At 40.6% G+C, this 72,089-nt stretch overlaps 1 pseudogene across 1 annotated transcript; it reads left to right on the forward strand.

Annotated features, from left to right (window-relative positions):
• The first annotated feature begins 22,106 nt into the window (after positions 1-22,106).
• LOC308256585 (protein SPO16 homolog) lies at positions 22,107-22,735 on the forward strand (annotated as a pseudogene). Its single transcript has 2 exons — positions 22,107-22,207; positions 22,240-22,735. The product of its transcript is annotated as a protein SPO16 homolog (transcript).
• The last annotated feature ends 49,354 nt before the right edge of the window (positions 22,736-72,089 follow it).

The following is a 72,089-nucleotide window of genomic DNA, read 5'->3' on the forward strand; positions in this document are numbered from 1 at the left end:
ACTGAAAAATTATGATCTGTTCTAATGTGGGAGGAAAAACTGTCAGTCTTATCAAGAGACAGTCTATCTGTAATCTCCCTAGTGACTGAAGATATTTTCAAGGCCAATACTGACCTCAGGGAATTTTTGCTTTACACAACGACCTTGAAAGCAACCTCCTTGATGGCCTGACCAATCCACAAGGCTGGCCTTTATTTAAGCTTCTGCAGTATTGCTCCATTACTTGTTCCTACTCCAAACTTTGTTAACTTGGAACATGGAGATTCTTTGGGGAAGAAGTTATTTTAATTATATAAACTTCTCTGCAAGTCCTACTATTTTAAGTTGAAATTTTTCTATGCTCTGTCTTTTATATTGAACTAATCCTATCTGCTTACATTTAAAAAATCCTGTTGAAATTGTCTACTAATCCATTCTCATTGTAATTTTAAAATGCAGAAAAAATGCTAAGAAAGGCCACCTGGATCCTTGTCTTTCCCATCTGATAAATGTGTATTGAAATGTATTTATCAGAATATGAACTTTCTTTCCCATACATATATGTATGCATAATTTTGAAATGCATTTTAGCTATCTAGTGGTCTGTTTGCTCTGTTTACACACCACCCCAAACTCAGTGGCTTAACACAACATGCATTTTATCATATCTTATGATTCTAAGAGTTGGCTGGGCCTTAGCTGTTCAGTTCTTCTTCTGGTTTAGCTTGGGCTCTGTAGATAAAAATGTCTACAACAATATTTCCCATTCTATATGCATTCCAGAATCTTGCCACACTCTAATCAAATGGTGGAGTCTATGTCCCCTCCTCTTAAGCCGGGTGTACCATTGTTAATTGCTCAACTAATAGAGCATAGCAGAAGAGATGTTATAAGACCAAGGCTAGTTCATAAAAGTAAACCCAGCTTTCCATGGTGCTCTCCTGCGACACTGGCACTTGGAACCCAGCTACTATTCCTGAAAGTAGCCCAGGCCATGTGAAGCCTCAGTTCTGGTTGAGACTCCACTGATACATAGCACCAATTTGCCAGCAATATAATTGAGCCAGCTTGGATGTGAATCCTCTCGCCTTTGGTCATGTGGAGCATCATGTGAAGAGGCCAAGCTCTGTCCAAATTGAAGATGTATGAGTAAAAGAAATGTTATTGTTTTGAGCCACTAAATGTTGGAGCGGTCTATTTTGCAGTAGCAGGATAATCAGAATAGGTGCTCTAATGCAGCTGTAATTAGGCAGCGGTGTGGAGTTGGATATATGCTGCCTTGGTACTCCTCAATGCTGCCTCTCTTTTCAGAAGGGGGGCCTGCACTCCTTATGTGACAGCTCAGGGCTACAAAAAGAACAAAGTGGAAGCTTCTAGACTTTTTTTTTTTTTTTTTTTAAATATATTTTATTGATTTCTTACAGAGAGGAAGGGAGAGGGATAGAGAGTTAGAAACATCGATGAGAGAGAAACATCGATCAGCTGCCTCCTGCACACTCCCTACTGGGGATGTGCCCGCAACCAAGGTACATGCCCTTGACCGGAATCGAACCTGGGACCCTTCAGTCCGCAGGCCGACGCTCTATCCACTGAGCCAAACTGGTCAGGGCGAAGCTTCTAGACTTTTTAATGTCTGAGCTTGGATGTCCCAGAATCTCTTTATCCACATTTGGTTGGTCAGAGCAGCCACAGGCTCAGCCCAAATTTCAGGGGAAGGGACATAAGCTCTACCTCCTGATGGGAGGAAGGAGAAAAGGATGTGCACACGGGAGGGAAAGGAATCAATGCTGGCCGTCTTTGGAAATCAGCTGCCCTACTTCCTTCATTAGAATATTGGGTACATGAGAACCCCAATGTTGCCTCTTTTGTTCACCATTGGATCCCTTATTGCTGTATTTGTCATGTACTATCTGTGAAAATATTTATTGCAAACATGAGTGGATATATAATGTAAAGTATGCAACTTTTCTATGGGACTATTTCCTTTGACCAGAATGCATTTTCCGCTTTCCCTATGCTGACTAATTCCTCCTCAAAACCCCTCAGAATTTAGTCTAAATGCCATTTTCTTCATGTCTCCAGGCACAGAGTCTCCTCTCTCCTTTTGGGTCGCTCAGTCCGTTGCTCACATCTCATTCTGTGTAGGGCATTTCTTTGTTTCCTTTTGGGAGGATCACAAAGGGCAAAATCATATCTTAGTCATATCTTTGAATGATCTCCAGTGTCTGGCAGGTAGTATCTTAAAAATAGAGCCACGGCTTAGAACAAATGAACACTCAAAAAGATGCAAGTACATTGAATTTGGGTACCATGTAATAGGGAAGTAAAATATTTGAAATACATTTAAGGAGAAGTTATGACTAAAGGCCTCAGGATGGGGATGGGGGAGGGTGGGGAAGAGAGAAGGAAAGTTATTTCCAAAATAAATAAATAATTAAGTAAATAAATTGGGATTACTGAAAAGTTAAAAATAACTAGATGAGCATGCAGCAATAGGAATCTCTCTTTCTTGACTTTGTCTGTAAAATGGGCATATAATAGTCCTTATAGTAATGTAAGGTTGATGTGAAGAGTAAATGGAATAAAAATATGCATAGAGCTTGGACCAATGCCTAGAACATAGGAAGTGTTCAGTAAGTGATAACTATAATAATAAAACCTCCAACACTATTTGCCATTAATTGACTGATCCTTTTGTGCTAGGAACTGCACTCAGGGATAACATGGGTGCCAAATAATGGGGTGATTCTTTACTAAAGTAATTCAACATAAAGCAAGAAAGGAAGAGTAGTCATTCTGGAAACATCAACCAAGGTGGTGGCACTTCAAGGAGCTCTTTCCTGTCAGTTTTCGGTGCCACATTTGGTGGCTAGAATCATCTCCAATGCAGGAGGGAAGAACAGATGAGCTTGAGATTTGTTGATGCTGCAATTTGATGAACAGGTGAAAAGTCAGCTGTTACTTAGAAGAGCAGAAAATCCCACATTTGAAAAAAAAAATCCCCAGTCCTAAGATTTCTAGCTTTTGGAAATTTGAAGCTTGTTTTATGTAGTACTTTCGTTCCCTCCAGTTATAGAGCTAAAAATAAGGCTGTTTTATTAAAATTAGCCAGAGTTATTCTGAATAACTTGAAATGGCACGGACCCTACCTGATGACCACAAGATGCTGATGAAGGATCCAGCAGATGTGTCACCAGCAGCCTCACACATACTCCACAGCCAAACCCTTAAGGTTTCTTGGAGAATCCATCATCAACTGAAATTGCTTTGTTTGATACCTTTTGTAGCCTGTTCAAAGGCAGAAGGCCCAGACAGACCTCTTTGCTAGCTGCCAGCTAATTAATTTACCTCTAAAATGCAAAATAAGGTTCACTGTTCTCATTGTTTTTTCCCCTTCCTTCTTTCCCACCACTGTTATTTTTAAAAAAATAAACCCTGTGTTCCTTTATTAACTGACAACTGTTTAATGGCCATCTCCTTTATAAACAAGTGAATTATTTGGCATGCATATAATTAACTACATGTTTCTGAGTCATTCTTTGACATATGACATCATGGAGATTTATCATCATCTTATATGCAGTCTCTTACAATATTAGTAAATGTTTTGTTCAGATTTTTTTCCCAATATAAATGCTACTTTTGGAGCCTGAGTTTATAATAGAGAAATGGAGACAGATGCTTTGTTGAAATAGGATGGTTCATTTTTCAAGTAGCCTGTGGATACTGATGATCTGGATACCACCTAGAGATGTGATGGCTGTAGATAGAATTAAGTATTTTACTCAGAAGCGTCCAGTTAATATCAGTACGTAAAGGGAAGAAAGTTAATTATTTTCTGAGATCTTTAAGGTAGTGGTTGTTAACTGGGGATAGTTTTGTCTTCTGGGGGCCACTTGACAATGTCTGGAGACAGTTTTGGTTGTCATGACTGGGGCGGGGTGGCAGGAAGAGGAGTGTGACTGGCATCAGGTGGGTAGAGGTCAGGGATGCTGCTAAACACCCTACAGAGCACAGCTCCTCAAAACGAAGAATTATCTGGCTCAAAATGTTAATAATGCCAAGGTTGGAAAGCCCTGCCCTAGGGCTACAGATCCCATTGACAATCACTCTGGATCACGCTGATTGGTTTAAATGTTACCTTTTATCTCCCTACTCTATATCTTTGCTGTATTATAGTCTCTTGCATTTCTCTAAGCCAGTGTCAAACACAAGGCCTGGAATATATTGGACACTGCAATATTTCTTGATTTCGTGACTGTGAACATTGGCTAAATGAGTAAAGCAGCTATCCTTACCAGCTAATCGTTTATGCTTCTTAAACATGTGGCCTTTCTGTATTCTCTAATTAGTTTTTCTCTCCTCCTTCTTCACTGAGTCGTAGACTTGCTGTTACCTGAGAGAAATTCGGCAGAGATGTGGAAAGATAGTAATGAAGCTGTAGGCAGCAGGGAGGTAATTAACTAAAATTTCTCTGCTTTGAGACCGAGATTACCAGGCCCTCTGGATAATGGTGACTTTATAAGGGTTTATATGTTTCATGGTAATATCCTATAAAATAAAAGTCTAATATGCAAATTGTCTCCTTGACCAGGAGTTTGACCGGGAGTTCAACCAGGAGGTGGAGCCGGCCAGCCAACTGTGGTAAGGGAGGTCCCAGCGGCAGCCGGCAGCTGCTAGGGATTGTACCTGTGCATGAATTTTGTGCACTGGGCCTCTAGTTTATATATAAAATATATTTGTTAAAAAACTCCCATGAATTAACTAACCTTCACAAAGTTCCTGCAGTGGATCTTTTATTAATCTTTGTATCTACAAGTGTATATTGACTGCCTTTTGTAAACCAATAATCATTTATTTCTCCCAACTTTGGTGAGACCAAGAGACTTTATGTTATTGGCTGGTGAGTTGTTCTAAAAGTGTCGGCTTATTCATGACCAGAGAGTTCCATCCCTTTTGTGGCCTTGGCCAGATTTTATAAAGTATAGCCACTTGCTTATTTATAATGGACTTTGAGATCCTTGGACAAGATGTATTACATATGTGTGAAGGATTAGAGGGCAGTTTTTAATAACAGCAGGAATAATGCTGCTTTGTACTGCTAAACTGTAGATCTTTTCTTCTAAAGATTTAAAGCCCATTATAGACATAATTTGATTGTTGCTCTATTGCAACAGTGTTTTTCCTTCTCTCCCTGTCCAGTCAGATTGCTTCTTTATTAAAGATGGCACGAATACTTTCTCATGTTATGACCTCTTTGATAAACAGCTCAGGATGTTATAAAAGCAAAGCAGGAGATGTCTCAAATAATTAGCGACAGAAGGCTTGCTGATGCTCGGGTGTTAACGTTGCCAGAAAGCTCAGCTATTTGTGGGTTGCTCAGTACGTTTTTGTACAGATGTGTGCGAGGTTGAGTTTCAGCCATACGCCTGTAACAGCATCAGGAAACATTTTGTCATGCTACTTCCTTGGGTGATCTTTTATGACCAAAAGGAAAAAAAAAGTCATATTTCTGTCTTGTGAAATTGAGCTCGAATTCTGGGTAGTTTAACAGTAATCAGTATATGCCCAAATCACAGCTGCATGGGATGGTTTGTATTATATACCAATGGCAACTACTGCTCTAAATATGGAAATTAAATACTTTAGGCTCAGGCTGATTCAAATCTGTGGGTAGGAAACGTCTGATCTTTTCCAAGATAAGTTTAAAAGTGTGTGGAAGTTTCTCTAGGGCTGTGAATCCTGTTCACATTCATATGTATTTCTTTGGGATGGTCCCTTGAGGTCTCTTGGCAGCCACCTTCTTTAATATGGGGAGAGACTGGGATCCATGGGAATGCCAAAGAAAAAAATCAAAACGTCCTCAGAAGATTACCAGAGTGTGGTTGATCTAGAGACCAAATCGGACAGTTCCAAGCCTCAAGAAATGAGTATCAAACAATACTTGGCTTTCCTCCCTCTAGGCATGAGACATCCACATTTACCCAGAATCAGTTCGTAATTTGGAAGCTTCTTAGGTTACTGACATTCTCAGATCCTGCACCAAATTTCTCGTCCACTCTTCATAAGTAGTTATATACAGTATTATGGTTGCAGTCTTGATGCTTCTTTTATCAGTCTGTCATTCTCAATGCATTTCCCAGAGCCTGTGTGGCCATGGAACAATACTCTAATACCTACAAGATGACTAGATGGAACTCACCTAGTAACTACAGGGCTTCCGTAATGTGGCCTGATTAGTGTATATTACAGCTCACTTAAAAATTTGTTAAGGAGTGAAATTGACATGATATGTCAGAAATTATTTGCTAGGCAATACAAATCTATGACCTTCTAGATACCTCCCAGACTAGGCTGTGCTCTGTTCTTACCTTCTCCAACCACCTTGGAGGTCACATGCAACTTGGGTGGACACTTTCTGTCACGTTGATGGTTTCTCACCTCTAGCACTTCTGTCCCTCTGCCTGAGGGCTTTCTTTGGCCTCAGGGCTTGCTGATCCTAGCTTAGGGCAGGGCACAGGTTCTGGGGGAATGAGCACCCTTAGGATTGACCCTCAACTATTGAGGGATGAGAGTTGATGGATACGAACCCAGGCTTCCTCAACTCCTGTGTCAGTTCTGAGCTGTATTCTACATAGTGTCTGAGAGGGTCCCCAGTAGGATTGAGCCTTAGTGCTTATATAAGTGTACTTACTACTCATTAATATACTCTTTTCTCACTCCTTCTCTCACCTGTTCCAGACCCTCCTTATGAGTCAAATAAACTACCTGTACTCAAATTCTTGTCTCAGGATCTGTTATCGGGATAACTCAAACTAAGGCAGCATCTCATACAGTAGCCTTCAAGGGAGCCTTCCTCTTCTCACTCAACATGCAGTGGTATACTAAGTGTTTTAGCTTCATGTCCTAAATAACTCTTGAATTGTCTCCTTCTCCACTTCTAGAGTTTAGTTTGAATCCTTAGTATCTCACTTAGTTGATTGCAGTAGCATTCTAATGGGCCTCTCCATTTTAATTGATTCCCTTATCAGTCTTTCATGATGCTGCCAGAGATACCTTTTCAAAAGCAAACCTGATCCTGTCACATCCCAGCTTCAAACCTTTCAGTGGTTCAGACCATTCATCTTCTGTCCCTTTCTTACCCATCCTGTATCCTTCTTGAACCTGTTACTGTTGCACATGTTCTGTGGCTGCAGTGTGGGGGTTTACACTCCACTTTTGTCCCCCTGTGAACTTCAGCAACATTTCAAAGACAAAATAAACTTCACCTTCTCTCAGGAACTCTCCTTCAGTGACCACACTCAATGGTGGCTTCTTCAGTCCCATCCCTTTGCTTGTACACGTCTCCATGGGATCCTTTATCTCTGGGTATTGGTGTGTGAGTATACAGGGTGGGGCAAAAGTAGGCTTGCAGCTTTCATATGGAAAATAATACAATAATTATTAAATAATAATACAAGAATAAACTCTGTGTTTTGAGTATGCACAACTGTAGACCTACTTTTGCCCCACCCTGTAGTGATTGTTATCACTCAGCTGAAAGTTCCCTGAGAGCAGGCACCACATACCATTCCCAGCCCTGGCTCAGCACCAGCCTGAAATCAATACTCGATCCTGACAAGGACAAGTTGGCCATTCAGTTTGTCCTTTGTAAGTTTGTCCTGGAAAATATGGTGGAGCTAAGAGTTGGGAGGAGGCTCTTTATTCTGCTAACACATATGAATTCCTTAATGAAGAGAGACAAAATGGTGATGATGGCTGCATGACCCAGAAGTTTGATGGGAGAATGTGATTAAAATCATCACTAAATATTGTATATCTAAAGTATTGCTTGGGTGCTGCGTTGTTAGACCTACTTATTCTGCCACATTTAATTTCATTTGAATGAATGTACTCCTTAGCCCTTGTGAAAACATGTAGGAAGAAGTGGAGGCAAATTTGCAGGAAACTCCAATACTCTGGGATTTATTTTGTTGTCTCCTTCAATGGCTTTTTTAAGACCTAGAGCCATTGAATTCCAGTGATAGAAAACTCATAAAGTAAAATAAAACAAAGTTCAGTTCTGCCCAACCTTGGCTTGGAAGGTACCTATATTTCTGTTGGTTAGTTGCACCTCTATTGGGGGACACTATATGGAGCAGCCCAAATGCTCAGCTCTGTTCCTTCTAAGGGAGGTCTCTGGGGAAGACCCTGTTTACCTAGTGCTCTGGCTTGGCAATGGGCTTTGGCTCCCTTTCTGGTGGAAACTTCTCCATTCTGGAAACCAGACCTACTGTCCCAGGGAAGGGGTGGGGCAGGCTAATTTTACCATAGTTTATACATGGTCTAGAATGGGAGTTGGTTCATGTTCTCTGAAGTTGTTCTCCATAACTTTGGCATCATCCCCCAGAATTTCCTAGTATGAGGACGATATGGTGGAATGAAGAAAATATGGCACTTCATGGTGTCTCCCTGGGGGCTCCAGGGGTGTCTATAAGAGTTGAGAAGGGGCAGAATCACCAAGCAGGGTTGAGGTCAACCGTGGTCACCACAGCCACCTCCTAGCTGCATTGGAACACATAGCCACATTCGTGCTAGTGGCTGGGACATGTCTCCTGGGTAAGATGGGAAGCTGGGTGTTCCCAGCCTTGCAAGGGGCTGGGAACTTCTTTTTAATTGGGTAGAGCCCTGAGGCCTGTGTGATGGGATATAGGCGTACCCTGTAATATAAATAAAGCCACAGGTGTGGGTCTACCCTGAGGAATGGAGACAGGAGGTACTGGCCAAGACCAGGCAGAGAGGAGGCTGAGAAACCACTGCCCACAAGCAGGGCACAGGGGTCCGGTTCCCACACACAGCCAGTGGCCTGTCTCCCTGCCTGAGTTCCCAGCCCTCACCCACCTAGGCTGGGGTTTCACCTTCTGGTATTGGTTTCCTCACTCTTTCCATGGGGCATCTGGTGTGCCTTGTCCTCTCATGTTTTTCTTTTTTTCCGCCCTGCCCAGGCCCATCTGAGCTTAAAAGGTGGTGAGCCCTGAGTTCCAGGCTGAGGCCTTGCCCTTGACCTTCACGTTTCAACTCTGCTCTCAAATAAAGTCTATCTTTTAAAAGCTAAAAACAAAGATAAAGAAATTTTTTTCCCATCAATGATAACAACACTCCTGGTTATTTTGCTATTTTTTGAGAAATATCGAAGAAGCATATATTTCAATTTTACCAAAAATAATTATAATAGTTTATATTTTTAAAAATGTGCCCTAGCCAGTTTGGTTTAGTGGATAGAGCTTTGGTCCTCAGACTGAAGGTCCTGGGTTCAATTCCGGTCAAGGGCATGTTCCCTGGCCCTGGTTGGGGTGAGTGCAGGAGGCAACCTAATCAATGTGTCTCTCTTACATCAATGTTTCTCTCTGTCTCTCCCCCTCCCTTCCACTCTCTTAAAAAAAACCACACAGAGTTTTTCATGCAGCTCAGTCCTATGTACACATTTTGTTGTCATAGTTTTATTGGATCTTCATGACAGTTCTCTAAGGAAGGTAGTACTGTAAACTCTATTTTATAGATGAGGAAACAGAAGAACAGAGAAATTAAGTAACTTTCCGAAGGTCACACAGTAAATGGAAAAACTGAGCTGGAAGACATGAATAGTGAGAGCAGCTGTGTTTACAGTTGTGAGTGCTCAAAACACAGAGTATATTTTTGTATTGTTATTTATTCATTATTGTATTCTTTTCCATACGAACAACTATTAACCTACTTTTGCTCCACCCTGTAAGTATATTCCACCATTTATTCCTTGCTGAATAAATGTAAACACTGTAGACCCAGGCCTTTTGTAGCATCAAGAAAATACTCATGGTGGGTACAGCAGTGCTGCTGAGGGCACAATATGTATGTTGCAAAGGACAATGAACACAGGTGTCCACATTTTTATTGGCCTCTTATCTTCCTACCCATACCATCCCCGGGTATTCTCATGCCTGTTTCTTCCCACCTTAGATTTCCAGGCAAATTGTTTTCATGCTCCTCTATCCACCCATGCTGTTCACACTCTCTCTTTTACCTCCACTGGTTCCCAATTTCCTCTCCCACAGAACAATAGTTATGGCAATGATACCACTACCGGTAACAAGCCCTTGGTTGTCTGTTCCATGGGAAAGAATGCATCTATTTTATTTACTCAGGAAGGGCCAAATAAGATCTTCTAAACCTGCACTGCCCAATATGGGAGCCACCAACCCCACATGGCCACTGAGCACTTGAAATGGGGCAACTTGGATTTGGGATGTGCAGTGAGTATAAACTGTACACCAAATTTCAAAGCTTAGCATGGGGGGGAAATGTAAGACATCTCGTTAGTAATTTGTTAAATATTGATTATCAGTTGAAATGATGGCTTACAAAACATAATGATTAAAATTAGTTTTACTTATTCTTTTTAATTTTTCTAATGAGGCTACTAGAAAAATTTTAAATTGTATACAGGCAACCTTATTATATTGTGTCACTTTACTGTGCTTCACAAATGTTGCATGTTTTACAAATTGAAGTTTAAGCAAAAAGATGATGACTTGTTTTATTATGGTGGTCTGGAACCAAACTCTCCATACCTCCGAAATATGCCTATATGTGGCTCATGTTATAGTTCGATTGGACAGTGTTGATCAAAACCCTGTGTTCACTGTTTGAGCTAAAGAAAAAAGGGAGGCCCACCCCTGATCGGAGGGAATTCCCAAGCTCATGGGGTGTATGGCCTCTTTTGGACTCTGGTGCTGTTGAACAATATAGACCCTATGCTGTCCCTGGAGAAGTCATCTGCATTTTAATGAAGTTTAAATCTAGTGGTGGGAGTTGAGGCATCAACAACCTGCTAGAGAGACTAATATCAGCTGTCAGGCCCTGGGTGGAGGCTGCACCTTCTCTGGGGTTCCAGGGCACAGCACCTAGAGCACAGTCCTGTGCAATCAGCAGCTGTTCAGTGATTGAATGTATTTGGGTCTGTGTCCCACAAACCTCATCACATGGGCAGCAGCCTCCTCTGCTTGATCCCAATGGGATTCTTCCCTACCTATTGCCATGAACACCCTGTCAACAGCCCTGCCAGTTTTACCTGTTTAATTATTCTCCAAGCACCCCCTTCATGTCCCATGTCTTAACCAGAGCCTTCATCATCTCTCACTTGATGCTATCTGGTCTTTCTACCTCTAGGCTAGCCCAGGGATTCTCAAACTCTAGTATGAATCAGAGTCACCTGGAGGACTCATTCATGCACAGACTGCTGTGCCCCACCCCCAGAGTTTCTGACTCACTAGATCTGGGTTGGGGCCTGAGAACAAGTTTCGAGGTGATGTAGTTGTTGCTGGTCCAGGGGCCACACTTTGAGGATTGTTGGCCTAGCCTAATGATCTCCCTAAAACACAAATGCGATCATGACACTTTTCCTAAGACCTGCCAATAGCTGTTCAGAGCCTTCTGGATAAAGTCCAAATTCCTTAGGGCCTATCCAAGGGCCTTCATGTTCAGTCCAAACTCCTTAGGGCCCATCCAAGGGCCTTCATGGTTGGTTCCCTGTATATCACCCCAGCTCTATCAATGAGGTCTTTGTTTCCTCCATGGTGCCTGTAGTTCTCCCAATAGGCTGGGCTCTACCTCACCTCTGAGTGCCCTGCCTGCTGCACATGTTCCTCCTTTCCTTGCAGATGGCCTTTCCCAGGCTCTTGTGACTGCCAGCTTTCTGCTGAGTTGGGCCAGTGGGAGGTACTGGTAGGAGATGGGAAGGCAGTGAGAGGGGGAAAAGCCAAGTCTAGTTCTCTCTTTTCAATGCGCTGAGCAGCATTTATAGCAGTCACTGTATATTCTCCATGGCTTCAGCTTCTGCCAGATCATCCTGCCCTAGGGCACTGGAAACACCACCTCTGCCCTGCTGCCCTAGAGGTAGAAGTGGCTTCCTAATGTCCTCTGTATATGGGTGCTTCTCTGGCCCTGGCTTTTTAGCTCTTTCATGATCAATATCTTTCATCAGATTCCGTCTATGGCAAAAGCATAAGGTGATAACACTGACATCCAAGAGAACTTCCTTTTTTTTTAAAAAAATCTTTAATTATCTTTTATATATCAAGACATTTATATATAAGCATTTGGCTTATCTCAAGTCATAAGCCAAATGGTAGAACTTTCTGTCATGATTGATTATTCTGTAACTACCCTGTCCAGTATGGTAGTCACTAGCCACCATATTGGCCATCAGCACTTGAAATATGGCTACTGCAACTGAGGAAGTGAAATTTAAACTTAACTTAAATTTAAGTAGCCACATGAGACTAGTGGCCACTGTATTGGACAGTGCAAGGTTAGATCCTGCTTGATATATAGCCATCAAAATTCAGGAATAGATATTGAAATTGGCATAGAAAAGAATAAATAAGGTTTCTGAGCTCTTTGTTGTACAATATAGTCTTTCTGTCTGCATATAAGCTTCATTACTTTTAAAACCTTTAGGTCATTTTCTAAAATATAGATCAATAAGGGTTGAGATTACAAAAAAGAAGAGAGATTAACAAGAATTATTGTTAAGCCCTGATCAGTGTGGCTCAGTTGGTTGAGTGTCGTACTGTACACCAAAGGGTCACTGGTTTGATTCCCAGTCAGGGCACATACCCAGGTTGCAGGTTCCATCCTAGGTCAGGGTGTGTACTCGAGGCAACCAATCGATGTTTCTCTCTTACGTGAATTTTTCTCTCTCTCTCTCTTCATCTCCTTTCCTCTCTCTCTAAAATAAATAAACAAATAAATAAATAATTTAAAATAATTATTGTTAAGTAAATTAAAGCAAGTTCCAGAACAATATGTATAGTATCATCTGATTTGGTAAAAATAAAAGAAAGTAGAAATGTGAGTCCTTATATAAAAATGTTTAAAAAATGTACAAAATGCTGTTAATGGTGGGACTATGGATAGGAAGAAGATAGAGAATTATTATTTTTTTATTTAATATACTTTATATGTTTCTGTATGGTTTAGAGATAGCTATCTATCATCTGTCTATTTACCTAAATTTTGTTTTTTCCATGAGCATGTATCACTTTTATAAAAGCAGCAAAGCAAAAATAAATAAATTAAAAAATCTGAATGAAGTGTTATTACATTTATATAGGATAGATTAAATACCTTTGCAGCTTTGTCATTTAGATTCTACAGAGCAAGATTTAATCATTTTCTTGATGACTTAGTGTTGTCATTTTGAATTTCATGTTATTCATTATGATGTAATATGATGTTTTAAAAGTACCCAGGATGTGTTTTAATCAGGTATGGTAAGACATGCAGAAACAGGAATGACTGTCATGAAGGAAAAAGTTTTTATACTCACAGATCCTTGGAAACAGGAGGCACGGCATCTCATGCAGGGCCACTTGGGGAAGCACCAGTGTGGGTCAGGAGGCAGAAAACTTGGGCAAGGACTTTTATTGTAGACTAGGGGCCCAGTGTGCGAAATCATGTGAGACCCAGGACCCAGAGTCCTGTGGCTTGGCTGGACCCAGAAAGAGTCCTGCAGCCGCCGCCGCCATGGGAGGCGGAACCCAGAAACCCACCTGCTGCACTGGTGGGACCCAGAAACCCACCCATGCTTCCTGTCAAGTCCTCCAGAGTCAAGTCCCTGCCCACCCATGCATGCCTCGCCACGTATGCAGCCCCGCCCACCTGTGTGTGCCTGCTGCGCACACAGCCTCCTGCTGATCGGTTGTTATGGTATGATGGTGTGATGACCACAGGCTTTTAATATAATAGATTCTGTGGGAAGGAATGAGTGAGGCAAGGTAAGTAGGCTTAGAATTGGTTAGTTTGGAGTGTAAGAGCCTGATAAAGGAGGTGGTTGATTTATGGACTCTTTTTTTTAATATATATTTTTTATTGTTGATAGTATTACAGATGTCGTCTGCTTCCCCCCTCCCCCATTGCCCCCTCCTCCCAGCCCCTATTTTACGCCCCCTCCCCCCCAGGTCTTCACCACCCTATTGTGAGAGGTATGGACTCTGTGTTAGATGGTTTGCATATGAAAGCCATGTCCCCAAGTTGAGTTGTTTGCTATCTCTAGGAATTGGTGAGCCCTTGGAGGGATAATCGTTATAGGATTAGCAAGGCCCCAGATATCAAATAATCAGAAATAGAGAAAATAAAAAGATATGATTAATATATATGATGAAGTCTTCAGGAAAGTAGGTAAGAATGTATCCTTAAGCTGAATTTTTATGATCTTTGCTTTCTGCATGTCAGGATGCCAGGGATTCCTTCTCCTGCTGTGTGTGGACTTGTATCTTCTCTTCCTTTTATATTTTTTAGACTTAACTTATATAATAAAAGCCTAATGTGCTAAGTGTCTGACCATCCATTGGATTGTTCGACCAGTCGCTATGACGTGTACTGATCACCAGGGCAGATGATCCGACCAGTAGGTTAGCTTGCTGCTGGGGTCCAGCTGATCAGGAGTGGGCGAGATGGGCCAGACATGCCCTGGAGTCCTCCCAAGGTCCCTCCCGGCCTTTTTTTTTTTTTTTTCCCTAATATATTTCATTGATTTTTTACAGAGAGGAAGGGAGAGGGATAGAGAGCCAGAAACATTGATGAGAGAGAAACATTGATTAGCTGCCTCCTGCACACTCCCTACTGGGGATGTGCCTGCAACCAAGGTACATGCCCTTGACCAGAATCGAACTTGGGACCCTTCAGTCTGCAGGCTGATGCTCCATCCACTGAGCCAAACCAGTCAGGGCCCTCCCCGGCCTTTAAAATATTTCTTCTAATTAATTTCCTTTCAATATGCACAAATACATGCACCAGGCCTCTAGCATATTAATAAGAGTAAATAGCCCTTAACTGAGGGCTAAGGTGTTTGCTCTTCTATTAGCCCTCATTATGGAACTTCTGGTGTGCTATTAATTTTTGGGAAGAGTCCACTCTTAACCACTGTAAGATAGATGGTTTCTAAGGACATGGAAATAGGAACTAAGTGACCACCTAGTGCAGGAGTTCATGCCATGTGCTTGACCTTGCTACCCCAAGCTACTGCTGCCTCTCCCTGCCATAGGCCAAGTGCTTTGCTCTCAGCACCCACTTCTTTAATATGTGGGGCCTGTATTGTTGCCCAGGGGAAACTTGCTGCAAACAAACTATGTGTGCCCCAAAGAAGAAACTGTTTATGGCATTCAGGACCTTCCTGATTCTTGAGCCAGCCTCAGGAGTAACATGGCCGTGTCCTCATTCTGGGGTCTCCAGTATCTTGGAACAGTATGTCTGCTTTCAGCTTTCTAGGATCCTGGAAAGATATTTTTTTTCTTCCATTGTCTTAGCTGTGTACTGGATACTTGAGGCATGATTTCTGGATAAATATCTTTACTATTTTATGGAGCACCCATTTTTTCATTGTTTAGTGCTAATACTAACACCTAACAAGCAAGCGACACAGCAGCATGATTCTGGTGGCTATGTAATTTGGGTGAGTTATGCAACTTTTCTGTGCCTACTTTTTCAACTATAAAAAGGAAACAATAATGGGGCCTATCTAGCTTATAGGATAGTCATGAAGGTTAAATGATTGAGTTTTTGTAACATTTCCACATTTATAATTCAAGACAAATGTGTGACATCCAATATGTGGAACTTTGCTTTAAAGGAATTAAGAACTGAGTTTAGTATAGGTTATGTGAAAACTCAACATGGGATTTTGAGAATTTCCTCCCCTGGATAATAATCTCTTAAACAGAAACTGCCCAAGCTTTGGTATTGTATTCAGTGTAGGCAAATTAACACAGATAGCTGTCATTCCCATGCTGAGATCAAGAACATGAGAGCAATATTCAATGGACTCAGGGCCTGGAATGAGGGAGCATTGGAATGGAACCCCCACTCTGTGCCAGCCTTCCAGACCCTGCTTTCCTGACCCCTGGATGTCTCCAAGCTGCTCATTGAACTCAAGATTAATTTCCCTCTGATAATCTGGGTCTGTAGATTTATTACCTCTGACATTCCCCCTCCTGCCTCTCCCCCCACCCCCCAGGATTTATTGCTTTCTAACTGCCAACAAGAAAGGAGGATTCACTAAATAGACTTTCTACAGCTAACCTAATTAGAAACCCTTCTAATATGGGGTATACAAGAAGTTTCTTGGCAGACTTATTCATAATTTCCAAACCCTGGAAACAACTCAAATACCCATCAGTAGGAAAATGGATAAACAAATGGTGGGATATCCATTGAGGTGCATCTTCTCAGCAATAAAAAGGGACAAACTGACACAAACAACAAGATGGATGGAGATTAAAACACAACACATTTGTTAAATAAAAATAGCCAGACAGAAAAAAGTATGCATTGTATGATTCCATTATATGAAAACTTGTTATAGTGACAGAAATCAGAATAGATGTTGCCTCTGATAGAGGATGGCAAGGGGCATTGGGGAACTTTCTCAGGTGTAAAGAAAGTGCTATATCTTGCTCTGGATGATGTTTATATAAATTAAATGGTTCAGTTCCATAGTATTGAGGTATGTGCATACTACTGCATGTAAATCATATCTCAATAAAGTACTATTTGCATATTGAAACCCTTTATAATGGGGACAACTTGTTATGAGGGAAATGAAAGAGAACATTTAAGAATACTTAAAAAGGCTTTAATATATAGTGTCATGCTATATTAGCTAGGATTTATTTCAGGGGATGATTAGCTAAGAATCTTTCTCTTTCTTGTTTGACTGCTGGTCTCCTGATTTCACTGCTTATGGGCACCTTAAGCAGAGTATTGGAGGAGAAATCAATGGGATTAAAATTGGCTGTTGGAAGGCCAATACTGTAACATGCAGAAAAGCACATAGTTTTAGGTGGGCTTCCTACAAATAGATCTGAAATGGGGATTCTTGAGCAAGTGATTTATTGAGGGAGAGCTCTCAGTGCACCTGCGAGGGAGGGAAGCAGGATGGTGCACAGGAAGAAGCTGGGCAAAGGTGTGGGCTGGGCTGGATGGAGTCTAGCCTCAGTGTGATCCTGGAGAGCTCTGGAGTGTGAATGGCACCACAGAGTTGTTTTACCTGGAGGCAAGAGGGTTAGGCTTAGGACCCCTGTGTCTGTCAGTCACTGCAGGGACTGCCCTGCGTGCACACGTGCTTTCATGCATGCACATGTGTAGAAACCTCTATTTCCTGGTGGGGCAGATCATGTCAAGTGAGGGTACTTTTCCTGTGACAGGAGCAGCTGAGAGCTGTCAGCAGCCAACACAGAGAGCAGCTGGGAGATGTGAGCACCTTAGTTTGTAAAAGGGATCTGGGTGGGACATGCACAGTGTCTGCAGGCAGTCTCAGGACTGGTGTAGCAGGTGTTGAAGATAAATTGGTAGTACCATTTTGGGTGATGACAAGGCAAGGGAATGAGCAAGCCCACATAGGAGATCCACAGAGACTCAGAGCACTGTGAGAAGATGGCATGGGTTATGAACCTGCTTTGAGAGAAGATGGGTTATGCTGGCATCTGTTTGGAATTTGAAAAGCAACCTCTAAAGAGGCAGTCAAGTTCTGTATTCAAATTATAGGTGCTCAAAATACTCTGTACTTTTTCTTCATTGTACTTAATCAGAATAACAATTAAACTGTAATTATTTCTGCACTAATTTAATTTTATCTCCTCCATAATAGTGTAAAAGCCACAAGGGGGCTCACAATACTATAAACGAATCTCTGTGTCTCCAATGGCTGGCACATAGTAGGTGCTCAATAAATATCAATGTATGAATGAGTGAATGGGTTTAAGAAAATGGAAGGAAAGTACTCATAGAGGTGACTTTTCTATTAATTGTTTTACTTTCCTAAAACACCTTCCCTGCTGCCCACACCAATCCATTCTTTAGTGCCCAGTTCTTGCCTACCATTGCCAGGTATCCTGTCCCCAACACCCCATACATGATGATACATGATGCCATTCAACATTTATGACTATGTGAAGCCTATCAACCTGGCTTTTCCAACAAGTTTTATGTATTTATCTGTAATCTAACTCATTATAGAAAGGGTTTGGCTGGACTTTTTTTTTTTTAATATATTTTATTGATATTTCATAGAGAGGAAGGGAGAGGGATAGAGAGCTAGAAACATCGATGAGAGAGAAACATCGATCAGCTGCCTCCTGCACACCTCCCACTGGGGATGTGCCCGCAACCAAGGTACATGCCCTTGACCGGAATCGAACCCGGGACCCTTCAGTCCGCAGGCCGACGCTCTATCCACTGAGCCAAACCGGTTTTGACTTTTTTTTTTTTTGATGGTCAAGTTCATGTCTTGCCTTTGCTTTCAAAGATGCTTCTTTCTTATGCCATTTCTGTCACCTGCAAAGTACTTCTCCCAACAATCATACCTATTAAAATCCTTCAATGACCTGTTTGTGGTCCTCTGAGGACACTTACTTTTGCCTCCTTATGCCACAGTCCCTCTCTAGGCCCATTGGCTCCTTTACAACAAGATCACACATTGACCTCTTAGTGCTATGAGTACTGTGGGTGCACAATAAATGTCTTTTGTACTGTTAACATGCATATGTAGATATTAGAAAGTCAGTCAAGATGATAGGTTGATGTACAATAATAAGGTTGGAAATTAAACAAAGGGGAAGATGAATTCTTTAATTTTTTTTGAAGTAACTCAAGTTCAGTATTTAATACTCAAAAAGAGGTAGAGGAAGATGAGAAGTGGCAATGGAAGAAGTATATCTGAGAATATTCTTAATGCAGATTAATTGGAATCAGGAGAGCCCCAGCATGGGATGGAGTGTGACTTCTCCATGAATTTTCTTTTCTTTTCTCATATCTAGTTGGGATGATATTTGCCGAACTTGGGTGACAGTGACCATCCCCAGTAAATTCACATGTTCGGACAATTCTTCCCAGAACTGAGTCGTGTGGTTTGTGGTCAGCATGGCCCAGCCTTTCCTACAGGGTTTGGCACAGATGTTGTCGATCACTCTTTCAGCCTCGAAACAAGGACCCATAGAGCCAGAAATTCATATTAAATGAAGCCCGTTTCCTCTATAATGTGAGAGTACTTTCCTGATCACCCTTTAATCAAAACAGATGTTTTGAAGCGGCCTAGAATAGGATATGGAAAATATGGCCGGCGATCAAATATGGGTTCAAAGGGAAATCCTTGATGGCTCCCTTTGAGCTGTGGGCGCTGTCTAAAAATAGCACATAGATACGGTACTTGTGAAATAAAAGTAACTGCTGGAGATTGCTGCCGAATTCTAGAAAGCAGCCATCTGACTGCACGAAGATGCTCCCCATGTGAAATGTGAGGGGGAAGGTGGTGTGGGCTTCCTACCTGTGGAAGTGTTCAGTGTCCATGCTGTGCTCTGCAAGACTGTAGCTTACCTCTTGTGACCTCCCCCAAAGTTAAGAAGCAGAGTCACTCCTTTAACACAGAGTTCTAGAAACACAGAGAGCATATGCCTTTCCTCAAACCTGGTTTATATTGGGGAAACTTAATTCAATATTACAAATACTAATTAAAGCATATATCTGTGCTAACTTGCTACTTTGCTAGGTCCAAAGACATACAAATAAGGCAAAGTGGTGAGGCAGGAAATTTATTAGTAGAATTATAGAATTAGAAGGGATTTTAGGCATTAACTATTAAAAAACCCTCATTATAATGATAGTTGGGTAGGAAGGGAGTGAAAAGAAAATTAACATTTATTATGTGATGATTATGTGTCAGACATGTAGTGTGTTATTTCCTCCTCCCAAAAATGCTATGTAGGAAAAGGTGGGAAGGAATATCTATACTAATAAAAGGGTAATATGCAAATTGGTCATGATGCCTTCACAGTAACAACCGAACAGCAGGCTGCATGGGGCGACCTGACCAGCAAGGGGGTTAGCAAGGGATGACCAAATGACTGGCCAGCAGGCTGCATGGGGCAACCAGGCCGGCAGGGGGGTTAGCGAGGGACGACCAAACAACTGACCAGGAGGCTGTGTGGGGTGACCAGGCCGGCGGGAGGGAGGTTGGGGGTGACCAAGCTGGCTGGGGGGGCAGTTGGGGGCGACTAGGCTGGCAAACAGAGGCAGTTAGGGGTGATCAGGCAGGCAGTCAGGTGAGCAGTTAGGAGCCAGCAGTCCTGGATTGTGAGAGGGATGTCCGATTGCCAGTTTTGGCCCAATCCCTGGGATTGGGCCAAAACTGGCAGTCGGACATCCCCTGAGGGGTCCCAGATTGGAGAGGGTCCAGGCTGGGCTGAGGCCCCCCACCCCCACCCCTGCACGAATTTCATGCACTGGGCCTCTAGTATTAATATATTTAAATGAGAACAATGGAGTCATTGAACCTTGAGGCAACTTAAATTTTGACAAAATTCCTGTGATATAGATGACATATTTTTTAATTTTAGAGAGAGGAAAGTGAAACTCAGAGGCATTTTTGGCAAGTGGTTGAGTTGGGATTTGAACTGCTCTGTCCAAAACTAAAGACCCAATCCTTCCTGATCCCCATATTTCAGATATGAACATACAAGTGCAGAGAGGTATATTCAGCCAAGCCTTTGGATTCACAACTTAGTTGTCTTTCTCTTTTTTCATATTGAACATGCTCATATGAGGGACTAGAAGGAAGCAGGTATTACTGGCCAAGAGCACTGGCCCACTTAATCATTCTTCTCAGATTACATGCCCTAAATCAGCAACTTAAATCCCAAATTTTCTGTGGGAACAAATTCCAGAGACCAACAAACATCATTTACTCTTAAGGTATTTCTGAAGTTGCTGATGAGGCTACTTAGAATATTCTTCTGTTTGCTTAACCTTTTGTTGATTTATAAAATGTTAATTCATCCTTTTCCAGCAAATTTGTATTATCAGAAATCTGGTTCCAGCTTCTCTTCTGTGTCCCTTATATCTCCTCTCCATAGTTTCTATTTTGGATCCCCGAGGCTGGAGTTGAAACAAGTTTTTTTGTTCTTTCTTCAGAGCTGCTGGAAAAGAGGCAATAATTATTTTCTGAATGTTTGGAGATAGTTATGGAATCCCTTTCAGCTTTGATTAATATAAAACTTTCCCTTAGAGATGTTTTTTTTTTTTTTAAAATAAAGAAATTAGATAAGTTCAGACATGCTTTTATGGATCAGTGAGGGCATGTGGAGAGGAAGGGATATGGAGGCTTCTCTACCCTGTGTTTGAGCGAGGTGGAACCCAGTGTGCTTGGATGGAACCTACCACTTTGCTGGTGATGAAAGCTGAAAGACTTCATGGCTCTGTGTGAATCTCAGATGGTCCTCTGCTCAGCCCAAAGGAGAAGGAATCAGTCCAATGGCAGCTGTTAGGAAGCCAATACACTTATTTGTAGTGATCAAGCATGTTAATCTGAATTCTTTCCTTTAATGACAAGGCAATGTGGTCAGTGGAATAGCACTGGCCTGAGACTTAGTACATCTGGTAACTAATTGTGCAATCCAGGGAGAGCCTCTTCACCTCTCTAGTTTCTTCTTTCTCTTGGAAGAAATGAAGAATTGAAATAGCAATTGCTGTAAGCTCACCAGATCCTTGACAATCTGTATCTTGGATGAATTTTCAAGAGGGCCATAGCATTGATCTCTCCCCCCACATCTTGGATAAATACAAAAGTGGGTTAATTCATGGATTTCTGAGGGAAATGACTGATATCTTATTGGAAAATACACCAGAAAAAGACAATTTGGTATATTGAACCAAGAATCAGGTGGCCTGGCCTTGAGTTCTTACTTTGCCATTAATTTACTGGGTGACTTTGAAGAAATAACTAAAGTATTTGGGGCAAGTTTTCTTATTATTTAAGTGAGAATTCAAATTAAACAATCTTTTGAATGCCTACTGTTGATGCTTTCTATGTGCTCATCATTGAGCTAACAATGGAAAGAACAGGATATGATTTCTGACTGGAAAGGAATAAATAAACCATTATGGTGTTTATGTTAAGTGCTACAATAGAAGTATGTTCAGTTGTTACCGAAGGAGGAGTTAAGAATGTATATGAACTTGCTCTAACAGAAGGTTCTGGAAGCTTGGGAGCAGCAAGCTGGCTTCAAGGACCTATTGATTGGTTTGTGGCCCCATTAGTAGATGGATTGATCCAAAGACAGATGGCTGAAAGTGCTAAAAAAGAAAATATAAAATGGACAACCACCATTATTATTAGTTCATCTCTTAAGACCAGAGAATCAGCAAACTCTGACCGTGGCCTGCCCACAGCCAAGTTTGTCGCAGCCAATAAAGTTGTGAAGTTGCAACTGCCCTGGAAAACTGAAGTCATAAGGTTCGGTATTCAGCTTCAGTGGAAAATGGATCAATTATATTTTCTCATACTGTGACATTCACCTTTCCTAGGAGTTGCATTTTTATTGATGAATGCTAAGGAATGCTTTATGTCAGCTGAAGAAATATTTCTAGCCAAAATTGAGAAGTTTATTAACGTTCACCAAAATAGTTTTTTGTTTCTGTCTGTTGCCCTCCATGGACTTGAGGAATGGAAACTGATGTTCAAGATTCAGCAGAGATCCCTGGGTAGTAACTTACGGATACTTCTAGTACACAACACAGTAAATGCTATTGATCTTATGTGCACTATAGCTACGGTAAGATCATCTCCAAACCATATATAGATAGCATCTGCTATAGAATGATAACAACTAAAGCTTACATCATTGAGCAAAGTCCTGTTTGGAAAATACTTCAACAGATAAATCTCAGTGACTCATTTAACCCAAATTAGAGTACCAATTATAAATGTTCTTTTGGAAGGTTAAAATAATTAGACTGGTTGAATTATAATGTTCAAATATATACTTACTTTAAAGACTTAAAATTTTTTAAATAATAAAATATATACAGGGGAGAAACCAAGATGGCGGCATAGGTAAACACCTAAACTGCTGCCTCGCACAACAATTTCAAAACTACAACTACAAGACAGAACGGACACCATCCAGAACCACAGGAAAACTGGCTGAGTGAAAATTCTACAACTAGAAGGAAAGAGAAAAGCTCACAGAGAATTGGAGGTACGGCAAAGGGTCTTTGTGCGCGCAGAGAGGAAGGGCGGCTGAGAGCCTGGCTGACTTTCTCTGGCGGAAGGTGGAAGGAAGCCCCTGACCGCACTGAACCCCAGTTCTGAGTGCACTGAACCCCAGTTCTGGGCGAGCCCCTGGGGACCCACGCTCTTACGGGGGGTGTCTGGACTCTCGGGTGGAGACTCGGGAGCCAGGGAAGGCAGAGGACGGAAAGCGCGCGCGCGCCAGTGTGCACAAAGGCTGCGGAGGTTGCCACAGGCTTTCCCTAGTGGAAGGGAGTCAGAGGCTCCTGAATGCACTGAGCCCCAGTTCTGACTGCAGTGAACCCCAGTTCCAGGCGAGCCCCTGGGGACCCACGCTCTTGTGGGGGGAGTCTGGACTCTCGGGCGGAGACTCGGGAGCCAGGGAAGGTGGAGGACGGAAAGCGCGCGCGCGCCAGTGTGCACAAAGGCTGCAGAGGATGCCACAGGCTTTCCCTAGTGGAAGGGAGTCAGAGGCTCCTGAATGCACTGAGCCCCAGTTCTGACTGCAGTGAACCCCAGTTCCAGGCGAGCCCCTGGGGACCCACGCTCTTGTGGGGGGAGTCTGGACTCTTGGGCAGAGACTCAGGAGCCGGGAAGGCAGAGGTCTGAAGGCACGCACGTGCGCGCAAGGGCAAGGCTGACTGGAAGCCAAGACTGAGACTCCACCCCATCCAAGCTGAGCACAGAGGCTATTGCAATTTGGCAAGTCTAATCCTATAAGGCTGTCTCCAGCACCGAACTTCTCCCAGCATAGACACAGCTGATCCTTACAGTCAACTGGCCTGGAGGTCAATTCTTCCCAGTGATACCAACAACAATAAAGACTTAATTACAACAAGGCTGTACACACAGTCCACAAAGGGGTGCACCAAGAGTGTCCACCTCAGGTTAACTGGGGAGGCAGACCCACTGGGCCATATTGGAAACCTAGCACACAAATCTACCTTACCAACTCAGGGAAGCAGTGAAAATGCGGCGTCAAAGAATCAGATCACAAACGAAAGAAATGGAGGAAAACAAACGACTGGATATAGAATTCAAAACCACGGTTATAAGGCTTTTTCAGAATATCCTAGAAAAGGCCGATAAATATAACGAGACCCTCGAAGATATGAAAAAGGACCAACTAGAAATTAAACATACACTGACTGAAATAAAAAATATTATACAGAGACCCAAAAACAGACAAGAGGAACACAAAAATCAAGTCAAAGAATTGAATTACAAAGAAGCAAAAAACACTCAACCGAAAAAGCAAAAAGCAAAAAAAAAAATCCAAAAAGTTGAAGATAATGTAAGAAGACTCTGGGACAACTTCAAGCGTACCAACATCAGAATTATGGGGGTGCCAGAAGAAGAGGGAGAGCAAGATACTGAAAACCTATTTGAAGAAATAATGACTGAAAACTTCCCCCACCTGGTGAAAGAAATAGACTTACAAGTCCAGGAAGCCCACAGAACCCCAAACAAAAGGAATCCAAAGAGGACCACACCAAGACACATCATCATTAAAATGCCAAGAGCAAAAGACAAAGAGAGAATATTAAAAGCAGCAAGAGAAAAACAGTTAGTTACCTACAAGGGAGCACCCATACGACTGTCAGCTGACTTTTCAACAGAAACTATGCAGGCCAGACGGGAGTGGCAAGAAATTTTCAATGTGATGAATAGCAAGAACCTACAACCAAGATTACTCTACCCAGCAAAGCTATCATTCAGAATTGAAGGGCAGATAAAGAGTTTCACAGACAAGAAAAAGCTAAAGGAGTTCATCACCACCAAACCAGTATTATATGAAATGCTGAAAGGTATTCTTAAAGAAGAGGAAGAAGAAAAAAGTAAAGATAAAAATTATGAACAACAAATACATATCTATCAACAAGTGAACCTAAAAATCAAGTGAATTAAAAATCTGATGAACAGAATAAACTGGTGAATATAATAGAATCAGGGGCATAGAAAGGGAGTGGACTGATAATTCTCAGGGGGAAAGGGGTATGGGGGGTTCATGAAGAGACTGGACAAAAATCATACACCTATGGATGAGGACAGTGGGGGGAGGTAAGGGCAGAAGGTGGGGTGGGAAATGGGTGGAGGGGAGCTATGGGGGGGAAAAGGAGAAATAATTGTAATAATCTGAATAAAGATTTATTTAAAAAAATAAAAATAAATAAATAAATAAATAAATAAATAAATAAATAAAATAAAAAGACTGGGTTCTATGGTTGAGTACTTACTCAAAGGCTGATTTTATCATATTCTAAGTCCCTAAACATCTGCTTGGCTTCCCTCCCACAGGTCCTGGGTAATGGCTGCATGGCTGCATGGGCTGGAGCGCCCTGGTTCTCCTGAATCAGTGCTCTGCAGCTGGCTCTCAGGGCCCTAACCTTCCCTGCTCTGTAGCTGAGCTCTGGCCGCAGGCTCAGCATATTTCAAAGGCCCTTTGCCATAAAAGGCCTACATCTGCTTGAAGCGGAAAGTTAAAATGACTCCCTCATTGGACAGCAACGTGGAAACAAGGACATTCTCTACCAAACACCATTGAACAACCCCATATAAAATGTTTAATTACTTCAATAAATAAATAAATAAATAAATGTTTAAAAAAATATATATATATACAATTAAAAGTGATTTTATTAAAAAAAAAAAGAATGTATGTGGAGTAGGAGAAAGGACAGGGAAGACTATAGAGGTCACATTTAGTCTAATACTTTCAAAGTATGAGGATTGAGGGGAAGGACATTCCAGGTAGAAAAATGAATAAAGTTAGAAAAGAACAAGGAAATCTGAGGCAATAAATCTGGGCAGTAACAGAGGATGAGTGAAGGACATAAGGTGAAAGAGTGGAAGGCCTAGAATTGAGCTCACACCATCCCGTAAAGGACTTTTATGCCTTGCTAAGGAATTTGAACTTTTTCCTTCACACAGTGAGGATTCAGTGAAAGATTTTAAGGGTGTGGCATGATGTGATTTGTGTATTCTGGAGGGGAAAATGGAGGCTAGAGAGAAAAAAGTGAAGCAAATTAGTTAGGAATTCTTGCAAATATCCAAGGAAGAGGAGGTAAGAGCCTGATAAAAGGCCTTAGTGGAGGAAATGAAGGAGCAGGCTTTCGGCTGGGAATTGTCTTGGAAGTCAAAGTGCAAAATAAAATTGAGGAGCCCTTTCTTAAAATAAGTAATAATTTTAGGATGGCGACCACAGATCATTAAGCCAGGTACAGGTCCCTTCCAAGCACGGGGCCCCTGTGTGACTGCACACATCTCATGCCCCTGCAGCTGGCCCTGAGTAGAATAATCTTTGTTTCTTTCCAGGTTTGTTGTAATCATGGTTGGAAAGATTGTTTAAAATTTATGAGATCATAAATTTGAGGGTGAAGGGGGGTGTCCATTTTGCAGGCAATTTCCTTGTCTAATCTGCCATTCATTTAGATTTTTATCTTATGTAATCTTTTTTAGGGTTGTCTTGCCAGGCAATAAATCCAAACAAATACCTCTGAGTCAGGCTGACTGGGATCTTCCACAGGTTTTTTGGAGGAAAGGTGTTCCTTAAGTCACAAAGTGAAAGCTGGAGTTTCTTATAGAGATAGCGAAGAAAAGAGAGAACAAGATAATGAAATAATTTGCAAGTAGGGCCTTATGATAGAGTGATATAAAACTGGGGTTATTTAATCTAGAAGTAGTAGTTGAGAAGGACTTTATTATGGTATTTGTATTAGTCAGCTCCGCCATAGTAATGCTGTGTGATGAACCAAACCATCCCCAAGCTCAGTGATATGCAACAGCCATTTATTCTCATGCTCGTGGGTCTGCAGGAGCTGTGGTTTAGTTGGTCTAAAGTGGGCTCAGGTGGGTGACTCTACTATAGTCTGAGGATTGGCTGGTAGATTCAGGCTGGGAGTTGGTTTATTTTCTGGAGGCTCAGGCTAAAGAAGCAGTACCTACCAGGGCATGCTCTCCTGACAACCATGCCAGGAGTGTAGGAGGCTAAGCTGGAAGCATATCCAAGGCCTCTGTTTGTATCCTGTTAACGCCCCGTTGGCCAAAACAAGTTGTATGGCCAAACCCAACGTCAATGGGACCGTGAAGTAAAATTCACCTGCGCAGGAAGGAGAAAGGGAGTGAACATTTGCTAAGTAAGCCAAACTCTCAGAGAATTCAAGAATGTGCACTTTCTTACACAAGCTATTAAGGCTAGTTGCTGGATGGTTTCGCTGAGGAAACTACTGAAAGGAAGGGGGCTTGAAGGGCTTTGGTTAGCTATACAGCTTTTTTTTTTTTTTTTTTTTTTTTTTGACAGGAAGAATAGCTGTTTGGTAGAGGTTGGGAGTTTCTGAAAATCTTAGAGGTAGCTTAATTCTTCATCTGAAGAGACTGTTAGATGAGGGCCTACTGGGAAGAAGGGGCATGTTAAATGATCTTTCTGGGTTCCTTCAAGTGGCAGGATTACAGCAGTCCCCCCTTATATGTGGATTTACTTTCCGGGCTTTCAATCATCCTTGGTCAATGGTGGTCTGAAAATATTAAATGGAAAATTTCAGTAATAATTCATACGTTTTAAGTTGCAAGCTTTTCTGGGCAGCATGATGAAATCTCGCAAGTCCTACTCTGTCTGCCCGAGTCGTAAGTCATCCCGTTGCCCAGCATCTCCACGCTGTGTACGTTCCCCGCCTGTTAGTCACTTCCGGTTATCACATCAACTGTGTGGTATCGCAGTGCTTGTGTTCCAGTAATCCTTGTTTTACTTAATAATGCCCCAAAGTGCAAGCAAGAGTCATGACGTTGGCAAATAAAATATACCAGAGAGAAGCCGTAAAGTGTTTCCTTTAAGTTAAAAGGTAAAAGTTCTAACTTAATAAGGGAAGAAAAAAAATGTGTGCTGAGGTTGCTAAGGTCTATGATAAGAATGAACTTTCTATCTGTGACATTGTGAAGAAGAAAGGAAAAGAAATTTATGGTAATGTTTTTTTGTCACACCTCAAACTGCATGAGTTATGGCCACAGTGCATGGTAAGTGCTTAGTTAAGATGAAAAAGGCATTACATTTGTGGGTGGAAGAGATGAACAGAAAACATGTTCCAATTTATGTTGGGCCAAAAGGCACTGAGCCTGTATGCAGACTTCAGCAAGGGATCCCCTGGCCATTTACCGCAAGTAAGGGATGGCTACACAGATTCAGGAATGAGTTTGCCATTTTATTATCTCACATCTTCACAAGAAGAATAAGGGTGAGTACAGTACAATAAGATATTTTCAGATAGAGACCACATTCACATATAACTTTTATTACAGTATATGGTTATAATTGTTTTAGTTTATTGTTGTTAATTTCTTACTGTGCCTAATTTATAAATTAAACATTGTTATAGATATGTATAGGAAAAAACATAGTATATATAAGGGTCAATACTCTTTGTGGTTTCAGGCGTTCACTGGGGGTCTTGGAACATATCCCCCACAGATAAAGGGAAGACTATTGTCTATGAATTGAACAGTGGCCTCAAGTAGCAACATCTCAGGATGAATGCTTCCCTCTATTCTCAGAAAGAGGAGACACCTTCTCCTGGCCTCTGTGAAATCATCTCTCAAGAACTTGAAGTTTTTTCACATGAATTGAAAGTGAAGACCCAGCCTGGCCATTGTTGCTCAGTGGTTCAGTGTCAACCTACAAACCAGGAGGTCACAGGTTCGATTCCTGGTCAAGGCCCATGCCCAGGATGAGGGCTCGATCCACAGTGGGGGGCGTGCAGAGGCAGCCAATCAATGATTCTCTCTCATCATTGATGTTTCTCTCTCTCTCTCCTTCTCCCTTCCTCTCTGAAATCAATAAAAATATATTAAACAAACATACAAACAAACAAACAAACAAATAAACCCCCCCAAAAAGAAAGTGAAGACCCATATTGTACTCTGTTTTTAATTTGATGGGTTTCATTTTTCCAATCAAATAATTCAATGTTATTTTTAGGTACAGTTTGTATTTTTTGTTTTCTTTTGATAGTTTTTAGTTTGCTTTTTTGAGAAAGATTTTTAAATTTGTTTTTAGAAAGTGAAGAAGGGAGAGAGAGAGAGAGAGAGAGAGAGAGAGAGAGAGAGAGAGAGAGATTTATGAGAGCACAACATGGATTGGGTTGCCCTCTTCATGCCTTCAGGGATAGAGCCTACAACAGGGGCATGTGTCCTGACCAGGAATGGAACTGGCAACCATTTGGTGCATGGGATGATGCCCAACCAACTAAGCCACACCAGCCAAGACAATAGTTTCTAGTTTTTGGAAAGATTTGTTTAATGGTTTGGAGGATTTGGGTGGGAGGTATTTACTATTTTCCTTAGGATTTAATACCCAAGAAGCCGCTTAGATCTTTGTGAATATGCTTCTGGGTTGCAACTGACATTTCAAAAGGATGCTATTGAAATAAGGTAGGCTAATAATGGTGTGCCAACTAGTATCTGTAGGCTGGATGATAGAGTTAGAAAACACTATTTTGCAACAATGATTAGTAGTAATTAACTGAGAAAAAAATCATCAATGCATGCTAAAATTAGTGGTTGAAATTTGATGAGTAATAGGATATATTCATAGTATCAAAGTATCTTCCCACAGATTATTTATTACTAGTGGAAGGAAAAAGTTGGTAAGAAGCACTTCATACCAAGTGATCCAAATTAGCATTGCCAGCATCATGTTTCTTGATGTGATACATGGAGAATACAACATATATTTTGTAATAGGAGAAGCCAAAAGAGGCATAACTCCAAATGGGGGATGTTCTACAAAAGGGGTAGATTGGACTCATTAAAAATATTGAGGTCATGAATGATAAAGGTTAAAAGAATACTCCAAAATAAAGAAGACCAATAATGCATGACAGTGAAGTGAAAGGCATAGATTTGGATTGGATCCTGGACAGGGATAAAAAAATAGTTATAAAGACACTAGTGACCCGGTGCACAGATTTGTGCACATTGAAAGGAAATTAATTAGAAGGTGGCTTGTGGGGTGGGACTGGGCGAGATGGGCCAGACACACCCTGGAGCCAGCCTTCCACATTCCCTCCCTGGTGTCCGCAGTGAGCAGGGGTCCCTCTGGCAGGTGGGGGTCTGTGGGGATCAGGCCGAAACCAGCTCTCCAACATCCCCCGAGGGGTCCCAAAATGCGAAAGAGCACTCTGCAAAGTTGCTGTCATACAGGGTGTGGAATGCAAATGCAAGTGTGCAGAAAACCAGATTCGTGGCGACAGTGCCCCAGCAACGATGTAACCCATGGCTGAAGGTGGAATTGAGCGGCCCTGTGAGGAATCAGGCTCCCTCCTCTCTGGTTTCGGGGTGCATCACCCGAGAGCCACCGCTGCCAAGTCACTGCAGCTCAGCAGCTCCTGCATTGAGCATCTGCCCACTGGTGGTCAGTGCATGTCATAGTGACTCTCAGATGGTCAGACACTTAGCATATTAGCCTTTTATATATATATAGATTATTGGGACAGTTGGTGAAATTTGAATAATGGACTGTAGATTAGATGGTAGAATTACACCAATATTAAATCTCCTAGATTTTGATAATTGTACTGTGGTTATGTAAGAGAATGCCCTTCTTTTAAGAAATACACACTAATGTGTTTAGGAATAAAGGAATCACAATGTTGGAAAAGGTTGTCTATAGAAAGCGTGATAAAAGTAATGGGGCACAATGTTTACAGTTTGCCCCATTTTGAATCTGGGTAGGGTACATGGGAGGTATTGGTATTATTTTGGGAACTTTTTTGGAGAATTAAAATTATATCAGATTAAAAGTTGTCTAAGTCCCTCTCCCACAAATGTAAAGGTGCAAAATAGAAATGCTATTGGTGGTATAATGACAAAATCTTGCATTACTATGAAGCCAAAGCTGTACATACTTATAAACAGCTAAGTCTGATTAACTAAAGCAGAAAAAAACCCCTCTAGACTTAGCAACAAAGAGATTGTATGCCTGGATATAACTGACAAAGTAGTTCTTAGTGTTCTTCTCGGTTTTATGCCTTTGTTCAGTCATGCCTCATTGTTTAAAATAGAAAATAGGAAATATAGAGTGTCCCCAAAAATGTATGCACACACTTGGAATAATTATAAAGGCAGTGTTTATTAAAATACATTTCATTTTCAAAATTAAGCTATCAGCTGTTAAAGTGTGTATACATATTTTTGGGACACCCTGTATGTATTTCTTTTTGGCTGTGGTAGACAGAAACTGGATTTTACCTGAAAAGCATCTGAGTACTCACAGGAAGAATAAAATGGTAGAGAAGGGAAAAAAAAGTTTTCTAATTGGCATTTCTTGATCCCATATTGAGAGAAGAATAGCATAATCTATTGTGGTTGAGGTTCCAGAAGTCAGACAAGAAAGTCTGCTGTAATGTAGGAGCATCGATTTGGAGCATTTGGTAGCAGTGGAAAAAGTCAAAACAAAAGAATTAATTCCATCGGAAATTGTTTCTTGGGCCAGATCCTGTGTGAGTGGGCCCTGAGGAAGAACAAGGAAATGGATAGTTGGCCTATTTTAAAGGAAACATTCATTTAAATACTTGGATTCTCTCACTTCTCTCTTGCCTTCAGCTCCCATGTCACCATTTTCTTCAAATCCAGGCAAAACAAAATACAATGATAGCTCTAGGCCTCATGCTTGTGATTATTTTGCTTATGTTTTAAAGTCAGTTCTGCCCAGCCTGTGTGGCTCAGTGGTTGAACATCAACCCATGAACCAAGAGGTTATGGGTTTGATTCCAGGTGTCAGGGCACATGCCGGGGTTGGGTTGCAGGCTCGATCCCCAGTGGGGTTCGTGCAGGAGGCAGCCAATCAATGATGCTTGTCTCTCATGGATGTTTCTATGTCTCTATCCCTCTCCCTTCCCCTCTCTCTCTAAAACTCAATAAAAACATATTTAAAAAAATAAAAATAAAGTCAGTTCTTTCCCCAGAGTTGTATATTCTCTAAGGATGTCTCTGATCCCTCTGGCTTCTCAGCAGATGTTGGCAATGTAGTTGATAGATGTTTCAAAATAATCAAACAGTTCATTCCTTGCTTGCTTTTATTTCCCAGTCTTTCACTTGTAATGCATAATGTATGGGCTATATATATTTGTTTTGCTAGTGGTAGAAACATGTTAGCTAACTTAAATATATGTTGAAAATAAAGCTGTTTCACTGGGTCTTCATTGTTATTTTTTAATGCTGAAACCCTGGTTGTCATCTTTGAGGAAGCAGTAGGTGGAGCTACAGGCTTTTTGTCATGAAAGAATTTTTTCAGTAGCTGCCCATTGCCGGAATAACCTGAACAAGCACATATTTCCAAAAATAACAGAGACATTTCCAAGTATTCCAGAAATATAGGCAAGACTGTTTAGTCATTCATAATCACCGCTTTTGCAAGTACTAGAGAGATTCTGTAGAGAATATTTCAGAAGCAGAAAAAAGATTCATAGAATTCCTTGTATTTTTAGAAAAGAGATTCTTTAAAAAATGGAACTGAAGAGGGAGGGAGAGGCACTTATTCAGCTCAGTCATGTACCACTATTTTTTTCCAGGTGGTGAAAGGGCCCAGAGGGGTAACTGGGGGCGGAAAAAAGTCTTTTCCATTTGCGTCAGAACTCTGAGAAGCTCTTCATTTCCCCACTCGATGAACTTTTTTGAGGCTCTAAACTGCGGTTTCAATTTGCTTTGAATTACAGAGGGGTGGCCGAGGTTAAGTGATTCTGAGGAGGTCAGAAGGCACTTATAACAGGTCCCTCTCAAGGGCCATTTCTCTCATTGGGTCCCCTGATCTTCTTGACCATGACCTTGAGAGGGAAGAAAAAAACAGCTTTTCAGCACGATGGAAAAGGTAGATTCTCTTCATGTAAAAATTGCAAGTTCTGAGAAATGTTCTAATGGATATATATACATATATATATATCTTATATATACTATTGGTTCTCTATATAAATGTTACATATATGTAATTTTTGGTGATATCACTCTCTGAATCTGATGAAAGCAGTGGACCCTAACCCCAGGGAAAAAACCCACAGAAACAAAATATCCAACATAAGTTATATACAGAGTGGGGCAAAAATAGGTTTACAGTTGTGAGTATGTAAAACACAGCGTTAATTCTAGTATTATTATTTATTAATTATTGTGTTATTTTCCATATGAACAACTGTAAACCTACATTTGCCCCGCCCTGCATACATACACATATGTGGAGATGAGAGAGATGCTTATTTTAAGAAATTGGCTCACGTGATTGTGGGGTCTGTCAAGTCCAAGATTTATAGGGCTGGCCAGCTGGCTGAAAACTCTGGCATGATTTCTATGTTACAGTCTTGGAGTAGAATTCCTTTTTCCCTGGGAAACCTGTCTTTTCTCTTAAGGCCTTCACCTGATTGGATGAGACCCACCCACATTATGAAGACTGATATGTCTTCCTTAAAGTCTACTGATTGTAAATATTCATCACATCTATAAAACACCTCAAGGCAACATCTGGATTAGTGTTTGAACATACAGTTGGACACCGTAGCCTGGCCTTGTTGAAATATGAAATTAACGATCAGAGGTCCCATCATTGTGGTTTGGTTTCAGAGGAGCCCCACAAAGAAATGATGAAAAATACCTTCAAGCACACATTGCCCTGGATGTTGTGTTGGGGGAAGGCCACAGGTAACTGCGGTGGAAGCAGGAAGCCTCTCCTGGGGAGAGTAAAGTATGACATAAACGTAATGATGAGACAAAAAGAGAGACATTACTAAGATTTGCTGGATAAAAGGTTGCAAACAGCAGGCTTTTCTTCCTTCAGCTCTTCCAGGTGCTACTGACTTGTAGCTGAGAGAAGAGCGGCCGTGATGCCTTAGGACCCCAGAGCAATCTGGGACAGATGTGGCCACTGTAGATGCCAGCCTCTTCCTTTACTTTGAACTCTTTTTAAAAAAAATATATTTTATTGATTTTTTACAGAGAGGAAGGGAGAGGGATAGAGAGTTAGAAACATTGATCAGCTGCCTCCTGCACACCTCCTACTGGGGATGTGCCCACAACCAAGGTACATGCCCTTGACCGGAATAGAACCGGGACCTTTCAGTTCACAGGCCGACACTCTATCCACTGAGCCAAACCAGTTAGGGCTACTTCGTACTCTTCACAACAAATACAGCAAACCTCTGATTTATAGATGAGGAAAAGGCTCTGGAAAGTTCACCGATTCATCAAATACTGAGCAGCTGCCATATGCTGGACAGTGCTCTGGGGGCTGGGAATATATACAAGTATGATTAGGACACAGCTTTCTTTTTCTCATGGATCTAACATTCTAATAGGGGTGACAGAAAACAAAGCAAGTAAACAGACAAGTAAATAAAAAAATTACAAGTTGTGGTAAGTGATGGGAAGGAAGCATAAGTAGGCTGAGACAGAATTTACTGGGGAGATGGTGAGAAAGTTATTTTAGGTATTTTATAAGAAAGCCTTCTATGGCGTGGTGATGTGTAACCTGAGATGCAAATTAACCTAATGGATTTGGCTAAGCCTTTCATTGATAAGTAAGGGTTGGAGCTGGGATGCATACCCAGGTTTTGTTTTGTTTACTCCAATCTACTAATATTTATCCTAGTCTAGAAGTTGTGTCAGGCAAAAAAGTTCTAGTATTTGTTCTCCAAATCGAGGGAGATTTGAGTATGCATAAGCAAGGACAGGTGTGCACATGCACATAAACACATGTTTCTGAATCCCAAAAAAGGAAATGCTAACAACCCCAGCTAGAGTATTTCCATCACGCTTACTAAGCAGTTCTTCCTCTCTGTAGCCTGAATTTTTTATGCTGTACCTGACGTCGTCTTCCTTTTGCTTTGTCTCAGGTTCACGTGGATAAACATGCTGGTTGTTGCCTTTTGTATAAGAGATGCTTGTCATGCTTTTCCCTTGGATTAATATATCATGTTTCTTTAATTAACCTGTCCTCCCAGATCTTATTCTCTGGCTATTTAATTATCTTCCAGGCTCTATATAGGTTGTTTGAATTGCCCTTGGGACAACCCAGGAGGGTGCCATTCACATGTAGATGTTATAGATTAATATAATCACAAGGGCAAGATATTGGCAGGTGGTACTAAAGAGTCTACAGAGGTGTAGGGGGCGTTTTCTCTACTTTGAGCAAAACACCTTTACCAGGTAGAGGTGGCCGCTTGTCTGTCTGTTTTATCAATCTACTTTCTCTCTAATCCAAAGACACTTAGGAAGATTAAAAGTTAGTTTATGAATTTTTTTCTCCTCTTGGCACTGTGAAGGTACAGGGTGCTATCTTACAGAAGGGCATTCTCCCTTTTCCTTCTTTTTTTTGACTGCTAAGAATCCTGGTTTTGCTCTAACTGGTTTGTCTCAGTGGATAGAGCGTCAGCCTGCAGTCTGAAAGGTCCCAGGTTCAATTCTGGTCAAGGGCATATAGCTTGGTTGTGGGCACATCCTCAGTAGGAGGTGTGCAGGAGGCAGCTCATCGATGTTTCTAACTCTCTATCCCTCTCCCTTCCTCTCTGTAAAAAATCATTAAGAAATATATTTAAAAAAAAAGAATCCTGGTTTTTCATTTGTCCAGTAACCTCCTGAGATTATACGTGAAATATTGTTTATGGTGGTTTAGTAGTTATTTGTGCCATCCATTCCAGGTAACAAGCTTACTTTTATTTAGAATAATATGAACAAGTGACATTAGACCATTGGAAATTGTTCAGAAGGGGTGTCAAGGCTGGTGATTCAGTTTGATATCTTCAGAGAGGTGATGGTTGAATGAAACAGATTTCCTGAGGGGTTCGAAAGAAGAAAAGTGCCAAAACTTTTGGAAAGGAAGGAAGGAAGGAGGTGGATAAGGAATCAGTGGTGACTGAGGAGAAGCTATGAGAGTAATAGGGAACAAGGGTAGGGGAAAGTCGCAGAAGACAAGGAGGAGGGCATTTCCATAATGAATGGGCAATCTGACAATGACCAGGTCATTAGTCATAGCAAAGAGCACAATTTCAGTGGAGAGGTAATGAAAAAGGCAGTTGAAATAAGTAAAGATGTGAGCAGATGTGATGAAGGAAACAAGACATTTGTACAGGGAATAAGATAATTTAGCTCAACGTAGGGCTGGATCAAAGAAATGTTGGTACCAGGAGAAAGGACATTGAAAATACCAGGAAGAGAGGAAAATTAGTGGAACAATATTCTAGATTCTAAGGTGGCACCCTGTATTTCTCAAGCTTTTGAGACCTATTTCCTACTTCTCTTGCTATATTTTTCTGTTGCTCCTTATCTGAAATGTACTCTGTCTTTTTCACTGTGATCTATTATCATGTTCTCAATAAAATTTCCTATACTTATTTTCAATCTGTATTTAACATCTCTCTTTTCTGAACTTCTCTTGCATGAGTTTGTACTTCTTGGTTCTTCGTTTTCTCTACTTTGAGTGTTTTAGTTGTAACTTTTCAACTTACTTTCTAACTCCTTAAATATTAAAAATATGTTTCTGGTAACTTTAAATAATTTACATTCCTAGGTACATGTTCATTGTATCTATTTGGAGTGACTAATTACTTAGAATCTTTACATCCTAACTGCTTCAAAATTTGGCGAGGGGGGAGGTCTGACATTCTAGTTTCATCATACTCATATTCCCAGGACTGACAATAGATTGGATACACAATTATTTTCCCAATAAACAGTATTTGACATTGCCTTTCACATAAGTTGTTAATCATTAAATGCTTGTTGATTGGTTGAAATGGTCATTTTGGTTTAGAAGTATGGGTTTGATTTTATAAAATGGGTTTTGTAATGGTTGACATTTACTACTGGATTTAGTTACTTAAACTAATTTCATCTAGTAAAAACTTTTTGTGTTTATTACTAAGATTTTGTCACAAGTAACAGCTTGAATTTTCTTTTTCTTTTTTTAAAGGTACACATATGAAGTAGATCAAGCATGTCAAACTCAAAGGCTAAGACAAACCAAATAAACAAATTTTAATTTTATGTGGGCTGCAAAAAAACAAAAGCTTCAATTTTCATAGAAATGTAGGTTTATTTCAATAGAGACATGCTGAATGCAAAGTGCTGAAATAAATGAGTAATCGTTAACATAAAATAATAGAACATTTTAATAAAAATTAATATTTTTGAACATTAACTTATCAGACACAAATAACTGCACAGATTAATAATCATAATGCAAATAATACTATTTTTCTTGTTCTCTGAAAGTGAAATATTTTCTGTTGTGCACACCAAACAAGTCAGTACAAGACTAATGACGTGGCAATTGGTTGCTAAAATATTCGCTGCTAGTATTAGTGGAGAGAAATGGTGCACCTGCCTGTAAGGTGCATAAGGGAAATGAATGCCACACAATTATAGCAATCAGTCATTAGTTGTAGTTTGTTATTAATAATTATGTATAACAGGATATTAGGGAACAAAGGTAGGGAGAAGTCACAGAAGATTAAGTTACAAAATTTTTATTAAAACGTTTCTTACATACAGTTATATTGGCTGGGCCACAAATATATTCATTGTGGGCCACATGTGGCCCGTGGGCTGCGAGTTTGACATGATTGAAGTAGATGTTACTTGGACTCATTGACATCTGACTCTCCTTTCTTCCTTGGGCGTGTAGAAGACTATGTTCCCAGTCCCCTTGTAAGTAGGCAGGGTCATGAGAATTATTCTGGTCCATAAAACATGAGTGTAAATGAAGTATATTGCTACCAGCCCTTCTAGAATTCTGTTTCTCTTTTCCTTTGTCTTTCTGATCATGGATATAGGATTGTGATGACTTTTCCTCATGAATCAAAACAACCTGGATGGTTGAGGCACCATATGGAGGATGGTTGAGTCACTTGGACTTCAGGTTTATTTTGTTTGCGTGGTAAATAATTTTTTGGTATGAAAAGCCACTGAGCTTTTATGTTTTGTTTTGTTACTACAAACCTGTCTTATCCTGACTATTACTATTAAAAGCTAATGATGTGCATAATAGTTTTCTAGACAATGGGAAACTACCCAGGAATTAGGATTGTTAACTAGCAAGTAAAGGTTGTATAGGTACAATCTCAAGGAGCTTTACATCTCCCAGGACAAAAAATAAAAAATAAAAAAAAAATACTGTAACTAAATGCAAATATGAAAGAATGAAATAAACTACATGCAACCAAACCTAACAATCTACAGATCTAGCTATATGTTTGGGATATGTGCTTATAAGTGCTGATTTAACATGAGGGTGGAGAAGTTAAGGTAAGGGGTAGGTATATTTTTAGAGATATTTGAGTCAGGTTATCTGGAAGCGTTTCCTAGAAAAATCTGCTCATAGTGGAGGTGAAGGGATAAAACTTAAAGAAGATAATTTCATGAGATAGCTTTAGGACAGTGGAAGACAAAAAAAGTTAAGGACTATCTTTTTGTATAAAAATTAAGGCAAAATCATGCAATTAGAATATAAAATGAATGGTTGAAGATAATTGGAGTGAGAGAGGAAATAGAGGTAGAAAAATAGTCTAACAGGGATAAGAGAGATTAACAGGTTGCCTGGTGGCCAAGACAAAGAGAGGTATACCATCTGTCATTAAGAATGACATGTCAAAACTATCAACAAAACGAAAAGGGAGCCCTAGCCAGTTTGGCTCCATGGATAGAGTGTCAGCCTGAGGACGGAAGAGTCCCAGGTTCGATTCCGGTCAAGGGCACATGCTCAGATTGCAGGCTCAGTCCCCAGTAGGGGGTGTTCAGGAGGCAGCCGATCAATGATTCTCTCTCATCGTTGATGTTTCTATCACTCTCCCGCTCCCTTCCTCTCTGAAATCAATAAAACAAACAAATAAACAAACAAAAACAAACACGAAAAGGGAGCCCACGTATTTGAAAATGATACATCTGATAAAAGATTAATATCCAAAATATATAAGGAACTCATACAATTTAACAAAAGGAAGACAAACAATACAATTAAAAAATGGGCAAAGGACCTAAATAAACACTTCTCCAAAGTGGACATACAGATGGCCAAGAGACATATGAACAAATGCTCAAAATCACTGACCATCAGAGAGAGATGCAAATTAAAATGACAATGAGGTATCACCTCACACCTGTCAGAATGGCTACTATAAACAAATGCCAAGTGCTGGTGAGGATGTGGAGAAAAGGGAACCCTAGTGCACTGCTGGTAGGAATGCAGACTGGTGTAGTCTCTGTGGATAACAGTATGGACTTACCTAAAAAAATTAAATATGGAACTGCCATTTGACCCAATGATCCCAATTCTAGGAATATGTCCTAAGAAACCCGAAACACCAGTCAGAAAGAATGTCTGCACCCCGATGTTCATAGCAGTGCAATTTACAATAGCCAAGAACTGGACAAAGCCCAAGTGCCCATGAGTAGATGAGTGGCTTAAAAAGCTGTGCTACATTTATACCATGGAATGCTATACAGCAGTAAAAAAAAGGACTTCTTACCCTTTGAGACAGCATGGAGGGACCTGGAGAGTATGCTAAGCAAAATAAGCCAGTCAGAGAAAGACAAGTATCACATGATGTCACTCTTATGTGGAAGCTAATAAACAAAATGAACTGATGAACAAAACAGATCCAGAGACAAAAGCTTGGAACAGACTGCAGGGGAGGGTGGGTGGGTCAGAAGAGATCAACCAAAGAACTTCTATGCATATATACATAACCCATAGACACAGACAATAGGGTGGTGAAGGCCTAGGGTAGGGGGTTGGGGTGGGTTAGAAGAGGTCAATGGGGGAAATGTGATTTAAGAACTGAAAGTAGGCAGGAAAACAATCTTGGCAGTATAAACTAACTGGGAGAAGCTGAGGGCTATTTTTTCCCCCAAACAGAATAAAACATAAAAGCTGGGAAATAATCTATAATAATAAAAGGGTAATATGCTAATTAGACTGGACAGCCGAAGGACCTTCCAGAGGAAGCCGGGCTGTGAGGGCCGAGGCAAGCTGCTGTGGCTGCAAGGGCCGAGCCCCTTGCATGAATTTCGTGTGGCAGGCCTCTAGTGGATATATATTTTTCTTTAACCTAAAAACCATCATGTGAGGGAACCCATAGTTTAATGTTTCTAGCATATCAATAAAAGTGTAAGAAAATTTGGGGAAGGAAGTTTCTAGATAATTGCATTGGCTATACAACACTTTGTGGTGTTTTATTTGAGTAAAGGTATGTGTACTTTATTGCTTTTTCAGTTATTTACATGAATATATAGAGTAACTTTGAAAGAATTCCAGCGCAATACCTGATATATTTGCTTTAAAACTCCTCTCCAGTCTTAAGAAAGATATGCCAGTTGTAATCAAAGTATTTATTGTTAAGGACTAATGGACAGCCATGTAGATATTCTCAAAGGATCGGCAGTTCACTGAGACGGTGAGATAATTTTATAGGTGAACCAAATGACCAGAGAGCTCTTTTACAGCTACTTAAATAAGTTAATATTGATTTTATGATGCTTTTTTCTATTATTTTATAAGGGAAACTAGTGAGAATATGAGGTGTTGGAGTCTGTTGCCCACTTTTATGAACTGGCCTGCTTGCTTTTTTTTTTTTTTTTTTATTAACTATTTCCTGCTTTCTAAGGCAATTGGGCAGACTGCTCATGGGCTGAACACTAGGTCAGAAAACAAGTTTTCTTTTTATTTAATAAAAAAAAAGGAACAGAAACAAATAATTTAATAGACTTGGGACCTTAGCATCTATTCCTATATTATTTTGTCCTGAACTTGGATCATTTTATTTACCTGTCAACAGAGCCAGATCTCTTGTTAAAATGCCTATTGAGGTCTCTTAGACAAGTCTCAAAACATTTCAAAGCCTTTTTTTCTCTCTGTGTATTGTATCCAGAATGTTCTTAGTTATTGCTCTGTGAATGTTGCCTAAACAGGTGACCCACCAGAGACCATTACTGTGGCCCAGGTTAATGTTGCTGCATAATTCTTCTTTAACACATATCTTCCAGGGCCACTGTGACTGGATTTAGCCATTGGTTAAACTATCCTTAGTTCCATAATTTTCTTGAGTCTCCTTTTAAAAAATGCTTCTATTTTAGTTTTAACTTTCCTGAAACATGGTTCCAACCCCCCTGAAAATATAAGCCAATTGACACCATTATATGCATATATGTATATATATATCCTATCTAATAAAAGAGTAATATGCAAATTGACCGCACCGCTACTATACACACCAGCCACGCCCACCAGCCAATCAGGAGCGAGTATGCAAATTAACCCAACCAAGATGGCAGTTAATTTGCATATCCAGGAGTAAAGCCAAGACTGAAGACAGCGTAGAAGGAAGTCAAGCGTTGCAGAAGGGAGTGAAGCTGCGGAGAAGCAAGCAAGTGGGGCTGCGGAGAAGGGAGGGAAGCAGGCGGGGCAGGGGAGAAGGGAGGGAAGCAGGTGGGGCGGGGAACAAGGGAGGGAAGCAGACCTCTGCAGGAAGCCATATTGAAGGAATCTTCCTGCAACAGGCCTCTAATATATATATATATCACAGCTATTTAGTTTTTTCCAAATTTCAGGATCTCAGGCCCTGGTATCAGTTAATATATGTTTGTGCTATATTCTCTAACTTAGTTTTCAGTCTTGTCTGGGAAGATCTTGGGCAGGCCTCTGAAGTGGAAGGTAAGTGTTCATAGACTGATATTCACATAATTCTAGGGAACTGAGCTTTATAGCAAAGCTAGATGGACCCAGGGTGCTTTGCTGTCTAACAATATGCCTTCCCAAAGCCTTATTATTATTTTTTTGCACATTCTTAAAAAATAATCAGCTCTGGTGGGAAATTTTAGCTAAAGAATTTTTATTTTTAGGCTTTGCATGCAACATGTCTTTTTTGGCAAAGTAAATAACATCTCATCATATAGGAGGGCACAGGGCTTGCCCTTGACTATACAATGATTGCATTTCCAAATAGGTGGGGGGTTATTTCACACTGAGGGAGTGGACTGTGCCCCCCCTCACCCCCCTTAGTGAGACTGAGGCCAGGGAATAGAAGGAGGCCCATGTTCTCCATGGAATATTTAAAAGTTAGAAATAAAGCTAACAAACCACTAAAAAATTCCATAATTTAGCTTCCTATCTTGACAAATGTATCTTCATCTTTACCTGGAAGGCAAGGTTCAAATTTAGAATCCTGAAATCCTTGGATTCTCTGTTGGGTTGTGCTGGTGGAGGAGGGTTGACCTCAGCCCTAGGCCTGCAACCTTTTCCTTCCCAACTCTAGCTCCTGAGCCACCTGAAGCCTTTCATGTGTGAGCTGGCATATAGATGCCATATGCACAGATGCTCTGGGCCACCTGTCAAGCTGAGAGGGAATTTATTCTTGTCACATTCTGTCCTCGGGAGGATGGGCCTGGGGAAGTGGTCAATGCTGGCCCTGGAAGGGGGCTCAGGAGATTCTGGGGCCCTTGGTACTGGGGTGTAGTGTTGAAGGAGAATGTATTAACTTGCTAAGACTACTCTGACAACATACTGCAAACTGGTTGGCTAAAACAACAGAAATGTATTGTCTCACCATTCTGGAGGCTGGAGGTCTGAGATCAAGGTGTCAGCAGGGTTGGTTGCTCCTGAGGGCTGTGTGAGAGAATCTGTTCCATCCTTCTCCCCTAGCTTCTGGTGGTTTCTTGGAAATAGATGACATTTCTTAGCTTGTAGATGCATCACCTTGATCTCTGCCTTCATCTTCACATGGCATTCTTCCTGTGTTCATATCTGTGTCCAAATATCCCCCTTATTATTATTAAAAAAACTTTTTATTGATTTCAGAGAGAAAGGGAGAGGGAGAGAGAGATAGAAACATTGAAGATGAGAGAGAACCACTGATCAGCTACCTCCTGCACGCCCCATACTGGGGATCGAGCCCGAAATCCGGGCATGTGACTTGACCGGGAATCAAACTGTGACCTCCTGGTTCATAGGGCAATGCTAACCACTGAGAAACACTGGCTGGGCAAATACATCTTTTTTAAAAACACCAGTCATATTGCATTAGGGCCCATACTAATTAATGAACCCATCTTAAGCTGATCACATCTGCAAATAAGATCTCATTTCCAAATAAGATCACATTCTGAGGTACTGGGGATAAGAACTTCAGCTTTTGAATTTTTGGAAGACACTTTTGAACCTATCACAGAGGGAAGTGTGGGCACATCCTCTAGGCTTCATGGAGTTCTCATCCTATAGAGAAGGTTGCAGCTGAACAAGATTCACAGTGGGGCTCTTGAAAGCTTGCCGACTGTGGCAGAGACCCCTCTAATGGAAGTGCTGGGCAGATTCTTTCTTTATTACTAATATCACTGCAATCTTTGATATGGGGAGATCCAACTAGTTTAAAAAGCAATGGCAAAGGCATGGACTCTTTCTCTGGATTTCCCCAAGTTGCCAAAGTAATAAAGGCTCTTTCCTATCCTGTGAATAGTCTTTCCAATCTAGTGCTCTTTATCAATTTATTTTCTCCTCACCCCTAATTCCCATGACAACTTCCTACCCAGTCCATTTTATAGATTATGTGTTTCTGCTTTTTATAACCCAAAGTGTTGGTAGCATAGTACCAGAGTGTGGCACGCCTTCAATACAAATGTGCCAGCCCTCTAGGCCTGTGACTTTTACCGATCACGTATTTAATGCATTAGCTTTGATTCTAGACAGTATATTTCTAGTTTTGAGGGCAGTCAGGCCTTCGATGTTGTGTATGTGGGTTATTTCTGAGCCTGTGTTTTAAAAATAATCCATGGCGGGAAGGAGGGATATTCAATTCTGTGACTAAAACCAATCTCCTGGGAGCCAAAGAAACACACAGATAATGTTTATTCTCCACACTAAAAATAGGTGGGCTGGTATTTTTAGTCATTCCCCAAAATATGGTGTCTGGACTCAAATTCAGCTGTGGATGCCTGTCTTTATGGGATTGAATGAGACTGGTAGTGCGGGGAGGAGCTGTTGGGGTCAGATGTTAGGAAAAAAAAATGTTTCTAGGAGAGAAGCTGGGCCTTGCTACCATTTTAAGGTTTCCAGCTAATGAGGGTGTAGTTCAATTTCAAACATTTTTAGAGTTAAAAAAAACAAAAACAACAACAACAACAAAGCAACCTCAAGGAATTATCGAGAGCATAAAGACCCACAGTTGTTACATCCCAGGCTGTAAAAATGAGCTACTTCATCCCCTCAGATGAGGGTGAAAAGTGGTCTGGAATCACAACAAAATTAATTTGTTTGCTTGAGTGTAAATTTAAAACGACTTACCTGACTTTTTCTTCTGTCATTTGCCAGAGTTAATTCAGTCCCAGTGGATTTTCTTTTTACCACCTTACTATAAAATCCGATTCAGTTTCGTACTGCCCCCTCTCCCTCCCCCGACTAATCACCAGACAAAATGTATGCTTTAAGAAAACCCCAGGGCTATATAGCTTGTCCTTTTGTGATGTTTCTTTCTTTTTTTTTTATTGTTTAAAGTACTGCATATGTGTCCCCCCCACTCTCCCCACCATGTGATGTTTCTTGTATAGACTTTCTGGGACCCTAGGTGTGGGGGAGGGATGGGGATTCTTCATGGGCATTTAAATAGATTAAGAAATCTTTCCAAATCAACATAGTGATTTACAATCAAAGTTTAAGGGATAATTTCTTTACCAGGTCTACTGAATTACTGCTGGGGTTGAGATCAGTTGTGAGGTTTTGAAAAGAGTGGAAAGAAACACACAGTGAAAAAATACCGAGGGTTGGATGTGTCAAACTTAAAAATAAAAACAGAGTTATTTCTGTGTTATATGACAAAGCTATCTTCCTTGCCTCACCAGCCTAGGACCAGAAATAAAAGGGCCAGGGGGCTGCCTCCAAATGAGGCTGTGTGTGGGATTCAAGCTAAACCCATCCCACAGCAGATACATTTGGAAGATGTTTGATGTGACTTTAAAAGTAGCAGGATGAGTAGTATTGATTTCACTCAGTGTCATCATTGTGCCAGACTGGGGGCAAAGGCATTGGGGTGTAGCAGCAGATGTTCTTGTTGCATGTGTTAGGATGGAGAGACACCACTGTGTCTTATTTCAAGCTGTTTGAAGGTTTGCTATATTCCTTATATAGAAATTAGAAAATGAAACACTTGCTTGCAATAATCATGCCATCTCTTCACATGTTTGGTAACATTGGGGGAAGATCTATGGCCAAAGGACCATGCTACTGGGGAAAAAAAAAAGCCATATATGATATAACAGCTATGCCATGGCGTCTGCCAAACAGATGGGATTTTTAAAGATGGTATACTTTAACTCCATCCCAAATTCACCCCTCTGTCTACAGTGAACCATTTCAGATCTCTCAAGGTAGAAATGATGGGCATTTTGAGAGGGCAGTTGTGTTGTATTTTCCAGACTAATTTCTTTTTTAAAAATCCTTATTGTTGAAATTATTACATATGTCTCCCCCCGCCCCCGCCTGCCCCGGTTGACTAATTTCTTTTAAAGTGCACTCTTCATATAATAACCGTTCTAAGATTGATGACCATAATTTCAGAGCCATTATTTTTTCCAAAAACTCAATGTATAACTTCTTTTCTTTTTGGCTCCATGAAACAAAGTGTCTCAAAATCATCCACTCTATTGTAGAGATGGGGACACCAAAGGCAGGTCACACAAGGAAGTTAGTGACAAAGGTGGGAACTCCCATACTGTGGCCATTTTTTCAAGTGCTCCCATGGACCCTGACAAGACACTAGTGATTTTCTATCCCTGTAATTAAAATATGAAGAATTGACATTTTTCTCTGCTTGATATTCTCCACATGATCTTTTGGGAGGAGCTTGAGGATTTTTCTGGATTCCTGGGGCTTGTCTGTCTACCTCTCCTGACAGATCTGGACACAGCCTTGTGTGTGTCTGTCGCACTCAGCAGGGCAGCAAATGGCAGGGCCCTGCTGTGATTTCACAGTCTTGCCTTTCTTCTCGGGCATCCAGGCTGGGATATATATATACCATTACCACATCATTCACAGCTTTCTGTCAGTAAGCCAAGAATCACATCACCTTATCCCACACTCACATTAGCACGAATAATTTAAATCAACATTTCTTTTGGGCTGCATTGGGGGATACTGTTGTTTGGGAAGTCGGGTGCATCTACAGGGCCGGCTGACAGTGGTAGGTTTTCCTTGCTCTTGGTGGGCTCAAGTGCTTGTCTAAATACAGCCCCTTAACACTGCTTTGTTGTCTCGACCCAGCAGGCAGTGATTTTGGCTCACTACATCACAGCCTCTCATGTCAACAAAGCCCTGTCTCTGCAGTTTTCCTGGTGCTAGCCTGAGGGGTGTCTGTCTGTCTGTGAGTGTGTTTGCTAGGAAAGTTTTCCTCCCTAATGGAGGAAAGGGAGAATAGAAGAAAGCCACAGAGCTCTCCAGAAATGCATAGGACTCATTCAGATTTCATTGTGAGGTTACCTGCTCTTCTTCCTCCCCGAGTCTTTTGAAGTCTTAAGTTGGAGTATCCTGAGGTATCACAGACTTGAATGATCTCTAACTTGAACAGTCAGCTTGAAGACAATCCAAATCTAAATACTCTTCCAGTCTCCTTGGTGCCTTTCAATAAGAACAATAATGCATATTCTTTTCTCATGGGCATTGGGGGCAGGGTGAGGAGGTGCACAAGACCCTCAAGATATCCCCTTACCTGGTGTTTACATTCTTTTGGATTTGGGATGTGACTTTTAAAAAAGACAATGCCAAGTGCAATAATAGATATGGTAGTAATTATGTGTGAGACAAAGAATGAACATTTCGGGGAAACTTATAGGGTAGACTAGTAGAAAGAGATACTTTATGTTAGAAAATAGATTTTTGAAGATGAAGGTAGAATAAATGATCATCGAACATTTGATTAACTGGCATACTATTCCCCTTGCCCCTATATATTCATGATTATTTAGGCCATTGCGTAGGCTATTGGTCCCAATTCTTTATTGCCCTGTGGTAATACTTATATCACACTTCACCATGGTCTCATGGTAGGCAGAGTGGATTACCTGATGCCTTCATTTTGCATTTGGCCATTTAACTTGTTTGGTCAATGGGACATTAACTGGTGTGAAGCCTAAAATGTGATTGGCTAATGGCCTTCCTTTTGCACTTCTTCCAAAGAACATCCCTTTCTCCCTACTTCATAGTTTCTTGGTCCCAGGAGAATGAGAAATATGGAGTAGACCTGAAACCAGCTCCAGCCTGAAGCCAAGCTTGGCTGAGCCCAACCTAGATCAGCTAAACTCAAGCCAACCTGCAAATGCTTACTTTTGTTTGCCTCTAAGTTTTGTATTCATTTGTTATGCAGCCATAGCTGACCTTTATATTATACTAGTGGCCCGGTGCACGAAATTCGTGCACATTAAAAGGGGATTAATTAGAGGAAATAATTTAATATTGCTATTTGCCCTTTCTCCATAATAGAAGTGTCAGAGATAAAAGAAAATTAGTAAAATGTATATGAAAACCTTCCTCCTGTTAGAGTCTGGGGCACACCACGGGACCCAGAGTCAAGTCCCCGCCCAACCACATGCGCCTCAAAATTGCGTGAGACCCAGATCCAGCCAGCCCCCGCCCCCATTGAGCTAGATCAGGGGTGGGCAAACTTTTTGACTCGAGGGCCAAAATGGGTTCTTAAACTGGACCGGAGGACCGGAACAAAAGCATGGATGGAGTGTTTGTGTGAACTAATATAAATTCAAAGTAAACATCATTACATAAAAGGGTACGGTCTTTTTTTTTATTTCAATAGTTTTATTCATTTCAAACATTTTAACAAGAAGAATGTAAACACTAATTATTATAATTTGAAACTTCAAGAAATGGAGGAATCATAGCACAATAACATACCTTATATTGAAGATGGCAAAGGCAAAATAAAATTGCCTAACAAAGGAAAGGTACAAAAGCCTTTCAAATTAAACTTAAATATAATAAAATAATTTAAAACTAAAACAAATAGAAAAGAACAAAATTTGTAAACAGTAAATTAAACATTTTCTTTAGTGCAACTTCCAAATTATGCCCAGGACGTAGATGTAGATGGCAATGTAGACTGGGTTGAAAGGTTTTTGATCTTTAAAACATCAACTTCAGTGGGAACAGTGTTGTTGGTCTCCTTTTTAGCTGATGCTCTGATACTGTGCTCTCCAGGGGTGTGTCTCCCTACATCACCACGATAACGTGTCTACGCATTCCCAGGGTGATGTCGGGGGACGCGTCCGCGGGCATTACAAGGAGCCTCTGGAAGATTGAGAGGTTGTTCCTTCTACTGAGTGGGCAGATATAAATCCGCCCACTCAGAAGAAGGAGCTGCGGACGTGTTTCCCGACATTGCCATGTTAACAGTGCTGCTGGTGAAGGAGCGGAGGGGAGAGCAAGAGAACCCTCCGCTCTTTCAGCTCCGCGGGCCGGATAGAACAGCCGAACGGGCTGGATCCAGCCCGTGGGCCGTAGTTTGCCCACAGCTGGGCTAGATCCAGATCTAGCCAGTCCCACCCTTGTCAAGCCCCATTGGTCAGGGGATGTAACCTCAGGTCCCCTGGCCCAGTGCCAGGACGGGGGTGTGGCCTGAGGTCCCCCAGCCCAGACCAAGGCGGGGGGCATGCCTTGAGGTGCCCTGTCAAGCCCCGCCAGGTGTGGGACATGGCCTGAGATCCCCTGTCAAGCCCTGCTGGGTGGGGGGCATGGCCTGAGGTCCCCCATCAAGCCCCACCAGGCAGGGGGGCCAGGCTCAGGTCCCCCGGCCAGGCACTGGGAGAGGGGCACAGCCTCAGGTCCCCTGTCAAGCCCCGCCAGGTAGGGGGGGGGGGGCGCAGCCTCAGGTTCCCTGGCCCAGTGCTGGGGTGGGGGGTGCAGCCTGAGGTCCCCTGGCCTAGTGCTGGGGCGGGGAGCAGCCTGAGGTCCCCTAGCCCAGCACCAGGATGGGAAGCACACCTTGAGGTCCCCCGTCAAGCCCTGCTGGGTGGGGGGCGAGGCCTGAGGTCCCCCAACTTGACACCAGGGTGGGGGGTGAGGCCTGAGGTCCCCTGTCAAGCCCTGCCAGGTGGGGGATTCGGCCTGAGGTCCCCTGTCAAGCCCTATGGGGGCGGGTGAGGGCGTAGCCTCAGGTTCCTGCTGATTGCTCGTTAAGGCTCCTTATGGGAACTTGGCTTCAGCTGTGGGTGCAGCCATCTTTGTGATGGAGTGATGGTCAATTAGCATATTCCCTCTTTATTAGATAGGATGACTGCCATTACTACTAGCTTTAACTTCACATTTATCCTTTGAGGCTTTGTGGTTGGTTGTTATATAGTAATAGCTGGCTGATACATGTCAGTACTATCATTATTACTAACTTCCATTTCATAACAATCTAATGAGATTGCTTTTTATAAAGAGAGAGGTTGCTGGTGATCCTGGAACTCACCTAGTATTTCTGTTCTACTTCTGGGGAAACTGAGTCTCATAGGTCATCACTTGGCAAAAGTAATATGATCTGGAAAGTTCTAACAGGAAACCTCTATCTGAACCATGATATGGCCTATCCTTAAGCTTCAAGTTAATAGTGTAGGACAGGGGCTGCTCTATCTACCTTCTGTTTACATGACATAAAGCCCACCCATATTTGAAACCAGGTGAGAAGATAAAGATCTATAAGTGAGAGGTTGAAGTCATCTTGTCTCATGTACAAGTATCACATTTCTAGACTCTGGGATGCATCCAGCACTAACCTTAATGACAAGTTGGAACATGGTAAAGTAACCACAACCAAAACACTCTAGGAAAAATTAGGAGAAAAAAGTGGAAGCAACCCAAGTGTCCATTAATGGGTGAATAGATAAATAAAATGTGTTATATATATACAATGGAATGTTGTTTAGCCTTAAAAAGGAAGGAAATTTTGACACATGCTATAACACGAATGAACCTTGAGGACATTAGGCAAGTAAAATAAGTCAGTCATAAAAAGACAAACTAGTGTATGATTCCACTTACATGAAGCATCTAGAGTAGTCAAATTTATAGAAATAGAAACACTGATGGGTGCTAGGGAAACCTGGGAAGGGGACCAGGAGGAGCTGTTATTTAATGGGTCTGGAGTTTCAGTTTTGTAAGATGAAAAAGTTCTGGAGATGTGTTGTATAACAGTAAGAATTATGTAATAATACTGAACTGTACACTTAGAAATGGTTAACATTGAGTATATTATATCTTTTTTTTTTTACCACAATGAAAAAAAAAATGAAAAAAAAATTCTTTTTACTGGTTGCTGGAATGAGATCCATTGTTCACTCCTCGCTGCAGAACTGTGTCTTTAATTCCTGTTTCAATTTGCTTCCTACCCCATCCTCTTCTTATCCTTAAACCATCCTACAAGTAGTTTGATGATCAGTAACACCAATAAACACAAGACTTAATTTCCCTGTTAAAACACATATGAAATTACGTTATCTTTTTCTTTTTTCCTAACTTCTCTAGCTTCAGTTTTGTTTATTGGCAATGTGTACATGCCATATACAAAATTAAATTTTCTCTTTATTTGTTATTCTCTCTTCTAGTTCTGTTATCATACCATTTTCTGGTTTGGCTCATAGTGTGCTTAATTTCCCCCCCATCTCCTATGGGTTTTTTGCATATAAGTAGAAACACTGGTTTTATTTCCATATATTAAACCAGCATATGTTGAAGGCCCACTCTATATATTGATAAAGAATGATACTCCTGCCTGGCAGGTGTGACTCAATTGGTTGAGTGTCATCCCATGCACCAAGAGGTCACTGGTTGCTTTCTGGTCAGGGCTCATGTCTGGGTTGTAGACTTGATCTCCAGTAGGGGATGTGCAGGAAGCAGTGATTGATGTTTCTCTCTCATCTATGTTTCTCTCTCTCTCTCTCTCTCTCTCTAGAAAGTCAATAAAAATTTTTTTAAAAAAGAGTGATACTGTTGGTGATGATAGAATCACAAAATACCTATGGGATGAATAAAAAATGCATTATGTTTAGTTTAGCCATGGTTTATATTATATATATTTAACCACAGTCTGCTTCTTAAAATAGATAAGCCAATTGTATAGTGATTTTACTGTACTCTAAATATTTGATTAGAACAAAATTCTTCATTCATGTCAGAGACATTTTACAAACCTAAGAGCAAAGGCAGCTATAGATAAAAGTGGGCAGTGTCAATGCCAAATCCTTTCCCCTTTAGGTTCAAGGCAAGTTATGAACCTTTATACACATCAGTTCAAGCTTTAAGCCCTCTCTTTCTAATCCTTCCCCACCATAGACACAGTCGCTAAACAGTTCTGGGCTGACTCCCACCTCAGTGTCCCCATACCTTATCCCTATTCTTTGATCTTCCCATGGGGATTATACCTGAGCTAAGATCTTCTCTCTACCCGCCCCCATGCCCATCCCCCCTCTCTCTATTCATGCCTTAATTTTATTTCAGTAACCCCAATAAACACAAGACTTAATTTCCTGTGCTAAGATCTGTAACCCCCTCCCCACCCCTTCCATTCATGCCTTAATTTTATTTCAGGCAGTTTTTCTCACATGAAGGCTAACACCCTCTTCAACCTCTTTAAACTCTTTCTTTCAACCTTTGTCTGGTAAGACTTGGGGCATTTCACACAAGCCGTGTCCGTCCCACTCTTTGTTTCTGGAAGCATTTAAAATAAGCATCCAGGTGATTTTGAGGCATGTGATCTGAGGACCATTCTTAGAGAAAAGACACTTTTTTTTTTTTTTTTTTTGTATTAAATGCACCTAGATTTTAGTTCTGGTTCTGCCACTTCATAGCTGAGTTATACTGAGGAAGGAGGCCCTGGAATTCATCTCCATAAAATAGGGTTAATGAGAGTACTAGGCCAATTTATGTTTGTCTCTTGTTTCTGCCCTTAGATTTTGTAAACCATCTTTGGAAGATTGGATTTAATGAGCAAAATGAGGCTGAAGATAGTTTATCAATAGTCACAGTCAGAAAGTAAAATTATGGGATAAGACAGAGAAAATTCAAGCAAACAAGCAAATAAATAAATAAAATAACTTTTAATTTAATTTAATTAATTCCCAACAAATGCAATAGTAGAGAGAATGGCACAATAAACATGTATGTAACTACCATCTTGCTTCAATGATTATTAACTCATGGCTAATTCTTTTTCATTTCTATCTTTACTCATTCCTCTCCTTCATATTATTTGGAAGCAAACCCCACATAGCAAACCTTTTATCTACAAGTAGTTTGGTATCTCCAAAGAATTTAAAAAGTCCACAATACCTAAAAATTACCCAGTTTCTTACTATCATTAAATATCCAATCCTATGTAATAAAAGGGTAATATGCAAATTGACCCTAACGGCAGAGTGACCAGGAACAGCTGGTCCCTATGATGTGCACTGACTACCAGGGGGTAGACGCTCAGCACAGGAGCTTCCCCCTGGTGGTCAGTGTGCTTTCACAGGGGGGCACTGCTCAGCCAGAAGCCAGCTCATGGCTGGCCAGCGCAGAGGTGGTGGGGGGATCCTTTCCCGCCTCTGCAGCAGTGCTAAGGATGTCCAACTAACGACTTAGGCCCACTCTCCGTGGGCCTAAGCCATTAGTGGGACATCCCCTGAGGGCTCCTGGGCTTCCAGAGGGATGTCTGACTGCCAGCTTAGGCCCAATCCCATGGGGAGCGGGCCTAAGCCGGCAGATGGACATCCCCCAAGGGGTTCCGGCCTGCAAGAGGACCACCCCGAGTGCATGAATTTTCATGCACTGGGCCTCTAGTATTCTTATAATTGTTTTTAAGTTTGTTTATTTGAAACAAAATTTAAATAAGGACCATTGTGATTTGTTCATATGTCATGAATTTCTTTAAATCTATGAGTTACTCTCTACATGTTGTTTCCCTTAACATTTATTTGTAGAAGAAAATAGATTGTGGGGTTCCTGACTGTCTGGATTTTGTCGATTGCATCCCATGGTGTGGTTTAACAAGTTCCCATTATTTCTGGTATTTTCTGAAATCAGTAGTTACATCTAGAGGCTTAGTCAGCTCCAGTTTGATGTTTTTGCCAGGACATTTCATGAGAGATAATGGTTTTTCTCTCAGAAGGCAGAAAATATATGGTTGTTTCTTCTTTTGTGATATTAGCTGCCACTGATGCTCAATGACCAGATCCATTAATTTATTGGGGCTTGCAAAACATTATATTCTATCATTCATTCTTCATTTGCTAGCTCTTCATTTGGAAATAGCTCTCCAGCTGCTATTTCGTTATTTGCTCCCATAGTTCATATAGGAAAGGCAGGGTAAGTGCTTGATTCTTTTCCTTTATTTAGCATTCTCCAATGTTGCCCAATGAGTCTATTAAGTATTTTATTTTTTTAAAATTTATTTATTTATTTATTTATTTATTTATTTTTAAAAGGAGAAAGCTGGGACCAGGTGGGACCACCATCCTCTCCTGATGGAGAGACAGGGACAGTGACCCAGAGTCAATCCAGCGAGTTTATTTTATATCCCAAATATCAGGAAGTTTCACCAAAAGGTCAAGATAAAGGAGATTATTTGCATTCTTGAGTAGGCGCTGAGCATTCCTGGTGCTAGGCTGGATTTAGATATGAAAATCCACTTCCCCACACCATGAGCTGAAATGAAGGTCAAGCTGACAACACCCTTGCCCTTTTGGCAAGGTGTGTTCCCAAGGCGTGGCTTTGCTGATGCCACTGGGCTCAGCTGACAATAATTAAGGAATGCCCATGTGCCTTCCCAGGCGCTGTCTACATCTCACCCTTTTTTTGTTTTTAAGCTACTATAATAAAAGTAAAACTTAAACATCAAGAACAAAGCTCTAATATTAAAATTGCAAACAATGCCAATGGAAAAACCAAACTACTTAAATGTTATCATTTTAAAACTTGAATGTCAAGAGCAAAACTCTGGCTATTAGATAGTAACAAAACAGTGCCAATGCAACACAGCAATAAGAGAGAAATCAAAGCTATAGACATGTTAACATTTTTAGCTACTAAATGAAAGAAAGTTTCTTTTGCTGCTGGTGTATATTTACTCAGAGTCCTTGGATTTGACTGCACAAGACTTTACAGAAGACTTGCAGCTAACAGATGCTAGCATAGGCAAGGAACGTGGTTGAAGAAGTAGCTTCCACTTCTTTCTTTTCCACAATTTGTTGCGCTTCAGTCGTTAACTTCTTCAGATGATCCCATATTGGCACCTCAGTCCCTTGTGTAGCTTTCAGTTTTCTTCTTCTTCCGCTTTGCTGTCATTGGGGCAGCACTCAGTCCTTTTGAGTGAAGGGACAAGAAGCTTCTCTGGGTCCGTTGTGGTGATGGACATAACGCTCTGGCACCCACATTGGCTGCATTGCTCCTTCTGGAAAGATAAAACACAAACTCTTCCCCACATTATTAATCTGATAAAACTCTTGTCTGGTTTGTGCTTCCTTCCACCTAGCTAACTCGGTGGAGGCTATTGTACAGGAGGCCTGATGCCTTTCAGCTGCTGTACGATCCTCTGCATCACAATTCAAAATTTTTAAAGTATAAAGAGCATGACTGAGTTTGTTTTGAGGTGACACATAATATCCGTCTCCCCCTTTTTGTTTTAGTAATTGCATTTTAAGAGTACGATTGGCTCTTTCTACTATTGAGTGACATCCATTTTGCCAGATTTGATTAGGTTTAAGTCCTCGGGGATTTACCCCTAAAGTTGGCACAGGGAGGTGGATAACACACTGAGGACATTGCTTCCAATCAAACATGGAAATTGTTGTTCTCAAATAACATTTTGAAGGCTGAAAAATAATTGAAACAGTTCCTCTGAATTAGTGTGCCCTATAGTAGATGTTTCTATAATTTTGGGCATACTTACCACATAAGCACTATCACTATAGGTTGATGTGCTCCGTAGCAAAATCTGTTAAGGCATAAATAAGAGCTTGTATTTCTACTGAAATATAAGGGGTTTGAAGGACCTTTGCTCCCCTGATGCAGTAGTTCCAGCCTTTCCAGAACTGGATCCATCTGTAAAAATGGTTAATGCCTGAAGTAATTTTAATTTTTGCACAGAAATATGACTACTTTGGATTCATTGCATGTTAAGCAATTTTACTATTGAGATGAACTATCAATAAAAATTTTAGTTAATACTTCAGGAACAGTTTTTGTACAGTACAATTAAGTTTTTATGAATATTCACTTATTTCAATTAGCCAATTTAAGTTAGTCTGAAATAAGGTTAATTTATTTATTAACTTTAACTTTATTTGTCCTAGGTTATGGACAGTAAATGACATTAATTAAACTTCTGCAATTAGTCTTTAACTTTACCTAAAATTTATCAGGGAGGCATGAACACAAATTATTTACTTTAGTTTATGAGGCCAAATATATTGACTTTCAATTACAATCCTTACAACATTTGAAGGAAATCTCTTTATTTCCTTCCAGAATAATTTTCAGGCTACAGAGAGTTTCACTTAAGAATCTTTGTCTTTCTTTATACCAATAATAAGTACTGGGTCATACATTTGAGTAGCCATATCACAAGCACTTTTACGTTAAAGTTGACTACTAATTTACTGTCAGATTTAATACTTTAACAACAATCTTAGTTTACACTGTAAATATTAGTGGAAGAGATTTCAAAATTTTAAAATTTCTCCTTTTTGTTAAATTTAGAATTTTATTCTTTAAAGAGTATCCCCTTAGGCTTATTTGCATATATAGAGGGATCATGGGAGATCTCCATAATTTTCTTAGAAGAATTAATTAAATTGCTTACAAAGACATTGGCTTATTCAAAGGAAGGGGGTTGGCCTTTGTTGATTCAAGATGGTGGCCCCCATGGGAGCTGCAAGCCATGTGGCCGACATGGCGGCTGCCAAGCAGGCAGTCCAAAATGGCGGCTTTATTAGAATTTAATTATTTATAAAAATATTGTCTTTTCATATAACTTAATTTATGAGACCTTGATTATATTTTAAAAGCTAATTTATAAAGTAATTTAAGTAGGTATTTTTAGTAAAAAACTAGAGGCCCAGTGCACAGCATTTGTGCAATCGGGGGAGGGGGTGTCCCTCAGCCCAGCCTGTGCCCTTTTGCAGTCTGGGAGCCCTCAGAGGATGTCCAAGTGATGGTTTAGGCGGGCCTAAGCTGCAGTGAGACATCCTTAGCGCTGCCCCGTCAGCCCGGCTTATGGCTGAGCAGTGCTCCCCCTATGGGTAGCCCCCTGGTAGTCAGTGCACATCATAGTGACCGGTCATTCCGCTGTTCAGTCTATTTGCATATTACCCTTTTATTATATAGGAAGGCAAAGCAAGGAAATTCAGTAAACTTATATGTCTGATTCACAAAGCACAAATGCTGCCCCACAACCAACCTATTTAAAATGCAGGTGGCTATGGGCTTTTTGTTACTTTAAATTCCGTCTTAAAATTTTGCTATTGGATTTTAAGAAATATTTTGGCCTCCTTAGAGGCCAAAACCTTCATAACATTTAATATATGTATATAAGTAAAATATATTGATTAATTTTTATTTGATAAAGCTTTCCATGCGATTTCAAGTATCAATTGGTTTAATTAAAAAATATTTAAGAGAGAACAGACTTTTGAAAACATTTCAGGGCCCATGATATGTCCAAAAGTTATTCTCAAAGTCTTGAAATATAGTTGGAAAGATAAAATATATGATTTAAAGATTATATACTTAAATTATCTTAAAGAATATCAATTAAATTTAAACTGGATCACAGAATTAATTCTCTTTTTTTAAATCAGACCAATAGGTAACATATTTTGAATTCCTAATTATCAGAGAAAACACAAAAATTATTTTCTCAAAATAAATTGCTATACTCTAGGCATTTAGTTACCACAATTATATAATTTCTCCCAATTCAATCTGAACCTTAAACTTTCAGAGCTTCAAATTTTAGGTAGCAAATTAAATACTTAGCATTTCTCAAATCAATAATACTTTTACATTTTTTAAGGATACATTTAAAATAAAATACAAGGCATATTCAATTAATAGATCAAATTCTATCCTCTAGACTTCATAGATTATATCATTTCAATATATTTAGATATAAGTTTTTATCATTTGATTTAGTAAACTTCAAAGTTTTTTAAGTTTCCAGCTAATAGGCCTGGAACAGCTGCTAACTTTTAAAAGAGCCACTTTTTTTCCTTTAGAGATTGCCTTGGGAAGCCAGCCTGTATTTTTTCCGGGTCATATCTGCCATTTTTCTTAGGCTAAAAACAGTCTTGGGTTTTTATTCTGTACATAGCAAAGAGTTAAGCTCAGCTCAAAAACTCTATCTAAAATGTCCAAATATTGGACAGTTGTGCGCATTTGTTTTTAAACTGGCTTTTCCCTTTACACATGCACAGAAATCCCTGATACATTTATAAATTTTGTAAAAGTTTTAAGTCACTAGCTGGAAAAAAGCATGGCGAAGATGAGACCTTTTAAAATGGCTTTCTCGGGGATTGGGCATCCATATTGGATCACCACGTGTCTCCCTTCCCCCACCTCCTTCTTGCTTTGGGGGAAAATTCAGTGATGATCTGGCGTCTACTTTTTTTTTTATTTCAATTTTTATTTTTTAAGGAAAGAAAAAGTTTTTTTAAGATAAAGAATCATTGGCAGTTGCTCAGAAATTCCTTTAATCCTTTCTACTTGGTTCAGCCTAATACAATTAGTTTGAGCCTCCAACAAAATGAAATATGAAGTCACTTTCGGCTAAGCGCCTGCATCCAGCCATAAAGGCTGGGCAGCTGCGAGCAAAACCTTTCTTATCCCGCTCACAGTGATGCTTGTCCTGCTCTGCTTCAAACTCTAGCTCCTGCTCATAACTACGAGGTAAATCTTTATCAGGTGGGCCCTTGACTGTGGTCGCAGGAGCGACACGTGGAGGCGGAGGAGGCGCAGATGGTATTCTTAGAGATTCGCACCCCTCCACTGTAGGCTGTAAGGCCATGGCCACATCCCACTTAGACATTCTTAAACTCTCCTGTGCTGGATCAAGGCCATCACGAATTAAAATAGGAATAGGAATCTTCTCTGGACCTTCTGCTGTGTATCGGTCACGCAACTGCTTTCCGACCATTTCCCACATTTCATCAACAAAACTTAAGAAATCAAGAATCTGACTACGCTTAACAGAGAGCATAGTTTTAAGCATTGGAGAGTAGAAATCTCTTTCCTGAGACCCTGAATTACCCATATTTTACACCCAGTTAATACAACTTGCAACAATCCACTCCTTACCTTACTTCTTTAAATCTGTGGTGCCCACAGTTCTTGGAGTGATCCCCTTGCCTGACTTTTACTTTTGTGAGTACCCCTGTACTCAGTCCCTGTTCCGGGGCACCAAATGTAGGTATTTTTCTCTTTCCACGTCCAGCGCGGCTAGAGAGCGGGTCCAGTTCCTGAGTAGGGGTGGCTGGGGATTGAGAAATAAAAGAAAGAGATAAGCCACAGAGATAGAAGGAAAAAGCTGGGACCGGGTGGGACCACTGTCCTCTTCTGATCTCTATTAAGTATTTTAAAATCTCATTTATTTAAACACTTCTGTTCCAATCTATTATAGTTACTATCCTTATTGGTACTCAAATTGTTCCATCTTTGGCCAGCAAGCACCTCTTCAAGTTGGCTCTTGAGTGTTTCTGATACAATTTTATCAGTCTTTAATTGTGCTTTCTTGCTTTCTGGCATTATCTTGTTACCCCTAAGCAGAGAATCCTGAACTCTGAGGGGAGCTGCCTCCCCAAGAGCAGAGGACATATTGCATTTATAAGTCAAAAAACCTGAACTGAAACTTCAGGTTACACCAAATGCATGCTCCCATCTCCTCACCTCATTATATTTGAATAAACTATATGTTCAAGTAGGTATGGATCCATTCAGAGAGGAGTAATCAACAAAACATGGTTTTATAACATGCCTACATCATGGGCTCTGTACATAGACTATCAATAAAAATAGGAGACAGTCAACAATTAGTATGAACAATTCTTTGTTCAAATGTCCTTGTCTCCAGAATGTCTTCTCATGCTCCTGCTGGTTGAGTTAAATGATTCTTCTTTGCCTTGCTATGTCCTCCATGGTATATCTTTCCTAACTCATCACACTGTTGCAAGTTCATGTTTACTTGGTTTGAGGCTATGAATTTTATTTCTATTCCTCAGTAACTGACACAGTACTTGGAGTTTGTCAGGCACAGATAAAAAGTTGAATAAAATAATTAAAAATGCAGTTGATACCTGTATAAATAATATACAATTAACAAAAAACAAGACATAGAATATTTTATTCATTGACTGGATTCCCATTCCAAGAGTGAATGGTTGAATTAAGGCAATTTTATAGGTCAAGGCTGTCCAATAGAAATACATTGCAAGCCACACATGTAATTGAAAATTTCTAGTAGCCACAGTAAAAAAGTAAAAAGAATAGATAAAATTAATCTCTGCTATATATTTCATGTAATTGACTAATCCTAAATATTATTACTTCAAAATGTAATAGAGATAAAAATTATTAAGTTATTTTTCATTCTCTTTGTCACATGAAATCTTTGAAATTGTGAATTTTCCACTTAGCATGCATTCCAATTTGGGCCCTAAATTTATGTCAGAAATATATGATCTGTAGTTTGAGATTATAAAAATTTATAATGGGAGAAGTAGATTCACATACAAAGTTGTTTTAAGCATACTTAAAAGTTTTCCAATAATTGTGTCAATTTTTTTAATTTAATTTTTGTGTCAATCAAATTCAAAAATTTTAATTTAAGTAAATGAAAATGAAATAAAATTTTAAAAATCAGTTTTTCTCAGTTGTACTAGCCACATTGCAAGGCTTACTTGCCACATGTTGAGTTGGACAGTGCATTTCTAGGTAATGTGGATCACAAGTCATGAGGTACATGGACAAAGATAGAGCTCTACTAGAGAATTGATTAGCCATTTTCTTCTTTGTTTAGTATTGCTATTGTATTCAGAGTATCACATTAATTACATTTTCCCGTGAAACCTGCAGACATAATCCTGTTAAAAGGAAATGTTTTTTTTTTAACCTCAGAAAAAGTGGGTCAAGTTTTTTGATTTTTCTCATGGGGCTGACTTTCGTCACTTTGCCTGCTAGAAATGATGTACTTTTGCATTTTTTTAAAGCTGTCCTGTGGGGACCTGGGTGTTTTTTCAGCTTACAGCTGCACTATTGCTAGGTCAACAATTAGCCTAGTTGCATAATAAATATACCGGCTCCCAGGAAGCAAATGGTGCCAGGACAAATTTACGCCAACTTATGTGGAATCTCACTTGATGTGTCCTGCTCTGTGTTTGTGATAAATTAGGATCATAAAATAGTATGGCACTCATAATCTTATATTTTCAAAAAAGTTTTTAAAGAGGAAAATAAGGGTATTGGAATTCTTCTCTTTTATATCAGCATTTACTAAGAAAAGGTCCAAACCAGAAAATTAGAAAGGTTTTAGGATTGAATCCTATGAAAGTAATGGAATTTAAGCATTAATCAAACTCTACCCACCCTTCATAATTCCAGATGTCCACAAGTAGGACAGAGCAAGGAAGTCACAGATACTTTAAGATAAAAAGGCTGGCATATGAAAAGTCCACAGCTGACATCATACTCAATGGTGAAAACTGAAAACTTTTCCTCTTCGATCAGGAACAGAGAAGGATACGCACTTTTGCCACTTCTACTCAACATAGTACTAGCCAGAACAATCAGGAAAGAAAAAGAAATAAGATAAATCTGAATCAGAAACGAATAAGGGAAGTTATCTCTGTTCATGGATGGCATGATCTCATATGTAGAAAACCGTGAAGATTCGTAAAAAATAAAAACTGTTAGAATTAATAAACAAATTTAGCAAAATTGCAGGATACAGACTCAACATACAAAAATCAGTTGCATTTTTATAAAAACTAACAATGAATCATCTGAAAAGGAAATTAAGAAAATAATCTCATTTCTAATAACATCAAAAACAATAAAATATGTAGGAATAAACTTAACTAAGAAGATGAAAGATTTGAACATTGAAAACTATAAAATCAGTGCTTAAAGAAACCAAAATACACACAAATCAATGGAAAGACATCTCATGCTGGTGAATCAGAAGACTTAATATTGTTAAAATGTCCATACTACCCTCAGTGATATACAGATTTAATGGAATCCCTGTCAAAATTCCAATGGCAATTTTTTTTTCTTACAGAAATAGAAAAAAAAAAAATCCTAAAATTCATATGGAATTACAAAGGACCCTGAATAGCCAAACCAATCTTGAGAAAGAAGAAAAAACCTGGATACCTCACACTTTCTGATTTCAAAACATATTACAAAACTTTAGTAATTAAAACAGTATGGTACTGGCATAAAGATAGATAAAGATCCACCCTGATTCAAGAAAGAGAACAGAGACTGTACCTTTTAATGGAAACAAAGAACTCTTTATTCTGTAGGAAAAGGATGCCACAAGCTTTTAGGATACAAAGCTTGGTTTGCTCCCTGCCCCCCACTCTTCTTTGGGGGTGGGTTGGGCGTAGGGTGGGGAGATTGTGAGGAGAAAACACTACCGGTTTATTACTTTAATAAGCCTACAAGAAAAACATTAATTTCCCCATTGTTATTCTGCCACTTTCACTAAATGAAGTAAAGCCACCTCTTGACGATACGATTAGAGGTAAATGTTTCGATTATCTACTGCAATGTAATAGACTACACTAAAACTTAGTAAAATAACATCTATTTTATTATATCTTATGATTTTGTGGGTCAGGAATTTAAGCGGACTCAGTGGAGTGATTCTTTTGCTCTTTGTGGTGTTGAGTAGAATCAATTAGTGGAATTCAGTTAGTGGCTGGGTTTGAAAGGTTCAGTGTGGCTTTACTCAGATGCTTGTGCTTTGGCAGGCATGAACGGAAGGCACAGCTAAGCTGGGTCTCTCTCTTTCCACATGGTCTCAGGGCCTCTGCCTGGGTTCTTTCTACCAGACCATGTGAAGACATGTCAGATCATCACTTCTGCATAAGCAGTCAGAGGGTGTAAGGAGGTTCCAGGGGATGGAGAAAGAGACTACCTCTCGATGGGGAAAGGGAAATGTTACATTTCAGAAGAGCTTGTGGATTGGGAAACATTGTTACAGGTGTTGTTGGACACTAAAATGTGACATCATAGGCAGCAGAAAGGTCATGAAGGAGAAAACTGTGACTTAAATACCAGGATTGTTGATTCCAGACTAAGTATAATTGATTGTTTGACTCAAAGTGTTAAGGTGATTTGCTAAATTGGTTCCTAATCTCTGTTTGATCTTATTGTATGCTTTTGGCTTATTTATTAATTGATATGTGTTATGTTTGAAAACCTCACTTTGTTTTAGAGCTCCAAGGTGCAGAATTTGACTCAGTGGTTTACCCACAATTTTAGCTCACTTTATTTAGTTTTGACAAGAATGGTTTCATCCGTCCATCCATCCACCCACCCACTGACCCATCCATCAATCATCCCTTTACCCATTAAGTATTAATTTAGTGTCTACTAGACACCAGACACTGTTTTAGGTGATGGAGTTACAGCATTGAGCAACACAGACAAAGTCCCTAGGCTTATGGAGTTCACGTTCTCCCTATTTCTCAACTGGAAAGTAGTTCAGAACAAGGCAAAGGGAGAGTTATGACTAATGAGAATTGGGACTAGAAAAAGAATGTCTGTAAGACTCTAATGGTATGAGAAGAAATACTTCCCTCTTAACCAGCACATAAACACATTGGGGAAGCCCGTTTCTTTTTGTACATGTGGGGAAAATAAAATCTATTGGTGAATGTGGAGGAAAACTCTTCTGGAAGCCTGGAGTGATTTTAAATTTACCAGGAGGCTGTAAATGAAATGAACTGTTGTGTTCATTGGGTCAGAAAAGAGAAAACTCAGAACAGGAAGTGCCAAGGAACTATTCTTACCAGTCTAGGTGACTGAGAGCCTTTCCACTTTTCTGACTGGTTGGAGGATAGAAACATGGCATCCTTCTGATTTTATGTTGTACTCATTTTAGAAACTTCAGCAAAAATACAAAAGAGGCAGGAAAAGGTGATTCTTCATTTGAATATACACATATTACCTTTATAAATATTTTGAGGTATTTTCTGTTTCTTTCTGAATAGCCATACTCACAGCCAAAGCTAAATATCTAAGATAATTTGGATCATGCACTATCACCTGCTTTTTAAATTTAACAACATAAAATGTGCTTTTCCCTATGTTACTAAGTATCTTGGGAATCAAGAGTTTCTAATGGTTATGTAGGATTATATGCTTGAATATACTAACCCCTATTTTGGCTATTTACATAGTTTTTGTTATTAATACAGCTGTAGTAAACATTTGTGTGCATGGATGTTTGTGCATATCTCTGAAAATTTTCCTTAGAATAAACTCCTAAAAGTGGAATTTCTCAGTCAATGACATAAACATTTTTAAGGCATGCAGCTCTATCTTCTCCAGGCAGATAAAAAGGAAATTTGAATTTACACTAATTTTGCCCTGAAATGGCATCTGATGATTGTGTAGATAAGAGTGTCTTTTGGTTTGTTACCACGAGTAGTAGTATAATAACTCTCTTACACAATTTCTTAATGGGGAAAACTGCAATGATCGCATTCTTGATTTGCTTTCCAGTTCCCAAGTCAAAGCAAGACAAGCAGGCAATGTAAGTTGGAGGTTGAATCTGTCACAGCTGCTCCTGATAAAAGAAGGGCAGTTCCAAGTGCCTTCATGCCGGCAGCTGCCTCCTGCTGGCTATCATTCCAGTCCCTGTATCATCTCGAGTTTCTCATTTTGTCCAAAATGCAGAGCCCAGGGGGCATCTGGTCTCAAGCCTGGGACCCGCTCAACCTTATCACTCCACCACTGCAGCCCATGAAGAGGGGGGCTTTTCTGTTTCCTTCCCCCTCCTCTTCCACCCGCACCCTTTTAGCAGTTTATAACAAGTTGTTCTGTTGTATACAGAAAAAGCAGGCCCTCAACGGGATCTGACTGTGCTGTTTGTAACTGTTTACAACTTATTTTGGACTCTCCAGGCAGGGCCATAAATACACAGTTAATCTGCCTGATAGCAAGAAAGGCCACCTTGGTCCTAAGAGATTAACATGTGGAAACACAGAGACCCCATCGTTCCTGCACCAGCCAGCTGTCCGAAAGGCTGGTCCTCTGTGGACTGGATGGGGGTGGGGTTGATGCTCCAGCTGTCCCCTCTGGCCATTTCCTGTCCCTACACAGGTTTTCAAACACCCAGTACCATGAGCCTTCCTGGCCCTTGGACAAGGTCCATCACTTGCTTAAGCCATTGGTTGTCCCTTTAACTTAAATTGGGAATTTAATCTCTGTCTTTGGTCATGGCTGCACAGTTCACTAAGAGAGTCACTAGCCTCATGAGGCTATTAAAACTTAGATGAATTAAAATGTACTAAAGTACAAAATTCAGTTTTTCAGTCACACTAACCACATGTCAAGTGCTTACTAGCCACATGTGACTAGTGTTACTATCTTGGATAATGCAGGTATAGAACATTTCCATCATCACAGAAGGTTTAAGTTGAACAAGGTTGATTCTTGACATTCGCATTGGGGAAGATAGAGGTAGGAAAAACGGCCTCCCCACTTCATACTTTGGACTTTTGCCAGCCTGAACATGGAAGAAAATAATAGAGTAGCTGACATTTACTGAGCTTTTACTATATGCCAGGTAACGTGCTTAGAGACTTATATGTTCTACCTCATTGAAACCTCAAAATAAGTCTAGAGGGTAAGGGCCATTATTGCATCCATTGCACAGATGATACTAAGAAAGTTTGAGTAACTCTCCCAAGATCATACAACTAGGTTTTGAGCCTGTTCTGCCTCCCTCCCAGCTAAACTGTCCTCTGCCATTATGAGAGTCTTGTGTCTGGACTGGACTCACAGGCTTCAGGACAGATTGTGGGCTTCTGAAACTCTGCAGCCCTTTTGGAGTGAGGGTTCGAGGCTGGAAGGCTGCTCTGGCTGACAGGCAGGTGCCTCAAGGTTGTGCACTCCCAGATCCAGCTATACCTGGAAGACTTACCTTCTAGAAATAATCCCTATAATTTTAGTTTGCTGGCCCTTTGAGTGAATATAAGCTGGGCATTCACTGAGGATCATCTTGATGGGGGTTGCAGGAGGTTTCTGAGTTTTCCCAATTTAAGACAAGAAGTGACTTGGAAACTGAAGGTCCTCAGAAGTCATGATTTGGCCTGTGCCTGTCACCCTAAATACCTTCATGTGTCAGGAATGTGCTTTGACTGGGTGGTCGCACAGAGGGGCCACTGGGACAGTAAAAGGAAGGGAGGAAAAAAGAGGCCCTAGGACAGTCCTATGGAGGATTCTGTATATGTCCCCAGAACGGTTCCTTGTAACCAGCTACCTCTCACTCATGCTCATTGGCCTTGCTGTCCCACCTCCTGCTTCCCCCCCTTTTCGACATCTGGAGGCATCACAATTTTCTCTTCATACTGGACACGAGCCAGCATCCCAGCACTTTGTGAGTCGAGTGTCAGGACAAGGTGAGACTTGATTCTCCCAGAAATTTTCCTTGTTCTAGAGATAGCCGGGGGCCCAGGGAGCTCTGAAGGACCAAAATTTAATTCCCTCCACTCCCATCACACTCGAATCTCAGAAGGTGCAAGTTCCACGTTTCCTGGTGGTGACAGATCAGAGGGGGCAGACCTGACAACAGGCAGCTGCTGGAGGGACTGAGAGGCAGGCTGATTAGGTAAAGCCTGCAGAGCCCTTGGCCGGATCCTGCCTCCTGAAGGAAGCACCCCACTCCTGCCTCCTTAAGCAATAAGCCTGCAGAATACAGAGCTCCCTGCATCACATGCCTTAAAGCCTTGATTGTTTGGTAGAAAACTCTTTGTAGACTTTTCTTTTATTGTTGTTTGTGTGCACAAGTAAATCCTTAATCAAATTGTGAGCTCCTGGAGAGTAAAGCATGCACCTTAGTCTTTATATTCATGAAATACTAGGTTATACCTTTATTATATGGCCATGATTAAAAAATAGAAGACTTTAAGTGGGAGACCATGGCAAGATGGTCAGCATATTTTGTCTGATAAAAAAGGAATATGTCAATTAGTTTATATTGTTGCATTCACCTTGGGGAGATGGGGGGGCATATATAACCTGCCTTCTGGTCTTCCTTTCTTTTCACCAACTTGTGTCTTTCTTCTAATTCATACAAAGAAGAAAACCAAGATGTTATCCACAAAATATCAACCTCTGGTTATCTTTGGGTGTTGGGATTGTGTCTCAGTTAAGCAACAAGTCCAGATAACCTAAATAAATATGGAGTGTTCTGGAAGCTCAGAGGAGGTCACAGACTTCAGAAAAGACCCAACACTTGGGCATTGGTAGGTCAGTATGAAAGGGAGTTTCCAGATAGGGTTATTCAAAAATAAAGGAGGGTCCCTGATTTTGGAGTTAGTAAGTTCCAAGCATTTTTCAATTTTTACATGTCTCCTTTCAAAATTCAAAATCCCAAAAGAGATGAATCTGACTGGCTTCAATTGGGTCACATGATAGCTCCTGGCTAGAGGAGTGTGGGATGCTTTGACTGATGGGAAACTGGTGTTCTTATCAAAGAATGGGGGAAAGGTGCTGGGAAGGAAAAAACAACAAATGATTTCTATGGATCATGGATACTTTTCTTTTTGTTCATCTGTGTTTGCTAAATTTTTTTGCAACAAACATAAAAATTTCCTTTATATATATTACATTATATTTATATATGTTTCAATAATAAAATCTTATGAAATCGGTATTTTGATAGTAAAAAACAATATGGCAGAGCAACAACACTGTAAGAGGGACCTGATACACTAGAAAGGATTCAGAAGTGAACATTTGGGAAGGTAAGGGGATAGGAAATCATGCAAAATGGGTTTTTGGAAGTAGCCTGGGATGTTTTCACCAGGGACAAGGAGACTCAGGCGCATATGAGAGCTCCTTCCACCTCTTCAGGAAACAGCATGTGGATGTGGAGGGATGTTCTGCAGGGCTCCAGGGGTGAGGGTGATGAGCCCAGGAGTGCTTCTGAAGGTCGTCACTGCTGAAAGATAGCAGAGGCAGCCTCAAGAGCTCTCACATGACCTCACCAAGGGTATACTGTGGAGCAGCTTGATGACTCATACTGCAGTTGGTTTAATTGGGTGAGAAGATTCTGACATCCCTCCCAACTCTGATTCCTAAGGTTCCAATGACTCAACATCAATGTTCATATGTGTGTGTGTGGGGGGGGAAGCAGGAAGGTCAGTTTGTTGAAAGTCAGTTGAACAAAACTCATGGAAACCTGGGAGGAATTATAAAAATAATATGGTTGTATAATTCTATGTATTGAAAAATATGTCCAAGCATATATTAAAAATTCTTATCTTTCAGGACAGATTCTTCCTCTTTGTCTTTTAGTCCCCAGCTACAGAACTAGACAGAAGGAGCAGGGACAAATGAAACAGCCTTCAAAATGACAATATGGATACAAAAGAAAAATTTGTCAAATACAACTATATTTATATAAAAGGTGAACTCAGAGAATTGGTCATTTGGTGAATTGGCATACAGGGAATTGGCTTGTGATGAACCAAACTTCAATTTTGGGGTTGTTTTCTACAGGTATGGGAATTCAAACAGAAGTTTCCCAATTCGCTCAACTTCAGAGAGCTGATCTACACTGGCCCATCTTGGACACATGAGCCATCAGGCATCTTTGAATATTTCACTCCTGAGGTAGGTGAGGGACTTTTCTGGACAGGGCAGGCTTTAGGGTGCTCAGCATGTGCTGGGTGGTTCTTAGGGGACCCTTACTGCTAATCCAATTTGGAGCTGCCTTAGAAGAATTTTGGAGGTTGGTTGGTTGCATCCCAGTCAGGAGAACTTCGGAATCATTCCGGGTGTTCTGAACCTTTCCTGGGGCTCATGTGTAGAACCATTCCTAGGCCTCTCAGATCCACCTCCATGGATGAAGCACTTACTCTCACAGCTGCCTAATAACAGCCATCAGCATCCAGAATTCTCTGGAATTACCTCAGTTGAGGAGAGTTGCCTTGTTCACTTGCTCCTTAGTTACTCAATTCAAAGACTGAAATAGGGGTAGAAAGGCCCTATCACCTTGCTCCAGCTTGATAACATCAAGTCTTATCTCAGGTGCCCTATGGTCCCTCTGGACCATCCTAGTGGCTCTAAAACTCTTTGTGATGTATCATGTGCCTTATGCAGAACATACTGTATAAATTACTATACTTTCATGCACACATGCTATTCTTTTTAAGTATTTATATATTTCTTAAGGCAAGGAGCTATGTACAATATTCATATTTATGTGTCCAAGTAGCCTGCACCTCGTAGGTGCTCAATAAATATGGATCAATCATCTTACTATTAATGAATGATGATTGCTAGCATTTTTTGATGACTTGCTACTTAATGATCCAAAAACTTTGTGTACAGTATTTTAGTCAATCCCATGTGTATCTATGGTATATATGGTATTATTATCATAATTTTAGAGGTAAGAAAACCAAGGCTTATAGATGTACAGTAATATGACCAACATTATAGATGGTAATTGGTGACTTTGGAATAATCATCATATCTTATTTATTACAGTACACTTAGTTTTTCCAATATTTAATACTTTATTTTGTTTTTCTTACATCCATTTGAGCAAACCATTTTACAGATGAGACAATAAAGGTTTATACCATCTAAATCCCAGTAAAGTCATATAAGGATTGGTGAAGGTCAGAGCAGCGTGGCTGAGGGAGATGTGGGGTCAGTGATCCTGGTCTATCTCGAATCTGGTAGCCTTTCCAGTAACCATGCTTACAATGACAGCCTGGTGTGAGCTCAGGTCCAGCGTGTGCCCTGTTGGCAGCTGGGTGGGCTTGAGAAGTGCTGAGGAATCTCATGGATCCAGAAATGTTTTCAGGCTTCTAAGATCCTCCATTGTTTTGTAGTTGCTGGGAAAGCCCCAAATGATGTCATAGTATGTTGGTGCATCATCCAATGCAGAGTGGTAATAGGAAAAAAGATGCATAGGAGAAATATTAAAGTATTCTGAAAACACAACTAATTGGCTATGACTAAGAAAAGAAAAAAAAAAAAACCCACCACCTTCCATTAAAATAACTGGAGATGTGGTTAGTCAAAATTAACAATAATCTTTGTATTTTTGCTCCACTAATGTTGGAAAAGGCTCATAAATCTGTCACCAGAATCTCTCACACATTTTCACAAACTTGCAAAACTATGCCCCTCCTCTCAAAAGTATGCTCGAACCGTGTCTGGAATTTCACATCAATACCCCTTTGAAGATTTACAGAAATTGTGTCTGATTTCTTAGTAATTCTTCCAGAGGCTACATCACTACCCTCCAAGTATGTTTACAGCTTAAAAATAAACAGTGTAGACAGGAAACTGATGTGGTATAAACACGATCCTTATGTTTTACTCCTGCATTTCAGAAGAGTCAATATCTTAATATGACTACATGCTGCTCACTGTCATTAGTTTAGTTTGGCTATTCCTGCCTCTGCTTCTTATGGAAGAATGAAAATAGGATGAACAGATCATAGGTATTAAGTACTAGACTTTTGAACTTGATCAGTGACCATCTGACCTGACTTGATAAACAAGGTACATTTTTGTCATCAAGAGGGTGGATGATACAGATGAGCTTATCTTCACATTACAGAAATATACACAACATAAGGAAAAGGCCAGATTTTAGCAGCTGCTTGATTTTGCTTCGAGTTCTGGTCAACAAAGAGTATCTGGGAATTTCCTCCATTGCTTAAAAGAGCAAGAGGAGTCCATATCACAGAAAGACCCATTGACCAGACACTATCTGTCAAGGGCACATTGTACTCCCATCACTAATTAGACATTCCTCATCTTGTTGGACACACATCCATTTTAAATCACGATTCATTCACACAGGATATGGATGCCTATGATTGGTCAGGAAGCCACATAAATAAATGTAGCTGTTAAGGACTGTAGTTCCCAAAGGAGGACGTCCTTAACGTGTTTCATTTCTTTCTTTCCTCTATTCCATCCTCCACCATCTCTTCCTTCTTCTCTTGGTGTCAGAGTCTTTAAGTGTAAAGGATTTAACAATTCAAAGGCCATTCTTATCCACATGTAGCTGATTCTTCAGGGACATGGACAGTTCATCCCTCAGGGTCTCACCAGGAAAAGTCTTGAGTATTTAAGACAGAGGACATGGTGACATGGAGAATAATGACAGTAGGGAATTGCAGGCACAGGTTATGAAAAAGTTAGACAGGGGTCAATGAAGCCGCCAGAGATGAACAATGGCAAGAAGCCTTTGCCATCACCTGGCAGGAGGTAGAGGTACAGTTAGCTTGGAGGGATCAACACTTAGAAACTGGAATCAAAAGTGGGTCTGTTCAGTGGAAACAGGAATCATAGTGGGACTTGGCTGTGCCAGAGATACTGTCCAAGGTAGCAAAGAGAGATCCCTCTTCTCCCTCCCATTTGCCTTTCAATCTTCTGCCACTGCCTCCCATCAAACAAACTCAATAACAAAAATAGATCCAGAGACAGAGAAACATTGATCAGACCATCAAACCTCAGAGGGAAGGTAGGGGAGGGGAGGGGTAAGGGGGAGAGATCAACCAAAGGACTTGTATGCATGCATATAAGCCTAACCAATGGACACAGACAACAGGGGGGGTTAGGGCATGAGTGAGGGGGTTGGGGGGGGGTAATGGGGGAATAAGGATACATATGTAACACCTTAATCAATAAAGAAATTTAAAAAAAAGAGTTCTATAGTAGATATTGATTGCTTACTTGCTGTGATAGCCCTAGGCCCATTTTTCCTCCAATCCAGTGCCCAACCGTCTTTTTTTCTGTTCTGAATCTTAGGAACTGACAGAGACTGGGAAATATAGCATGCAGGGGCCAGCCCCTGATAGTACAGAGAAAGAGAGAGATGAGGACTGGATGGTAAGCAAAGAGGGTCAGGGCCATCTTAGCAGATATTCAATATCCACAGTAGAATCCTTACTGTAGTATTCTTTCTCTAATTCTTCATCTGCTACTCCCTTGCAGGCCTTTAGAAACCAGTTCAGTGTCACTCCTGAAAGCTTTCGTGACCCTGCAAGCCTGAGGCCTGCCTCTCTGCTCCCATAATATCCTGGGCATACTTTATCAGGGCATAAATTATATTAAATTGTAATTGACAATTTACTGCTTACTCTTTCTCCAGTAGCCCCAAAACTTGATGGCAGGGACCATTTCTTCCTTCCTTCCTTCCTTCCTTCCTTCCTTCCTTCCTTCCTTCCTTCCTTCCTTCCTTCCTTCCTTCCTCCCCCCCTCCCTCCCTCCCTCCCTCCCTTCCTTCCTTCCTTCCTTCCTTCCTTCTTTTTTTTTTTAATTGTTTAAAGTATTACACAATGTCTCCCTTTTCCTGATTGCCCTCCCCCCCAACTCCTACCCCCGAGGGCAAGCCCCCACCACCCCAGTGTCTGTGTCCATTGGTTATACTAATATGCATGCATACAAGTAATTTGTTTGATCTCTAACCTTCCCCCACCCCTCCCGGCTGGGACCATTTCTTATCCATCCTTCAGTCCCCAGTCCCCAACACTCCTCTTTATTAGGAGGTTAATACACAAATGAAGAAATGCTTGAATCTTATGAACTGAGATGTGTAAGATATCAACAGATAGCTTCACATGCCAGCCACTTGTTTTGTAAAACACAAAAAATTGCACATTTGAAAAATGGTCTGATGAGCGTTTGTTCTTCTTTGAGAATATGCAAATAGTCTTATTTTTAGAACCTAACCTGAACGTCATAGGCGCTGAGCTGGATATCCTTTATCTTTCCTTCTAGATGCTAAATGTGTGT

The sequence above is a fragment of the Plecotus auritus genome, assembly GCF_963455305.1.
Source record: "Plecotus auritus genome assembly, chromosome: 8".
Classification (NCBI taxonomy): domain Eukaryota; kingdom Metazoa; phylum Chordata; class Mammalia; order Chiroptera; family Vespertilionidae; genus Plecotus; species Plecotus auritus.